Source organism: Diplotaxodon limnothrissa, linkage group LG12 (assembly GCF_057381915.1).
Source record: "Diplotaxodon limnothrissa isolate DT_005_m linkage group LG12, D_limnothrissa_male_GT1.1, whole genome shotgun sequence".
NCBI lineage: Eukaryota > Metazoa > Chordata > Actinopteri > Cichliformes > Cichlidae > Diplotaxodon > Diplotaxodon limnothrissa.
Window position 1 is genome coordinate 23,424,065 of NC_140607.1, and position 59,677 is coordinate 23,483,741.

The following is a 59,677-nucleotide window of genomic DNA, read 5'->3' on the forward strand; positions in this document are numbered from 1 at the left end:
CTTGTGTCTACTCTGAAGCCTAAACCATAAAATAATTACCCTTTTTTAAAAAAAACAAAAAAACAATGGAGTATCAAATAAGTAAATAAACATTAATTGGCATATATGAGTTAAAAAAAAAACCAATAACAACTCATGTATCAAATATGATTCACTTGGCGTTACGTTGTCGATGAAATTCTCAGCAGTCACTAGTGCCTACAATACCCAGAATCCCCTGCTGCTCCAGCAAATCTGGCGTACCGAACGTTAGTTACGCAACGTAGTTTCAAAGGTTGTATACATCTGTCGGGGTTCCCGTCCAGGAAATATGATGTGACTGTAAGTTAAGAAAGTTTTTTGTGCTTTTTGATGACAATGAACCTTCCACAGGTAAGAGTCTGTCTGGCTCTAATAAATAAAATATATAAAAAGTGGGCCTACTTTGTTCATGAAATGAAACACAGCATTGACTGTTAACAGTGCGAGAACACGGCGCGGAAATGCATCGAAAATCATCGCTTCTGGATTTTAAAAAAGAAAACATGACCACAATAGCTAAATGAACGTCTTGAAAACAGTAGTTATCACTCCAAAACATCTGGAAAACAGGATTCAAAGCTTTTTTATGTGAAAAATATCCCACTTGAAAAACTTTCTAAAAGCCAGTTGTTCGCTCTGTTCGGTCTGAACGTTATCAGAGTAGCTTACCTCTCTGAGTGTTTGTGAAATGTCAAAGAATATCTTTGGGCACACTAGAGTTTCAGATTTGTGTATTAATTCAAGGTCCTGCTGGTTTTCGTTCATTTCTTTTCCTCTTATAAATAAATAAAGCTTTCTTTTAATTAATCCATTGCAGTGTGTTATGTTACTGCATTTTAGTCACTTATGTTTCCCCACATCTCAACTGGTCTGTTTCTCTCTGTTATCCAGCAGATAAGAGCTGATATTCTGTCTGCTTTCACCACTCACCTCTTTCTCTTTGTTTCCAGGTCTTTTCAGTCTGCTGTCATGAGCTCTTGATGTCTGTCTTGTTATAAGTCATCATGAGTGGTGCTGCGCTGGCTGTTGTGGTGGTGGTCGTTTTTTTCTTGGCCCTCTACCTCCTCCAGCGTTATGGAGATCTGTGGAAGCAGCAGAGGCTGGTCCTGTTTGGAACGCTGCTGTCCTGGTACCTGTGCTTCCTCATCGTCTTCATCCTACCACTTGATGTCAGCATGGTACTAGACATTAATTTCTTTATTAGTGTAACTTTATTTTTTCAGGGGGTGGGGGTGGGCAAGAGTAAGATTTTTATGTGCTTTTTGAAAAAATTTCTCTAAGTAAGGTTGAGCTGTGTGTTTATTTATACAAATCTCACCTCTGGGGTCTTATATTAACTATGTTCACTGCACTTTTACATGTGTTTGCCTGACTGTGCAAACTCTACTCTTCTGCCAGGCTGTCTACAATCAGTGCAATTCTAACATTGCAAACACCACTACTGCAACTCCAACGAACCCCAGTAGTAGGAGTGAGGCCAACTTGTCTCCTTTTCCATCTATGAGGTAAAGACGTTGTTTTGATTTATCAGAAATAGGGCCATAGTTTTCCAGATTTGCTCCACCGCCATGCAGCATTATACATAACACAGCAGATAATCTGCTGATCTGCACATATCCACTTTGTCCGTGTTTGTTTAGCAAAGGAGCCAGCATTCCACGGGGATCTCATAATCTCATTTGCTCATCTTTCACATGACTTCTCCATGTATTTGATTGCTTTAAGCCCAAGTAAAGCCTTACAACTGAACAGACTTTATTCACTCAGTTCAAGTCACTCTACTGTTTTGTTTGGTATTCTAAAACTGTTAAGAATCAGCGTTTTTTTGCTTATTTGTAATTCCCCTAGATGATATCAGTACTCATCATTTTTATGTGTTACATACACTCACCGGCCACTTTATTAGTTACACCTAGTTAGCAATGGGTTGGACTCCTTTAATTCTTTGGGGCATAGATTCAAGAAGTCGCTCTTATCAATACTGACATGATAGCATCACATAATTCCTGCAGAATTGTCAGCTGCACTTGCATGATTATAATTTCTCCTTCCACCACATTCCAAAGGTGCTCAATGGAATTGAGATCTGGTGACTGTGGAGACCTTTTGAGATACTCCAGTAGGCTCTCTTGTTTAAACAATGCTCAGCTGATATTAAGGGGACGAAAGTCTGCCAAGAAAATATCTTCACAGCATTACACCACAGCCAGCAGCATCCTGAAGTGTTGATACATGTTGGCATAAACATGTAGCTTGCCATCACCAGTGTGTGAATGGGTGGATGACTGGATATGTAAAGCGCTTTGGGGTCCTTAGGGACTAGTAAAGCGCTATATAAATACAGACCATTTACCATTTTACCATTTTATGCCAAATTCACAAATGAGTAGTTATTCAACTTACTATTGCCTTCCTATCAGATATTTCCGTGAACGAGCAAGTGTATCTAACACAGTGGCTGATCGGTGTCATCTCTCAGATTTCACCCTTCACCCTAATACAATGGAGGTGAATTAAATTCCATTCGTGGCTCTCGCAGCTTTGAGAAATACAGTTTTAGAATTCAGGAGTAATACTTCTTTACAAAAATGTTACCGCATTTAGTTCGTACATTGTTTTATTTTATTGGAGCTATTTTTTATTAGAAATCTGTCATGAAATGTGGGGGCACTGAACCTTTTAGGGGCAATGAGTGATTTTGAAATGGCAACAAAATCCATACTGTGTATATTTTATGGATTCAAGGTGTGGTTGTGTTAAAGTTGTGATGATGTATCATGTGGCTTTTGAGCATTTAGAATTTTATACCTGGCTTCCAGTGTGCTTTTTTTCTCTAATTCTTTAATCTTCTGTGTGCGCTTCAGTCCACCAGGCAAGTGTGAGGAGCCTTGGACTTATATTCCAAATGACACCCTCGAAGTGTTTTGGAGAGTTGTATACTGGACGTCTCAGTTTCTTACATGGTAAGATCCTCTTACTCATAAACATACGATAAATAAATCGTCCCATGTTAGGAGTCAGGATGTCTAAGTGTTCCACCAGAGGGCACTCTCTATCCTCCCTGTTGGCAATAGGTGTATCTGATATCTCTGTGTTGGTGTTGGTCCTGGATCATCATAGTTACTGTTGGTCTGGATTCATCATTTCATGTGACCAGTCACATTGTTATGATGCCATAGTTTTGCGATGTGAAAACGGACCTGCCGATGTTCACTCAGGAAAAAAGGGTTATGGGGTCTGATCAGGCTTAGGCAGAGTGCAAATGAGTTGTTGTGACATTAAAACCAGACTGTTTTGAAAAAAGTTATCATATTATCTTAGTAATGAGTCTGACTAACTAACTAAATATTAAAAATGTTAAGGAAATGTGTTTATCTGTAATGCGTCTCCAAAAAATATTAGCTGATATTTTTAATTTTTAAATCAGCAATAATCGGTGAAAAAATTCCTATATCAGTTGGGCTCTAATTCATTCTTCTTCTTTTTTTCTTTTTTTTTACACACTATTCTACCTTAAGTTAAAAAATGTTTTGACTTTCCTTTTCTCTCTGTTTCTTTCTGTCTGTTCTCTGTGTGAGCATGCAGGCTGCTGTTGCCCTTTATGCAGTCTTATGCACGCTCAGGAGCTTTCTCAGTGGTTGGAAAGATCAAAACAGCTTTAATTGAAAATGCACTTTATTATGGCTCATACCTTCTCATCTTCATCGCTCTGCTCATCTATGTGGCTGTTCAGCTAAAGTGGAAACTGACCTTGTAAGTCGAGTTGGAACTGTATGCACTATATTTCAATTTGTGCTTTCTGGTTAGCATAATCAGCATAATCTACTTTCTTTCTTTTAAATCATGTAGGGCGGACCTCCAGACCATAGGGATTACAGCTGCCAACACCTGGGGACTCTTCCTCCTGGTCCTGTTGCTAGGCTATGGCTTGGTGGAAATCCCACGGTCTTATTGGCTGTCATCGTCCCACAATTACGTGCTATCCAAGAGCTACTTCAAGGTAGCAAAGATGGCTACTGAGAAGGCAGAGGCAGATGAGAAACTTGCAGATGTCATGGAGGCAAGGGTTAACCTTGAAACAGAATAAAGAATAAACTGCAGCATATTAATTTTTTTTCTTTACAAAAATAATCTGCTTTTTTTAACAGGAGGTTGCAGGCATCCATGCCTCTGTCAGGCAAAACCACTTTCTAAGGAAGTATGTGGACATAATTTTGACAAAGGTAAGAAATGAAACCAAATTCCACAAAAAATTTTTTCCTCATGCATATATTGTGCATTTTCAGCTTGTACACTGGGCTCATTTGAGTGTCATTTCACTTCAGTGTCCCACAAAGTACCAAGAAGAGATGGGAATAAATGTGGAAATCTCTCGCGTGGACCAGAATGCCCCTCCCACCAAAAGAGTCCTAGTTAAACTTCATGAAAAAGTAATTAATTCTTTTTAAAATTGCACTGTGAATTAAAAAAAAATAAAGCAAAAAAATATGATTACACATTAAAATGCCTGTAAAAAGTGTTTGCCCATCTTTCCTGTATGTTTTGTATTTGCGTGTGTGTTTTCAGGTGGTCAGCGCAGTGCAAAGACACAATCAGACTCAGGTTCAGTGGTCTATCCTGTTAGAGCAGGCCTTTCATCTGGAAGATGTAGCAAAAAGCCGGAACAGCTCGCTCCGACACTTCACCCACAGCTTCCCTTTAGCACACCGTGGCTGGATCCGTAGGTTCATCTACACTCCAACTGTAGGTGAGTTCTCAGATTCCCACATGGAGTATTAAAAGTAAAACTTATTATGGCATTGATGATATATCTAATACAGCCTTAAAAATGTTCTTGAATATCTGCCATAATAGAAAGTTGTGGTTTGTTTTCAGTTAGCAACAAGAATATTTCTCTTTTTTTGAACTGTTTGTCGTCTGGCAAACAACATGCAACTTTTAGGGACACTCGGTCTAATAATAAATTCTTCGCGGCAGTCATGTGCCTTTTTTTTGTATAACATAAATGTGAGTTTGCACTTACACGCATATTTGTTTGTTTTGTGTGTGTGTGTGTGTGTGTGTGTGTGTGTGTGTGTGTGTGTGTGTGTGTGTGTGTGTGTGTGTGTGTGTGTGTTCAGAGTGGTTTTGGGAGTGTGTGCTCAGACAGGGCCTCTGCAGGCTGCTGGCCGTCCTCCTGTGCTTACTCTCCGCTGCAGTAATCTGGTCTGAGTGCACCTTCTTCAGCACACACCCCGTCCTTTCTCTGTTTGCGGTCTTTATTCAGTTGGCTGAAAAATGGTACAACTATCATTGCATTGAGGTGAGTATGTATTAGTGCTGTCAGCGTTAATCCCGTTAGAATGACGTTACTACAAGGAGTGACATAGTATTTTGATTTATTTAAAGTTTTTTTTTCTTTTTGCCAGAAAATTGGTGAAAGAAACAAAAGTTTGCCTTTCAAACACTTGGACTCCCACATTATTATTTTATTTAAAACCAACAGAAATCTGCTGTGAACATAAACATGTTGGTTATTTTGTTCTCTTCAGTTCAAGCCTAACCTTCAAACGTGTTTCCTTTTACTCTCCAACAGATGGTGTGCTTTGTGGGTATCCTGTTCATGTGTGTGTGCGTCTACTCCACAGTTTTCAGGATACGATTTTTCAACTACTATTACCTGGTGCCACATCACCAGACTGATGCTTACAGCCTGCTGTTCAGTGGCATGTATGTGCAGCATATTTACACTATAAGGGATGAAGTGAGTTGAAATGGAAAGTTAGTTAGTCAAACACATCTTTGCATTTTGGTTTCAAATCAATGGAACGATAGGTTACAGGTCAGACTTTCCAAACAGGAAGCACAATTCAGTCTGGTATGCTTAATTTGTGTTGTCCTAATTTTAATATTCTCTCTCTTTTTCCCTGTATGACTCAGGTTATTTTGTCGTCTCACTCCACCTTTATGCCTCAACTTTCTGGGAATGATTCACATGGACTCTGCCATCTCACACAAGAACAGAGTACAGACATCTTACACCTCTGTGGGTTCCACAAATTCACGTATCAACACACACACACAGACATTTGTACCTGTAAATTAAATGTGTGTTTTTCTTTTCTTTATGTTTTTTTTATCAGATTATGGGCTCTATGCAGCTGCTGTCATTTATATCAGATGGGTTCTACATCTATTATCCCATGCTGGTATTGCTGCTGTGCTTTGCTACATATTACAAGTAAACCAGCAATCTCTAACAACTTTTGCACATTCTTGTGTATTTTTCCCACCTAAAAATAGTCCAATGGCTGATTTAAGATGTATAAGTACAGCTATAAATATGAGAAATATGAGAACTTATAATATATTTAAAGAAAGCTATGGAACAAATAACAAGTTTTAATAATATTGTTAGAGTAAGTAACATTGTTACAGTTTATCTCATAATAGAGTAAAAATCTGTCTTGTCTATAATCCTTGAAGCGTTGATGGTTTTGTGACTCATGATGTAAAATATTGTATAAGTATAAAACACTTGTTATTTAAATTATGCTTAAAAATAGCAATTTAATTTTTTGTTGGACTCATTGTTTGAAGTAGAGTTGATAGGACTTTAGCTTTTCTACTGAATTCTGCTTTTGTCCAGAATCTGTAGTGCAAACACATTTCCAAACACATTATCACGCCCTTTATTTGCCAATTTAATCCAGTGTGGTTAAAATCATCCCAGCTATACACTACCCACCTGTTTATCACAAATTGCACGGTAGAGATGTAGTAGTTTTATACTTTTTATTACTCTGATACACTTAAGATGAAGGTTAATTATGAGCAATAAAATGGCCATTTTGCAGAAGGAATCTGCTCTGAAAAACCCATCACGTTTTTGTCTTGAGTACAAGAACTTATGTGTTACAGTATGTATGTCAATCATTTTGTTTTGTAGTCTGGGGTCTCGCTGTTTGAACCGCTTGGGCTTCCATCAGTACATCACTGATGATGATTTGATCTCTGACCTGGTGGATGAAGGCAGGGAACTCATCAAAAGAGGTAATTTGATCACAAGTTCAATTGCTTACTCTTTCTGAAGTTTCTGTGCATCAGAGCAGTTTTGGCAGCTAAACATATCCAGGTTTTTACAGTTAATGTTTTCATGCATTATTATAGTAACCTATGAAAAATGTTTTTTTGTATGTTTGTCATGTTTGCACTGTATGTTTTATAATTTGTTCTTCTGTAGAAAGAAGGAAAAGACAAAGAGCTGAAGATGGAGAGAATCGAAGATGGGTAGATATTTTCTTTCTTTAGTTGCTCAAGACAAGAAGATCTATCCAGCCTATTGGCTTGCCGGTTCTACTGGTTTGTGTGTATAGTGTGCCTACTTTGTTTTGTGCTTCAGGCGTGGAGGGAGCGGTATGGTGTCGATGGGGCCACTGGGCGGAACAGAGCTGGTTACACTGAGTTAAAGGATAACCAGAAGGAGCCTGTAACAAAGATCAAGAAAAGTGGTAGGGCTCTTTCTCATATCACTACATCTATCTAATATTTTCTTCACACTTTTTTTTAAATCGATATTTGTCCACCTAACTTGCTGCTCATACAAGAAACTAAAAATCTATAATTTTAGACCTAGGGCACCTCACCCACATGAGATACATATCCATACAGGCTTTACAGCTTGCCTGGTTGGGTTTCTTTGGAAGAAGCACCACCCCTGTGTTCCCACAGGAAGTTATTCTTAGGTTTCTATGAACATGACACAAGTAAAAATAACTTATCATACAGGAATCTATGCAAAAGACTGAACAAGTATGGCATGTTTGGAAGTGCTGCCACAAGAAGGCCTCTTTTCTCTAAAAAGAACATGGCAGCATGGCTTTGGTTTATATTTTATTATCCAAACACAGCAGGAAAACACCTCATACAAGTTATCAAGCATGGTGTGCAGGTGTAATGATTTGGGCCTCAGGACCTGGGCACCTGTTGACCACAAACTGCTCTGTACAAAAAGTATTCTAGAGTTAAATGTGAGGCCATCTGTCTGACAGCTAAAGCCTTGTTGTAGCTTGGTAATGCAACAAGATAATGATTCTGAGCAGCAGCAACAAGTTGGAATCAAAGTGTTGTAAAATTACAGTCAAATTCAAGATCTCAATCTGATTCAAATTATGTGGCAAGAACCTAATACGCTGCACATGAACAACTGCCTGCTTTACATCTATATATATTTCTACATATATAAATATCTAGCAGATGGTAGATGACGGTCATTTCTTTGCTGCAGATGATTATTACGAAGAACATTTCTAGAGTTTTTAACATGTCACCACCTTTCCCCTTTGTTTTGAATTACACCAAACATGGAGTTTTGATGGATTATCATGATTTATATGGTAAATAAACTGGTTTTTATATCGTGCTTTTCTACTCTACTTAAGCACTCATTATACAACTTGTGTCATTCACCCAGTCATACAGGTACGGTTTTTCTGTGAATGCATACATCGAACTGCTAACCTTCCAATTAGTAGATGACCTCTATCTCTGGAGCTATAGCCACCCCTTGTAGAAGAAGTCAACCTGCTTACTAGTGTTGTGCATCTTTTCTTCTCTGTATTCACAGTTGTCACATTTACCAGAAGAAACGAAAAGGCCGACGAGCAGCAGACGGGCTTACTGCAGGAAGACTCCAGTGATGACGAGTCGCCCAACAGAAGGTATGATGTCATTCAGTACCAAGAATATAGTTGGTTAGTGTTAAAATAAATCTGAATAATATTGTGTTTTAAAAGAATGCTAACAGTGCCTTTCTGTCACACTGTATCACTGTGTTTAATGCTGTAGATCCACAGCAGGAAGTTACCTCACTCTGTCACCTCCAGTGAAGGGCGTGTTTGACGACGTGTGACGCACGAAGGACCTGGAGGGAAATCAAAAAGCTAATATGTGCTGCAAATAGAATAAATGATTCAAATGGTACATTTTCTTCAAAGGGAAGTCTGAATGCAGATAATTCACTCTTAAGAAAAAAAAAAGTAAAGATGTTTAATAGATGTAAAATATAACTTTAATAAAGGGTTTTATATCACAAGCATTTTTGGTGGTATTCATAGCGATTGGTAACTGTAAGAACTTAACACATGTCTGTAAATGCATGCTTGATATTGTTATGTTTTATAATAAAATTGGTGGATAACAGAGCTCATAGTATGTGCATAGATTTTATATTTATTTAATTTGAAATTCAATTTCTGTGCCTAAAGCAAAGTGTCATAGAGAATATATCAAAAACATAAACACGTTTAAAGTTGTGTTTTCAACTGTATCTGCTAAATAGCATCATTTTCATGTGGTGCAGTCTCCAGGCATCTATTTATACAATTTTGAACTGTTCAATTGTTATTGTATAAATAAAACATAATGTTTTTGCTTGTACTTTATCTGCTGTTGGATTTTGAGTGGCCTAAAATATATAAAACAGCATCCCAAGATGTCCTTTATAGCACTTTTTTCAAATGTCACAATGTTTATTTTATTTTATGACCTGAGGGTTGTTGTTTTTTTTTTTCTTTTAAATAGATAATTATTGCAAGACAATTGTTTGCAAATATATGGAGAGGTTTATACTGTAACTCCATGAGTGTACAGAGTTTTAGTTTTGTTTTTTTACATGTATTTTTTGCAGCCCTCTGCATGTCCTAATGACATAATTTGTCCAATATATCCACTATCCCTCTCAAAAAGATTGCCTCTCTAACTTTTTCTCCACACCACTCAACCTGAGCTGTTCCTGAGGATCTTCAGCTCTGCCACGTCCACCTTGGGCCCCTGACTTTTGCTAGTGCAATGCATACCACCACCTCTCCAGGCATTCTTCCACCTGCTCTAACAATAGAGCACAATGTTGTCTGCAAACATAAGTCCTGCTCATCATCATTAAAAACAAGAAAGGGCTCAGAGCTGAATCTGTGAGTCAGGCCCACCCTTAGTTTGAGCCCATCTGTCACTTCTACCACACAACTCGCCACTGTCTCGCTGTCTTCATACATGTCCTCCACCACATTCATATACTTTACCACTCTTGACTTCCTCGTGGAGTACCAAAATTTATCTCTTGAAACCTTATCGTAAGTGCTGAGAGGGTGCAACTTCTTATCACGCTCTCTATACATCTCCATCAACACTCTTAAGGCAAACATAGCACATGAAGCACTCTGGCTTCATGCTATGGCTTTTTACCATTATTCTTCTGTAGTTAATACAGCTCTTCACATTATCCTTGTTCTTGAAGTACTGTGCAGTTCTCCATTCTTCAGGCATCCTCTGAAATTGTATTAAACAATCAAGTTAAAGTCCATTGCCCTCTCTCTCTGACTTCTCCATACCTCCACAGGTATGTCATCTGGACCTTTCCTGTTTCCATTCTCTTGATAGCTCCTCTCACTTCCTCCTTATTATTTCTCTGCACTTCCTGATCCACTAACTTAACTTCATCTGTCCCCCATTTCATTTTTTCTTCATCAGTTTCTCAAAATACTTCTCAACACACCATCTTACATCTCTTGTTGAAATATATGCGTTGACGCCATATTTATGTTATAATTAGCCATAATCATAAAGTTTGTCAACTTGAAAAATCAATTAATGCAATCTAAATAAGACAAATGTTGTTTCATTTTAAAATATTACATGTATCATTAAAAAAAAGATTCAAAAGAAGTCGAAAGACAAATGGGATAAAGAATAATTATTAGTTTGTTTCTTTTTTGTCATGAACATCTTCATTAAGTTTCAAAACCATTAAACCATAAAAAAGAAAGACAATTCACAAGAAAAAACAAAATTATACTAAAATGTAACTCAAAATAGAGAAAGGTTGCAGCACTCTTCCTTGCATGACCAAAAAACAACACCAGTTCTATGAGGTTAGAACGATGCCACCTTAAAATAAAACTGGAAAAAATATTGAAAGTGAAAAATTTTACAGTTTCAATTAATCTTTTATTACTATCGTTTTTTTTCTTCACTTTCAATACAAAATGTTTCAGTACATTTATTTCATTTACAATATTTTTTTTCAGTTTCAATATTTTTTTCTGTTTTATTTTAAGGTGGCATCGTTCTAACCCCATACAATTCCCACTTAAATGATAAAGCTCATACTTCAGATCAGGCCCAAGAAAGAAAGAAAGGCTGGGTAGAGAAATCCCTATTCTGCTTACATTAGTTTATCTATAAATAATATAATATTTTATTGTTTAATTTGTAATTATTTTTTATATGTATTAGTATTTTTAATATACCTACATTTATTATTTAAATTTTATTTAACATGATATGACACGTTAATCTTTCGTTAATCAACCTCTTACCGGTGATGCCTTCCTAGGCACTTCGTAAAACACAAATTCTTAGATCTTAAAGTAGCCTAGACTACCAGTCTGTCAGTATTTATTACTTGACAGCAGTCAAAAGTAATAATTTGTGTGTTTTTAAGTTGATATTAGAAAATACTTAAAAAACTTTAGGGGGATTTGTTGTCTATTAATTTATTTATGTGAAACTAAATATGATTTGTTTTTACAGCAGTCAGGGGAGGTACTTGAACGTTTCAATCCTAGGCAGCAGGCAGAGCACACAGACTGAGCTGTCTGTGTGGCAATGATGGATACAAGCTAATCGTCCAACGTTACAAAACGTCTACAAAAGCTGTTGGAATATATTACGAGGTGTCACTCCATATATCGCCTCACAAATTTGGCTCTGATTTCTGACAGGCAGACATATCCGGTAAGTAGGTTCGGCTGCTAGTTTTAGCTAAGCGACCTAAAAACGGTAACAGCAACTGTGAAGGAGCAGCGCTGCTAACAATGTTAGCGTTAGCTTGCAACGTTGAGTTCCTTCGCTTCTTCTTTTAGCATTGGCCCAAATTTAAAAACAGATAAATGTGGCCATTTCTTTACACGTTTATGTAGCTTTGTCACACATTTAATAAACAATATACATAAAAAAATTCGAAGTTAGTATTCCTGCTTTCTGTTGACCTGAATTTGTCTAATCAATTATACGAAGGACCCCTTTTTCTCGAGTTCCGTATTATCGCAACCGTCACGATACTGGTGGCTATGATTTATACTGCCAAACACAGCACAGGTATACCCTGGCTCCAGACCTGTGCTTTGATTTAGTAGTAGCCGTCAGATTTTTCTAACGTGATGTTAAATTGAAGGTTTGCTGGTCGTTAGTTTTGTTACATGTTAAACAGTTCTTTGCGCCTTTGCAATCCTTGGGTCATTTGTTTGACGAAGGAGAAACACGGAAAGCAGGAATCCGCATATTATTTACGTCGACAGTATGTATTACAAACTAGACAATACGGCACTTCGTCGGTGATGTGTAATGCTGCTCTTTAGTGTGTAGTTGTTGCATTTTAGCTCCCGTTGGTCCTTGGGAATGTCCTTCTAGCTTGTTTTTTTCCCCTCCCAATTAAAAACATTTTAACTGAGTCACCACTTTTGAGGACATCTTTTTGCTGTTTGTGGTGCTGGGTATGTTTCAGTGTGACACCGTACAGGTGTGTAATATTTGTAAACATAACACCAAAGCTGTGCATGTGTTGTTTCCAATAGAATCACTAAACATACTGTTGTCTGTATGTATGTGCAAATAACATTTCCTGTGTAAGCTTTTTGTGTTTTTGCTGACAAAAAAGCTGCAACAAGCGACAGCGAGCTTTTTTTTTTTTTTACATGTCTGCAACCAACTTGCAAAACCACCACCTTTTTGCCAGAAATGCACAGAAAATATGTATTTAAAAGATGCAGTTAGAAAATAAAGTGTGGGGAAGTGTGCTAACCGTGGCTGTGCTTTGTGTGTTTTCAGTTGGTAGACAGCAATGGGTGGGCTGGGGAACGGGCGTCGTGGAGTAAGGTCACCGCCTCTTATGATTGCCGCTCTGATCGCCTGTATCTTGGTTCTGGGCTTTAACTACTGGGTGTCCAGCTCCCGCAACCTGGAGCTTGAGGTGGGTTAAAAAATATTCAAACTCTTCCTCATTTCTTATTTCTTTTGCGTGCTTACATGTTTGTTTGTTTTTACATCTTTCTTTAATAGTCCTTACTTTGATGTTGTGTTGCATGTGTTTTATTTTACCAATATAAATGTGCCAAGAACTGTTCTCGCTTACCGACTTAAAAGAAAATATAAATACTATCATAATTTGGAGGCCTTTGTGACCTTGTAATGATTGCACCAATTATAAATTTATTCTTTTTTTCTTTCACAATCACTATTCACACATAACTTTGAACTTTGAGTGTCTCCTTTCTTGTAAAATGCCTAGAAGTTAGGCAAGGTTTATACTACCTTGCCCTACCTCACCCCAAAAACGACAGATGGGGAAATATTGTTTGCTTGTTTGCGTTTCCACACAATTACCAGGAAGCTATGCAACACATGCAATTTATACAGTATATATACATTTCTTGCTGTATTTCCTTTTCCGTAAAATACCCATAATTTATGCAGTGCTTAAATTTACTTAACCTCCTAAGACCCGAACTCTTCCACAGTATGCATTTCTAATTTCTCTTTGATATTTGAGCATATCTGTCCTAGGAGGTTAAAATGTAATTATTTCGTCTTCCCTGTAAAATACCTGAAGTTAGGCAATACTAATAACTTCACTGCTGCATTACCTAAAATTACTTACAAATTGCTTAAAATTACTTACATAGCCTCCTGACTACCAGCAATGCAAATTTGTCCTCTGTAGAGCACCTTTCTAAACCTGAATATCTCCCATGCACTGCATACTACAGAATTGCCTCCTTTTGGTATCTACAGAGTACATTTAGGGCTTTCCAATGATACCAAATGTGAAGGGGTGGAGCTTTGGGAACTTTAGTTTTTTCATTAAGGAACATGGCAGCCACCGCTGCAAGCACATTTTATGGGAAGAAGAAAAGTAAGTGCATAAAACTTCTTATTGAGCAATTTTTAGCTATAAATGTTGTTAACATATTTTAAATAAGTCTCTTAATAACACATTAAAACATAGTATGCTTAATTCTAACTTCATTTTAGTATAGTATTGAAGTGTTTAAAAAATGTCCTCCATAGTGGACATTTGTAGTCATTTCCTCCATTTTGTTCTGTTTTTTAAATGACCAGAAAAGGAGTCCTTTTTAGAAGCAGAAAGAAATTTATTGCAGTTTGATGAGGGAAACCCAGATCTTGAGTTGTCTGATGAAGAAGATCATAGGGAATAAGCCCTTGAAGAAGAAAGAAGGAGGAGCATCAGGGATGGTACTCAGACCTGAACTTGCTGTCATTAAGTGGTTGGACAGTTGTCATGGCATCCTCTGCCTATGGCAATCAACCTCAGGACAGATGCACAAGATGGTCTAAGAAAAACAAAAGGTTTGTCCATGTGCCAAGTCCACTGCCAATTTCTGAGTACACTACCAATATAGGTGACGTGGACCTTGTTGCCGAATGTTGAGTTTCTACAGGATGGTCTCTCGCACTCAGAAATTGACAGTATGTGCAGTTTTCTACTTTTTGATCTGGCAATCACCAACTCGTGGCTTCAGTATAGCAGTGACTTGCAGTTTTGGGGGAAGAAACCACTACAGTTCCTTGAGTTCAAACTTCTCCTTGGTGAAGAGTTGAAGCAAATGTTTGCCATCAAAGTTCATTTTTACACGTTTGGCCTTCCAATGTCCTCAACAACAACAACAACAATCTTTATTTATAGAGCACATTAAAAGCCAGGGGCATGCCAAAGTGCTTTACATGAAACAATAAAACAATAAAATGATTTACACTAAAACATCAGAATCATATAGGTGTGGGATTATGTTCACAGGTAAAAACCACTAATAGGAACAGTCAATAGCACACAGCTGTAGCAAAGAAGAACTGTACCATCATACACAGTGATAGAGGACATAGGCAACGCAACAATAAAATAATAAAATAATTAAGACTATAACGTCAGAGTCATATAAGTGTGAGATTATGTTCACAGGTAAAAACCACTAATAAGAATAAACTATAGCACACAGCTAAAGCAGAGTAAAGCTGTAAAGCTGAACCATCAAACACAGTGATGGAAAACATTGACAGCACAGGACAACGCAAAACAACCAGACACATTAGAACATTAGAACAACTCACTAGAAGCAAGGCGAGAATTTAACTGGTAGAAAAAGCAAGTTCAAACAGATATGTTTTAAGCCGTGATTTAAAAGATTGAATAGAATCAGACGCCCGGATGCCAATCGGGAGACTGTTCCACAGCTCAGGTGCAGCTAGAGCGAACGCTCGATCACCTCTAGTCTTCAAGCGAGATCTGGGCTGAACCAACAATGACTGTGAGGAAGATCTTAAGGCCCTCGTAGGAAGATATGAATTTCCTCTGCAGTGGACATGTGATATCTAAAAAATGTAAACTTTTTTTTCCCAAAAAATTATTTCAGTCTTCTAATTACCTTACAAACATTGGGGGATTTAAATTTTTTTTTGATTGGACAACATTTTTTTTCCTGGTAGTCAGGAGGATAGTACTTAAATGTAATTAAAGTTTAATTATTTTTGTTTCCTTTGAAAACCTGACTTGTTACTAGAGATGGACCGATCCGATATTACGTATCGGTATCGGTCCGATACTGACCTAAATTACTGGATCGGATATCGGAGAAAAATAAAAAATGTAATCCGATCCATTAAATATCATGAAAGCACCTCACAAAACTTGCAACAAGCTGTAACTCACCCCAGAACGTTAGCACGTCGGAGCAGTATGCATCACGTGATAGAGCGGCTGTGGCATGCGGGACCTGTCGGTGCTCTGGATAGCATTTGGAGCTTCGCTAGCAACCCGGCATTTCATCTCCGACAAAGTTATCCCCGAGAGAAGTAAAGCAAGTGTGTAAGTCCATCTCTGAATGTTTGTAAAGCATTCCTGCGTTAAGCTTAACAAGCGACTGCCTCTCGCTCTCCGGCTGCTACTTCAATCATGAAACTGCTTAATGATCAGCTGATCGGCTTTTCTGTCATGAGTCCGTGTCTCTTGTTTGCTTTTGGCCCACTTTGCACCAGAAAGAGGAAACCAGCGGCTGAACAACAGCAGCACGTTTAAGCTTGATCAGCTGTTGTTAGAATTTATTTAATATTACTTTCTACACCAGGATCCTTTTCTACGCAGCTGACGGCTGTAACTGTGCAGGGGCGGATCTAGCAAAGTTTAGCCAGGGGGGCCGATAGGGCATTAACAGGGAAAAGGGGGCACAAAGACATACTTTTCTTTCTTATTCTCATTTAAAATGTCGAGCTTTTAATTATTTAATATTTATCTGAATCTTACACCCAAAGTTTTAATCTGATGTAAAATGTATAGAAGTCCATTATTGTATATAGTAACTGTTAAGTCTAATATACCCTAGTAAGCTATAGTACTTTTTCCTTTGGGAAGGTACCATCTGTGCAGTCTGCAATTTTGTTGAAGAAAGATGTTGAATCTATTTAATATTTCTTGAAAAAGAATTGATTTCTGTGTATTTTTTTTTTTCACACTGCATCAAATTAAGGTTGATTACGTCGATTAAGCATCATGAGGTGGAGTGTGAGGGGTGGTTCCCTATTTTTTATTTATTTATTTTTGTTGTTGCTGGGAGTTGGAACCCTATTAGTTAGGTTGCTTAATATTTATGCTAAGTACTCTTTAAAATACCAGAATAGGGAGGATGGTGTAGGTTTAAGTTTATTAGATTGATCAGTATTGCTGAACTATGAAATATTTTTTTTTGCATACAGGTATAACAGAATAGCTTTAGTGTAGTTGTTGTTTTAAACTTGAGTATGAACTTATACAAAATGCAGCAAGATATTTAAAAAACAGTTTTGTTGATTAAAAAACACTATATCGGATTCATATCGGTATCGGCAGATATCCAAATTTATGATAAATTTTCTTCAATTGTGGATAATGGCTCTCACCGTGTTTCAATTAGATGTGGCTTTGTAACACTTTTCAGATTGATAGATGTCAGTGACTTTGTATTTCATCCGTTAAGAGTTTTTGAGTTTTCTTTAGATTGCGACATGATGTGTTGCTTCTTGAGATATTTTAGCCTACTTCGCTTTGTCAGATAGGTTCTATTTAACTGATTTCTTAATTCAACAGGTCTGACAGTGAATAGTGAATAGTAACATTGAATCAGTATTCCAAAAAATGTGGTTAATCTCAGTTAATTGATCATTTTAAATCTGCATCTTTATCAAATTTTAATATTTGATGATCTGAAGTATGTAAGGGTGACAAATAATTAGGGTTTTTTTTTTCAGTCCAGTTTTTATTGTTGTTTAATATATTGCATTAAATGGCAAGACATTTCTGTCAAATAAGGTAAGAAAGACTCCTTTTTTTTTAGCTTAATTGACACAGGAAATAAGGTAAAACATGCATGTATAACTATATATATCTATATGCATAGTTAACCCTTAAAGACTCATTCTGAACCAGGACGTTTCTGTCATTTTGTTCTCTTCATATGGATGTTATCATGACCCATGACAAATTCTAAATAAGTGGTCTATATAAAAAGCAGTAACGTGATACTGATCTTGCTGCATGTGACACAGACTAAACTGTATGAGCTGGAGGGCCAGGTGCGACGTGGAGCAGACGAGATGAAGAAGAAGAAGGAGTTCGAACAGGTGATCGAGAAACAAAAGGATCAGATCAGCAACATACAAAGTCTCTATAAGAGCAAGCTGGAGGGAGCTGAGATCTCCTGCAGCCAACACAAGGTGCACACAAACAAAACTGGTGACAATAAAACCTTTATGTGCACAAACGCCACCTCAGAGGCGCTGTCTATCAGCTCTTGTCACAAGGGAATCCTTGGGCCAATGAACACACTTTTCTGATTTACTCACTGTTGCGATTCACACCACATAAACATTTTATCAGGGAAAAATTTCATATGAACAATAAATAAGTGTGATAAGTGAGTATTGACATGCGTTGTGTGTTTGTGTTTAGGCCACACTGCAGCAGAACATTTCCTCCAGTGTAAAAACCATACAGGAACTCAAAGGTAACATAATGTTTAGCTTCTGCCCCTTTATTTGATTAAAGTGTTGCGTTGACTTAACAACCATCACATGGCCGCTACAAAACTGTGAAGTTAATTTCATGTATGTGTATGTGTGTCTTTGTGTGTACTGTAGGTCAGCTGAGTTGGCTGAATGATGCTCTGGGGAAACTTGAGAAAGAGCTGCAGAGTTGCCAAGGCAACATCAACACACTTAATAACAAACTTATGTATGACATGTAAGAAAATGATTCATTATTATTATTATTTTTTTTATTTTTTTTTTAGTACACACTTATATTTGTATGCATCTGTTTGTAAAGAAAGTATGATCACTGCACATGCCAGTATAATATGCTACTGTTTACTGCCTGTGTGTTGTGTATGTAGGACCCAGTGTAACGCCCAGGTGCTGTCCCAGAAAGAGCTGTGCAATGAGAGAGTGGCTGCCGCTAAACTTGAAGCTGAGAAGAAAATGCAGAAGCTCATCCATACACCTGTCTCCTCACAGGTGGGTTTGGCTTTCCTGTTAAGCAGCGAAGCATGTGAAAGGATGCAAAGTCACTAGTCTTTCGACATGATTGAGACTTGGGCAGAGGGGTGGACCTGATTCTTTTCCTTTTTTTTTTTTTTTTTTTTTTTTTTGTCACCAACCCCGTTATGTTAATCAGGACAAGGTAAAATCTTAATGTCTTAAAACACTTTCCTACCATACGTGATTATCGTCACTACTGTTTTTACATTTTACCATTTTACTGTTTTTACATGCAAATGGGGAAATTTGAGTTCCTTTTGCTCGTGTTTGTTTGCGCATCTAGGCAAAAAAATAAAAAACCCTCTAATTCTGCATGGCAAGAGCTATGGAGCTGTGACACAGAATTGTATATTAATTTCTTAGCAGGAAAATGTTGGAGCAGTGGAAATCAACAAGTCAGTCAAGGCCCTGTCTGATGGAATTCCAGCAACTGCTTCAAGCCAAACACCAAGTTTCTCTCAACCCAAAGGCAATAAAGTCCATGAACTACTGACAAATGAAATAATGGTGGATATAAGTAAGACAAAAAACATAAATGGTCTGCTTAACTGAAATATACACTTGTACATATTGTGTGTCTAAGCATAGTTGGTGGACAACCTCACATTGCACTTGCTTTTTGTTATTTTCTTTCTAGTTCCCAGCGCTCCAGTGGAGCAGCCTACATCAAAGGATCTCTCCAAAGCAGGGCCAGAGTCCGTTCCCGCAACTGCTGCATTGAAACAGGAAGACAAACAGCCACAAGAAGGAGCTGACAATGCAGATGAGGTGGAAGGAGAGACTGGTAAACTTTTGGAGAATAATCTGATTGAAGACAAAGAGAATGAGGCGATGGATGCTCATGAAGAAGATCCTCAGACAGAAGGTAAATAATTTGGATAGTCACATAGATTTAATGTATTAGCAGCTGTGTTTTGCTGCCTGGCAATCACACGTCCTGTTGTTTAGTGGAAAGACTTTACCACAGGGCCCAAACCAGTACTAACTGAGCACTTCCTCTTACTGTTTTTAAAATTTGAGAAAACTCTTCAGTTTAGTGAACAGAACCTCTTTGTTATGTAAGAGCGTTTTTATTAGAGGTAATTTTCTTTAAAACTTCTTCCTACTTCTTCCTACAATATTGGTGCTGATCGCTCCACAAAAGCTGCTGTACATGTGCACATGTATGAAAGCAAGTGTTATATTATAGTTTTTCATTTTCTAATTATGGTTTTATTATTTCATTTTGAATTTTAATTTTAGTTAGCATCCAGAGTTGATTTTCTTATTTCAGTTTAGTTTTTAACTGTTTGAAAATGCTTAGTTTCTGTGTTAGCTTTAATATTTTATTTATTAGTCTTTGGAGGGAATATGTTAGAGACAAGATTCAGGAAAATCAGTCCATTTAAATGTTTTTCAAACATGTTTTTTGTTTTTTTGTTATTTGAGTTAACTATAATGTTTTTTCACATCTAGTTTTTGTTTTTAAGATTAGTTTTAGTTAACGATAATAATTTCTTTTGCTAATATATTTATAACTTGGAGTGTGTGTGAGAAAACTCGCCAGCATGTTTTACCAACAACCTCATTGACTGAGTAGCAAGAGATTATCTATCTATAGATTTTAGGCTATTCTTATAGACTTTTCAGCAAAAACAATGCACTTGTTTTATATGGTTATATTTTGACATCTTTTATACCTTTTTTAATGTATTTCATTCTATCTGTGATTTGTTCTTTCAGAAGCAGACCCTGGAATGGAAGGGATGCTGATTGGTCGAGGAAAGGCTGATGAAACTCAAGCTGGTCAGAAACTTCAGGAACCAGAAGAGTACGACGCAGATGAACAAGTCGTGGGTGGAGAAGATTTAGAAAAACCACAGGAGAACAAACAGGATGAAAATATAGGTATGTGTTTTAAATAAGCATTTAGAGAGTGAGCGCATTCTGGTCTCGACAGGCTTTATGTCAGTAGGAAGGATGATTCTGAATGCCAGAGATAACCACTGTCCTTCAATCAAACTTTATCGTATAGCCCTTGGCAGTCCTAGTATAAATTTTTATGCAAAGTAAAATGTCATATGGCAATATAATCACTATAGCTATGTTTATGTTCTCTAGCGAGCACAACAACAGAACAAGCACAGGCAATAGCTGCAGGGTTCGTACGGGTGCTTGAAATCCTTGAAAATGCTTGAATTTTAATGTTGTCTTTTCAAGGTTTGAAAAGTGCTTGAATTTCAGATGTGGTGCTTAAAAGTGCTTGAAAGTGTAGCTGTATTTCATTCACCTCAAACAACTATCTGATTGAATAGTTTTCCTTTCAGATAGAGAAATAAAATGAGTCGCAAAATGTCAAAGCAAAATTTCCCCGCCTGGCTGCCTTGTGTCTGTTTCAACGTGTGACCCCCGCCCCTCCCTCGGCCAGTCGGGGATGAGTGCGCTAACATACCTGTAGGTTGCTGTTGTAATGAGTGTTGTCGGAAAACGACAATGGTGGAGTTTGCGCTCTCCAATTGCATGATAGGTGAGTGCTAGTAAATAATTTTCCAGTACGCTTACGTTACACACGCTATTTTTTTTTAAATTATGATTATTATTTTGCTATCAAACTCGAAATGCACTGAGTGTGATGCAGTATGGCAGCGCTATTATGGAATATGCTGTGAACTTAGCTAACATTACTTAGCAGTGATATGAGTTAATTTACTCAAGTGAAAGGTTTAAACATTAGCCTGATACATAACTAGCCAACTTAGGCTTTCTGATTAACCCTCTGGGGTCGACGGACCCAGAGTCTCCATTTCAACTTGGGTTGAACGTGCGGACTTCAAACTGTATACCAGTTGTTAAATTGTGTTGATAGGCCACGTAAAACCAGTGTTTGTTTTTTTTCTGAATAAAACAGTGGCGTTTACTCCGGGAAGAAACGGTAAAAACTATTTTCTAAGGAGAGCGCTAGCAAACACGCTTTGCCTGTGAATGGAAAAAGAAAAAACACTCCATCCCTATTGGTGGAAAAATGTACCATGTCGACCAATCAAAAAATTATATGGCAACATGTGGCATCTGGTTGTTTGGGAAGAGGGGGAAGTTTTAGGAGTGACCGGTGAGAGAGAGAGAGCGAGTGAGCGAAAGAGAGAGTGAGTTTTGATACGTGAGAGATTTTTGACGTTTGCCGTGTTTGGAGTCTCAAGTTAGTGTGTTGTCTTGTGTAGTTAGCAGTGTTGGTCAAGTTACTTGAAAAAAGTAATCAGTAACTAATTACTGATTACTTCCCCAAAAAAGTAATTCCGTTACTTTACTGATTACTTATTTTCAAAAGTAATTAATTACTTAGTTAGTTACTTTTTAAAAACACGATTTACAACCTGAATAGGTGATAAAGCGATAGATCTTTCAGCCCAATTCTACTTTTTCTACATAATCCATCATACAAAATGTAATCAAATGGAAACGTCTCTTTTTAAAACTTGTTTTATTAGTTTTAATCTTTTAACTTTATGCATCAAGCAAAAATTTTATTATATGCAACATTCTCTGACTGGAAGAAATTTGTTTAATATTTAAACCTATTTTCTGCACATTCCAGCACATAAAATAATTTTTGTGTGTGTTTACACTCAGTCTTTCAAATAGATGCAAGTAAAACACAGCAGAAAATAAATAAAATCAAAGACTAGCGGTCCTTTGGCTCTATTTTCACCTGTAAAGCAGGAGTGGGGCAGGCGGAGGTTTACCCTGGTGCAGGTGTGCCGCAGCGGTCAGTGGAAGAATCCGCGAGTTTCTCTGAGTTTTCCCATTACGTTGCGCACTCGGTGCTTGCTTGGAAGTTTAGGGGGTTTTTTCGCTGTAAAAAGAAGTTTTCTTCCCACGCACAACGGACGCTAATGTTTTTGTCACTTTTTATGGACTCAAACTCAAAGTAAGGTCAGTACTTCCACGCTTTAAACGCTGCATGCTCATACTCTCTCCTGCACTCGATATATGATCCATTGTTGATCTGCACACAGCTGTTGTCACGAACGTCGTGCTCGCTTACGTCACTGTCATGAGACATTCTCGCAAAAAAAAATCACGGTTTTAGTAACGCAGTAACGCACCGTTCCTACGGGAAAGTAACGGTAATCTAATTACCGTTTTTGCGATAGTAATCCCTTACTTTACTCGTTACTTGAAAAAAGTAATCGGATTACAGTAACGCGTTACCAGTAACGCGTTACTGCCCATCTCTGGTAGTTAGTGTGTAGTGTAGTCGTGTTTTGTTTTGTGTGTCAGTTCTACTAGTGAATGTCACAGTTGCTGCAAAAAAGCCACCAAAGGCATATTGCAGTGTAAACGCTGAGTGACACACCTGCTGTCAGACCTGCAGGTTTATCCCTGTGCTGTTCTCATCTGTGTTATAGTGGACACCAACTATTTTTTGGAGTTGCATAAATCATTTTTGTGCCTTCTTATCTGATGCAGAACAGCTGATTCTTCTGTAAAGTAGTTTTAAGTAGTTATATAAAAAAACTGAGCCTTGGCTGCATTTTTAGGTAAATAGTACCATATAACTTTGTTGTTTGCAAAACTGACAATTTATTTAAAAATGTACAATTTCTATTTGCATTTGAATTTCTGAAAATGATTCGTTAAATATGCTTGTGGTTTTTACAGTCAAAAATATCACTTTCTACTCGTATTTTAAATTTTGTCTGAATTTAGATAAATTGTTGTATGTTGAAATGAGAAAATAACAGATTAAAAACTCTTTATCTTGCCAAAGGTGAAATATAGTCAAAAACGGCCAATTATTCCCTGGACCCCAGAGGGTTAAAGGCTAAAAGCAAAGTTGTCACCAAGTACTGTTTATATTTGTGTGTATTGCTGCAGCTTTTTTGAGTATTAACTTGGTGCCTTTGGGTGAAATAATGGTAATATGAGGGACTGATCCATATGGTCACAAAGACTAGCCACTTGTTTCTGTGCTACCAAAGTTCCCCGGCTTTCATTCAAAATGTGTTTCTGGTCAGCACCTGCACATTAAACTACTTAAACATTATGAATGGCTTCAAGCTCACACTGAGGCCTGTGGGGCACAATCAGCCACTGAGACAGTACACACCCATTGAATGTGTATTTGTATATGAATATTTCATACTTTAAGGCTGCCTGTTTATTTAAGGGAGATGAACAAAATACATTGGAATTGTACGTGATAATATGACGGATGATAAATTCAATAGATTTTAAGTAGATACTTGTAAATTTTCTTATAGTCTTATATGTTGAATTGAACTATGTGATCTATTCAAAGCCTCCCAGTGAGTGCTGTTCTCCATGCCTGTCTGACTGTACATGATGGTATTAGCACAAACACTTTAAAGGTGATCATTTAGGACTTCAGCAATAATACAGACAGCAATGTAGTTAGCAATAAAACAGTTTCATTGGGAATTAACTTAAAAAACAAACAACAAACAAACATCTCCTATTTCTTGTCACACAGGAAAGAAGCATCAATCCATCCATCCATGAGCGCTTTTTTTCTCCAGGGGTATTTTTTTTTTTTTTTTTAACTGTTTTCAAACTTAACTTAAAATTTCAGTGTTTCCTAGTTGTGGACTATTGGTTAGTCCAGCCGATTAAGAAATTAATTGTCACAAACATCCCTAATATTATATAACAGACAACAGAAAACAAGACAGTTTTTTTTCTACGCAATAGAGCTATAATAAGTTTTTTTTTAAATTATCCTACTTTTTATAAAAGAGAACATTTATTAAAGAATATGTATTTAATTAAAAAACTCTGTTCATCTAAAGCAGGGGTCAGCAACCTTTAAGACCCAAAGAGCCGAAGATCCATAATTGGCCTATCTGGGCTTGAAAGTCTCGATAAATGCACGGCGTTTCGCCGGGTACACTGGCTTCCGCGAGTGTGATGCTTATTTTGAGCAATGAAAAAATAACAAAATATAATTTTATTTGTATATTGCAAAATCACAATAATCTTCTAATTTAGAACTACAAGTTAAAAAAAAAATTAACATAAATAAAATACACTTGAGCTAAATACTAATTTATTTTCCCAAACCGCGCGGAGCCGCACTATAAGGACTAAAGAACCGCATGCGGCTCCGGAGCCGCAGGTTGCCGACCCCTGATCTAAAGGGTATAACAAAAAGGGGGAGCTTCCTGCTCGAAAATGAAATGTCCCCATGTCCCCACTGGGCGATCGTGGCTCAAGAGTTGGGAGTTCGCCTTGTAACCGGAAGGTTGCCGATTCGAGCCCCGGTTGGACAGTCTCAGTCGTTGTGTCCTTGGGCAAGACACTTCACCCGTTGCCTACTGGTGGTGGTCAGAGGGCCCGGTGGCGCCAGTATCCGGCAGCCTCGCCTCTGTCAGTGTGCCCCAGGGTGGCTGTAGCTACAATGTAGCTTGCCATCACCAGTGTGTGAATGTGTGCATGAATGGGTGGATGACTGAACGTGTAAAGCGCTTTGGGGTTCTTAGGGACTAGTAAAGCGCTATACAAATACAGGCCATTTACCATTTTTCTGGGCGTGGGTGCTTAACTAGTTAAAAAGAACAAAAAAAACCAAACAAACATCTGTCTCCTATTTTTTTTTATGTCACACAGGAAAGAAGCTTCAGTATCTGATGAGACGACATTAATTTGTTGGTGTTTGTGGTGTTTTGTGCAGTTTTCTGGTTTTTCTGGGTTGTTGTTTATTTACAGTGGAGATGAATATCTCTAACAAGTTGATTTGTTCACATTTGCACATCTTAATTTTTAAGAGGAATGTGTTTTTTGAGTTTGTACACTATATGCATGTAAGGCAACAGTTTCCTTTTTCACTATTTTTGTGTGCTGCATTTTCCTCTTTTAACAAAAGGGGAACAAAAGACATTTAAGTCGAGACCTAAGAGGATTTGTTAAAATTTTTACAAGGTCTTACTGAGGTGATGCAAAGTGAAACATGCTTTCTTCTTTTTTGGTAATGTGCTGGAAAAGCTTGAAAATTGACCTTGAATGTGCTTAAAAAGTGCTTGAATTTGACCCTGAAAAATGTGTATGAACCCTGTAGCTGATTGTCAGCCTTCCCTGGTGATTTAGTAACTAATAAGGAAGCTACTTCAGCAACTAAAGCACACTACGTTGCCAAATATGTAAAAAAACAAAACAAAACAAAAAAAAAACCCCAAAAAACTGGAAACACTACACACTGTTTCTTCATTTGAGGCAAAATGCACTTTTGAGTACTACCAAGAAGGAGAAGTAGCAGCTGGTCATGTGGAAGAGCAAAGACTGGATGTGCTCATACACGGGGAAAGAAGGCCTGTAAGCAACTTGCTAAAAAAGCCTGAGTAAAGATACAACATTCCAGTTAGAAAATATTTTCCTTTTTTATACAATACTGCGCTGCTACTGAAGAGTTAAAACGCTTTAGTTATTCTCAGACAGAAGTATTATGCAGTTATTTTTTACTTTATATTTCTGGAGAAAATACGACTTCTGAAGTGTCACTGGATATAACACTCCATGCCAAGCTGCAGGCATCAAAGCGTTGTTCAGTATTTTTATTTTATTCGTGTATTTATTTTGTCATTAGACATTTTTTTTTCAATATCATGATCTAACTTTGAGGCCATATTGGCCGGTAATAGTGATCATTACAAAAATAAATGTACGTTGTCATTTTAGAAAGTTCTTGTTTCTTTTTAATAACCATGTTGTACTTGTTGGTAGACAAGGTCATGGAGGATGAACTGGCTGACTACAATGGAGATGATGAGAATGAAGGGGAGCCTGAAGCAGACAAACAAGCTGAGCTAGCTCAAATCTAAGGTATACACTCAGACTCACACACTGTTGTCTTGCTCCGTGGCATTCACATACTCTATTCTTCAGGTCGTGATGAAAAAAACACTGACTCAACATGATATGCAGTGTAATTGCTGAAATAATGTCGTATCAAGCACACGTTTTTGTTCAGAGAGCAATCTGAATTTGATTTTCTTCATGCTTACTTAATTTTATGAGTTTAACGACTATTTAGCATCCACCCATTCTGCATTACTCCACTGCAAATTACAAAGATGAGCCATCTGGAGTTATTGATCTGGCCTTCCTTAAGGGTTTTAACCTAATGATGGACTCCTTCACTTGCTTCAGCATCTGTATGAATCTCATATTTAGAGTTAAAGTTGAACAGTTACCATATCCAAGTTCAACACTTAGAATAAACTCATATTTGCTTAATTATTTGTGGAATAACAAGGAAACTGGCGTCACCAGGCCCTGAAGCTGTTGATCAGCCAATCATCCAGTTGCTTTTCAGCCTTTAAAAATGGGAGATGATGTATAAAAATGACTATGTTCTGAACAGTTCACAGTACTTTTGTTAAACTCCTTGAATTAAAGCTAAAGGTCTGCATATTAACTTCTTGGCAAAACTGTACATGTCAAAAAGTTCAGCAAGTGAGAGACTAATAATTATTTTGAAAGACAACCCCCTGCATCCCGACTGAGCTCAGCAGAATCAGGAAAGCAGCCAGCAACAAAGAAGAGAAAATATGATACAGTTCTATGTAAATATCCTGTGGTGATGAGTGTGGGAGATGGCCAGGCTGGAGCCAGGCCCAGTCATTTTACTGCAGAAACAAAACCATGAATAAACATAAAAAGGAAAAGCTACACTTGGGAACTAAAGTCTGATACAGCAGCATGTAGTAATAAATCAGTAAATAAGTACCAAGATGAAAATGAAAAGCTCAGTACATCATGCATACTGAAGTACAGACAGTTAAGGAAACAGTTGGCACATTCGTTCACTGATGCATCTTTTTCTGAATGTATTTTTGTTGCAGGGCACAGCTTGAGAAGGATGCCGGATATCAGATTGGGGAAACAGGATCTGCTTTACATCCACAATGCTGTAAAGGTTCAAGCAGCTCGGGGGAAAATAAACATCAAATAGAATTCACTGTATGAAAAACTGGTTAAAAGTAGCTTCCTGGATGACTTTCTTTAATCTTTTAATTTGATATTTTCTTATCATCTACTATTTAACTCATGTCTCAAGACTGTCGACTTGGAAAAACTGAATACCTGGAATTCAAGCATTGTAATGACGTGTTGACTTTCACTGTTTGTCTAGTTTTCAGTGGTTTTAAGGTTTGAAAAGCTGCAACAAGTTTAAAGATCTGAGTAATTTCTGTCACAGAATTGCTCCATCTGGCCGCCGCTCTACAAGATTCAACAGCACGTTGAACAAAGCCTTAACTCACTCATAGAAATGATTTTGACTTTCGGGTCAGAGGTCAAGATATGCTAATAATTATGTTAGTTCTAAAGCGCCATTATCAAACTGTTCAGAGCTGCATTTTCAATCACAGCGTGTCAAACGTGTGAGTTTTAAATTATAATGAAATGGAATTGCTGGAAAATGCTGACACGTAGTACGTTCTTTACCTGATCATAGGTTAACATTTTGACTGTCTTTGGTCTGCGGGGCTAAATGGACTGTGCATTATGTCTATAAGTGGAAGGGGGGGGTCTGACAATTGCTGTTACATTATGAAGGGCATTTCCATGGAGCGGGGATGGCACCTCAAGCTTTATTTCTCCTGCACTAATTTGGAAGCAGTTAGGCAAATGTCAAGTAATATTAGCTAGATGTCAGGTGTAATTATATCCAGATTATTTTCTGCCTTTTGTTGTATGCAGGTTTGTCTGCGCTCTGCTCTCTATAGAAAAATTGACTAAAGAGCTGCAATTATAGACAGTGTTAGAAGTGTAATCACTGTAATTTTCATAACACCGTGGTTATCATTGCAAGTATCCTGACGCGTGCAGTGCAAATTTCTCTTCCTAGGCTACTTTTCATTTGCCAATTTGAATTTTTTTCTTTCTTTGGGTGGTTAAAGTACAATAGGTTTCTAACGCAGTGACATTCATCTGCCTGGTGTGACGATGGGTTTGACTGCTGGTGTTATTCAGCCCACAGAAACTTCTATTTTCAGTTCAAGCACCTAAAATATCCTGTACCATTGTTTTGTTCTGTTGATTTTAAAGCACACGATCTGCCTTTTGGTAGAAAGTGTGCAGCCGCCAAATTAATGTGGTCTTCACGTTACACGTAAATGCATTAGCTTCAGTGCAGAAGCACAGACAGACTATATGTGGAGGAATGTATGAGCTGTAGTTGTTTCTCAAGCTCTGAAGCACACACAGGTAAACTAAAAGCTTCTCGGATACAACATTGTTTAGGTATCATAGATGGAGTTTGTCTACTGTATAATTTTCCGTCTAAAATCAGTTACATCATTTCTTGAAATGACTGAAATATTTAAAAAAAAAAGTGTCATTATGAAATTCTTGACCTAATCAGAGGTTGCAGAGCTTGGGAAGCAACTGTTCATTTCAAATTCTAGATCAAATAGCTTTGATCCTTTTAGCAACACGGACTAAGAGATGATAGTCGATAGGCAGCAGCACTATCTCATGCTTGAACATAAGTCAACATCACTCCTGCAGCAGCACTCCTCAAAACTAATCAATGCAATTTTGCTGCCTTGTTGTCTCCCTTTTGGCCCATCTGCAGGGAACTTGCGTTACAGATTTTTATTTTTATTTTTTTGATTGTGTTATTTTATTTATGTTTTTTATTGTTTGTTTCAGCGTCTAACTTTGCAATCCTTGATAACTACTGCATTGTTTTCAGGAAGTTTTGTTTACTGAACTCAAAAGTATGTGTAGCCTGAGAGAATGTTTTATGATTTTTATTAATTAGATTAACTTTTATTAAAATTTGATTTGTTGGAATTTGCATTTTATTTTATTCTGCTGAACAAATTTGTGAAAGATTTTTTAAAAAATCATTGCCTTTATTGACAATAAAAATGTTTTTATTTCCTCTATCGATACATTTTCATGAGGGAGTAATATGTCACAAAGCTCAAATCATATGAAAGTTTACAGGTGTAAATCCTTCAGTAAAAATGATCAGCTCTTTACAGGCTTCCATTTTCCCTGTTTCATTCAAAAGTGCTCTAATCACACCACTGCTCAACAAAAAAGAACTAATTATAAACCTATTTCTAATCTTTCTTTCCTCAGCAAAATATTTGAAAAAATGTTCATAAAAAATTGAATGAATATCTTTAGATAAGTACCAGTCAGGTTTCAGAACTAATCACAGCTCTTATTTAAAGCTTGAAGATCGAGAATGACTCACTTTTAGTTATTTAGTTGTAACTCTTCTCAGCTTCACTGCTGCCTTTAACACTGCTCATCAAAATATTTTAAGTCAAAGGCATCATGATTGAGTTTAACAAGCCAGGTTCTCAAATTGTAAGACTGACGTTTATGTGCTTCAATTAGTAGTTTTAGACTTGCAGAAATAAAACTTTAGGCAGGGGTACCTCAAGCTGCTGTCCTTGGTCCACTGCTCTTTAGCCTTTACATAACATTTACAAAGGTTGGTTTATACATTTAGAGAAACAGCTTGCGGCACAAAAGACTAATTTGAATGCAACAAACAACCTAGCTGGAGTTGACCTCATCTTGCAGTGTGGCAAACTTGAAGAATGTGTCCCAGCTTGTGTCTCCATCAGGGTGTCTGCAAATCTGGGTGAAGCTGCAGAAGGGCTTTGGAAAAAAACTTCACTGTAAACATGCATACACATTTAGTTACAGGTTTAAGCTAGTGGAAAAAAAGACATGCAATAAGCTTATTTAAGATGAAAGTGCACACAATCAGCTACTGATTAGAAAAGTATTGATTTTGGTGCTGGTTTAGCTCAGTCGAATGAGCAGGTGACCATATGCCACATGGCTGAAAGCAGCCACAGTCTTTTTTTCTTTTCTTTTTAGGTGCCAGTCTGTCATTGGTGGGTCGGATGCTGGTAAATTTGCTGGAGTGTCCAGTCCTGGGAAGATTATAGTGAAGGCTCTAGACCAGCAAACTCCCAACACATTTCAGTAGCAACAGATGGCTGATACGTTCCCTCTTAACTCATTCACTGCCATTGACGTCTATAGCCGTCAATGGCAGTGAATGAGTCAATGGGTTTAACTCATTCACTGCCAATGGCTGGCAGTGAATGAGTTAATTCCTGTGGAAGCATTAAATATATTCCTCATAGAATTTTTTCATTAAAATCCAGTGTAAACTTTGCTTCATCTTGGAGCATGTTTAAACATGTCTTCCATCAATCACCTTCTTATAATTGAGAATGAGCTTCATTTTGAATAGTTTTAAGACTATGTTACTGTTACTGATTCAGAAAGTAAAGTAAGGTCAGGAAATGTGTCAGCATACAGTGGGGCAAAAAAGTATTTAGTCAGCCACCGATTGCGCAAGTTCCCCCACTTAAAATGATGACAGAGGTCAGTAATTTGCACCAGAGGTACACTTCAACTGTGAGAGACAGAATGTGAAAAAAAAAAAATCCATGAATCCACATGGTAGGATTTGTAAAGAATTTATTCGTAAATCAGGGTGGAAAATAAGTATTTGGTCACCTCAAACAAGGAAAATCTCTGGCTCTCACAGACCTGTAACGTCTTCTGTAAGAAGCTTTTCTGTCCCCCACTCGTTACCTGTATGAATGGCACCTGTTTGAACTCATCATCTGTATAAAAGACACCTGTCCACAGCCTCAAACAGTCAGACTCCAAACGCCGCCATGGCCAAGACCAAAGAGCTTTCGAAGGACACCAGGAAAAGTATTGTAGACCTGCACCAGACTGGGAAGAGTGAATCTACAATAGGCAAGCAGCTTGGTGTGAAAAAATCAACTGTGGGAGCAATCATCAGAAAATGGAAGACATACAAGACCACTGATAATCTCCCTCGATCTGGGGCTCCACGCAAGATCTCATCCCGTGGGGTCAAAATGATCATGAGAACGGTGAGCAAAGATCCCAGAACCACACGGGGGGACCTGGTGAATGACCTGCAGAGAGCTGGGACCAAAGTAACAAAGGTCACCATCAGTAACACACTACAACGGCAGGGAATCAAATCCCGCAGTGCCAGACGTGTTCCGCTGCTGAAGCCAGTGCATGTCCAGGCCCGTCTGAAGTTTGCCAGAGAGCACATGGATGATACAGCAGAGGATTGGGAGAATGTCATGTGGTCAGATGAAACCAAAGTAGAACTTTTTGGTATAAACTCAACTGGTCGTGTTTGGAGGAAGAAGAATACTGAGTTGCATCCCAAGAACACCATACCTACTGTGAAGCATGGGGGTGGAAACATCATGCTATGGGGCTGTTTTTCTGCCAAGGGGACAGGACGACTGATCCGTGTTAAGGACAGAATGAATGGGGCCATGTATCGTGAGATTTTGAGCCAAAACCTCCTTCCATCAGTGAGAACTTTGAAGATGAAACGAGGCTGGGTCTTCCAACATGACAATGATCCAAAACACACCGCCCGGGCAACAAAGGAGTGGCTCCGTAAGAAGCATTTGAAAGTCCTGGAGTGGCCTAGCCAGTCTCCAGACCTCAACCCCATAGAAAATCTGTGGCGGGAGTTGAAAGTCCGTGTTGCTCGGCGACAGCCCCAAAACATCACTGCTCTCGAGAAGATCTGCATGGAGGAATGGGCCAAAATACCAGCTACTGTGTGTGCAAACCTGGTAAAGACCTATAGTAAACGTTTGACCTCTGTTATTGCCAACAAAGGTTATGTTACAAAGTATTGAGTTGTATTTTTGTTATTGACCAAATACTTATTTTCCACCCTGATTTACGAATAAATTCTTTACAAATCCTACCATGTGGATTCATGGATTTTTTTTTTTTTCTCACATTCTGTCTCTCACAGTTGAAGTGTACCTCTGGTGCAAATTACTGACCTCTGTCATCATTTTAAGTGGGGGAACTTGCACAATCGGTAGCTGACTAAATACTTTTTTGCCCCACTGTACCATGAAGGTTGGTGGAGTGACCACATCCCAAACAATCTTGCACTCGCTCAATAAACCTAAAAATGTATTGATTTCTTCTTCTATTGATATTGATTTCGTAACCCCTGCCCCCACCTGTGCATGGGGACAGTACGCTGTACTGTAAAAGTGTAAGTTGAGGATAACTGGATGACTGGCGCTTTGAATTTGTATGGCGTATCCACAAATTTAATTATTATGCATATACTGTAATATGGTATATTTTCATTCTTGGTGGTTGGACTTTTTTTTTTTTTTTTTTTTAACTTTGTAAACTTTTGCTGTACCTGTAGCTGAGGGCATGTACGGTTACATGAAACCCAACTGTGGGTGTGTTACGCCCTCTAGTGGTGTAATTGTGCATTGGAATGCCGTGCTGAATGCTTATAATAATAATAATAATAATAATAATAATGGATTGGATTTATATAGCGCTTTTCAAGGCACCCAAAGCGCTTTATAACAGGTCAGCTCTCTGACCCACGAGGTTGTGTTCTGTTAACATTTAAAGAAAGCACTCACTAAAGTCTTTTCCCATTTACTATAAACAAACAAACCAAAAAGAATTCTCAACGTCTCACAGAATTTCAACTCCTATCTTTTTCAGCTTATCTCTTTAGAGATCACCACAAGGGAATTATCTGCCTCCAGCTTATCCTATCCATAACATCTTCTTCCTTTGCACCAATCTTCTGCATGTCCTTCTTGACTACATCCATGAATTTCCTCTGTGGTCTTCTGTTTTTCCAAGTGCCTAGCAGCTCCATCATTAACATGATTCATCCACTATCCCTCCTCCACACATGTCCAAACCTTGCCTCTCTAACTTTGTCTCTAAAACGTTTGACCCGAGCTGTTCCTCTGATGTACTTAATTAACAGAACAACATGTTAGTAATTAGGGTTGATAAACTATTATTAGCCTAAATAAATTACAGAAATAAATAATCTGATACTTTTGTCTTTGTACGTGTGACAGAGTAGGCTGTATGAGCAGACCAGTTGAGCAGTAGTAGAGTAAATGAAATATAGGAGTTTCAGCTGGAGCCTCATAGAAGGTCCCTACAAGAGACAGCTGAGGTGAGCTGAGCACACCTGCAGCCAACACAAGGTGCACACAAACACAGTGAGTGAGAAAAAACAGGTGAACTAAAACTGTGTCAGCTGCAGCCACAAGGACGATTGGGCACAGGACATGTCTGACTTCCTCGCTCTATTGGTTCACATTAAACAACCACATGATCAGATCAAATTTCAACATAAAGTGTAAAGTAGGTGTGAATCTTGATATCGGGTGTGTCTCTGTATCTTGGGCAGCACTGCAGCACAACGCTTTCTGTAGTTCAAACATTACACAGAGCTCAACAGAAACTGTTAATGTTTAACCTCTTCATTTGTTTGAAATATTGCAGTAGTTTAACAGCTATCAGAGCTGTGTGTGTGTGTTCAAGTGACTCTTTCAGTCATTGATCAATGGTCTTTGATCAGTGGTTATTGATAAATGGCCATGACAATTTGCATGTCAATGATCAAGAAACTGACCTCACAGCCCATTGTTTGTCAGTGGTGCTAATTTCAGTCATTATGCAAATGTACTCTAAACCTGCAACCCTGAATAAAACAATTATATCAAAATATATGGGATGTATGGATGTTTTTAACTGTGAAGCATTAAAGTTATTCCGGTGGTCTTAAATTAAAAAGATGAAATTTGATGTGATAGCAGGTGCCCTTTAAGAAGTTTTCCAAAATTATAACTCTCCAAAATGGTCACAGGTCCAGCTGGTATGCAAAACCCCGCTACCCTGTATTTTAGTACACTCCTTCCCATTTCTCCTATCTTCTTAACTCCCACCTAACAGTACATGTAACTGCCATGTTAGGCATCTCACACCACTTGGCTCATGCTATAAAAAAGACGCAGGATCAGACCTGAAGTGACCCACATCCAGAGGGACCAGGATGATGCTTTCCTTTGTCTTTGTTTTTGCGCTGGTGAGTTGTTTTCCTTCATATTCTTGTCTACGTTCACGCTTTTGTTGAGTCACTTCACCAATGAGAGGGAATGGTGTTTAAAGCTAGTGTGTCATCAGGAGCACGAAGTGAAGGTGAAGTGAAAATCAAAGATAAAACAGAGTTACTAAATTTTTAAGCTGCTCAGTAATATTGTTGTTATTATATTATGTGCTCAAATAAGCTTATCTCTCCTTTTTCTATTCTTTTCTTTTTTTTTTGCAGGATGGTCAAAGTGAAGATTGGCTTAAATAACCAAGTACCATTTTTGAAACAAGTTAAAGTTTTTTTAAAACAATTTTTTAGGATCCCCCCAAAATCTTGAACGGGATATTGATCCTAAACAACAGTTTACCTTCAAAGAAGGTGATCAACCCCATGATATTATGCTGATAAAACTGAATAGGGTTTGTGAGCACAACTCCAGATTTTAGTATGCTCTAGAATAGCCCCAACATACCAGATGATTGAGACTATGCTGTAGAATTTGGGTTTAACTGTCATTTCTTTCTGTTTTCCATAAAAAAAAGTTTCACATTTCAGCCACACTCCCACTTCATAGAGCACATAGTGTGATATCAAGCTGACCCATTGTTAAATGAGCACTGACAAATCTGTAGAACAAGGCACCTTCATTTATGTGAACTAAGTAAAACTCAAGATCATAGTATGTGCTAGAATTCTGTTTTGTCGGATCACGTTCAGTTTTGATGATACACTTGCAGAGACATTGTTTCAGCAACCTTAGTGTGTAGGGTCTTGACATTTATTTCCATCCAGATTTACACTGATTTTTCTCCCAGTTGTGTATCTCGATAGTGAGTCTGTGTGTTTTCACACAAAGCACATCCCAAGATTCTCAGTGAGGTTAACGCCTGGGTCATGTGCTCCCTTAACTGCTCATTTACAATTCAGTTAAGGGCAGTCAAACACTTCACTGTCCAGTCTTAAATAATTTTTACTATGAGCCTAAACAAAAGTGGTAAATAATCCAATACTTATGTCTTTGTACATGTCACAGAGTAGGCTGTATGAGCCGACCAGCTGCAGAGTAAAAGAGATAAAATAGTTTCAGCTGCAGCCACAAGGAAGATTGGGGGCACAGGATGTGTCTGACTTCCTCGCTCTAGTGTCTTACATCATACAACCACATTATCAGGTCAAAATTTAATATAACTGTGAGGGTTAATATTGGCTGTGTTTTTTGTATCTGCAGAAAACTGACTAGATTGCTGTTAACAATGTAACACTGTCAAAAGTGTTCATTAAAAACTGTTTACTACATACTCAAGTAAAGTACAGATACCTGAATGGTCTACTTAAGTACTGTAACAAAATATTTTTACTTCATTACTTCCCACCTTTCGCTGTAAAGCAAGCAAATCTGGTGATGATTTGTTGGCTAAAACACTTCAGCCATTCTAAATCTTTCTGAAAGTGACGAGGGCACAGGTGACGTGAGAGGAGGTGGAGAAGGAAAGTTAATGCTGCCACCTCTGACACACTGAGCCACAGATTCACACACTTCTCACACTCAGTCACACATCCATTAATTTTCTCATGTAGGCTGAAACAACAAACAAATTCATCACTCATAACAAAGTTATTGAGAACACCAGGGGGGCAGAGAGAAATAATTACAGCTCTGCGATGGTGTAAACATAAAATCACACAGCTGCTCAGAGCCGACCTCATGATGCCCAGTAAAAGATCTGAGGTTATTATGTCCGTGCGATATCAAACTGTAATCTAGTAAAAGAAATACACTGTATATGTATGCAGTGCATATTACTGTTGTAACATTAACAATAGGTGAATTCATCATTCCATACACAATAATGTGAGGACTGTGCCGCTAATGTTATTTCATAAATATGAACCCATCTCTTGAGTGCATTTTCTGTAATTTCTCTGGTTACAATTTGTTGCTCTTGTGCCACAATAAGAGGAAAATGATAGAGGTTCATGTATTATGTTGTGTTTCATGTTCAATGAAATCCAGTTTACATTTGAAAACGCTACACAGAATAGTTTGTAGGAAAGAGTAAGTCAGTGTCGATGAATACAGTGAAATCCCAAAAATGGTGTAAAAGAAAAGTAATTATTAAAATACTCAAAAAACAAAGTACTGCAAAAATGAAAACAGAAATTAAAAAAATAATAAATAACTTATTTTTATAAAAAGGTGCTTTTAACACTTTAAATCCAAAAAAATTCAGACATCCAAGCAACGTCCCTGATATATGGTATGTACATTTATATATGAATTCCTCACTTGCCCTTTTGGTGGTCTTTATCCTTCAAGCTCGGGTCCTCAACCAGAGGCCTGGGAGTTAAAAGATCCTACACAGTATTTCAGCTGTTCCTAGGCCTGCTATTACCAGTTTTCTTTTACCTTGAATAGTGGTTCTGATGCTCACAGTCCTCAGCCTCCTTCCTTCTGCTTAGCTTACAGTCTCAGGATGCTGGATTTGGGGTGAAACCCTCCATGCAAAGTAAGGAGCTTTCTTGTCTTGATGTCAGCGGGTTCTGTCTGCTCCCAGATATTTGACAATCTTCACATCATAGGTGTTAATCAACTTAATCAACCTGTTCGTCCCTTTCAGCTGACTCCTCTGGACTTGCCTTACTCTCACCTGGAGGCGCACCTGCAGGTAGTTGACAAGGAGCAGAGGACTGTAGTTGCGATAGATATGGCGCTTCCAGTAGGCAGCTGGAAGATGTGGTCCCAGTGGTAATGGGAGCATTAGGAGCGGTAACCAAATTGGAAGAGTGGCTCCAGCAGATTCCAGTTTGAACATCAGGTCCCTGTCCAGAAGAATGCAATCCTAGGAACAGCCAAGATACTGACAGGACCCTCAGGCTCTGTTAGAGCTCTAGTATCACACACATACTACTCCCCACTGGGTGAAAATAAGATATATATAAATATAATAATAAAATAATTTTGTTTATCAAATGACCATAGATAAACAGAAAGTACATAACAGAGTCAGGATCTTAACAGTGGCACTGGGATGTAGGGATTTCCCAGTATTGTAAACCTTTATATGTTGTGTTGCACATCTATTCCTGGGTTTAAGGTTTATGCTTATATCACATTAAGGTTTTTAATGAAGGCGAAATCATCAGTTGTTTCACGGTGTGGTGGCATGCAGAGAGGATAGGTTGACACCTTATCTTCCCCTTCTGTTTGTGTGTGCATGTTAAATGCTTTGCTTCGTGCTCGGGTTGTTTAAACTGATTACTGAACTATGCAATTAAATTAAATGAAATTTTCGCTCTTCATGTGCAATGACTAAAGCACCGAGTGGAGGGACTATTTGACCTGTCCACTGGGGGCGCTGTCTGCCCTTGTAATATCTATGTTGTCTGAGCAATGACGTATGATTTCTAGTGTTAACGATGGATTCCGAAATAACTGATTGGTGGAGAAATGCATACTGACTGTTTTTTGGCTGTGTCTGCTGCAAACGCTGCTACTGAACTGCCTAATTTCCACAAAGGAAGTTTGAATGAAATAAATGTGACAACAGAAACTAAGAATGATGAAGCTGCGATTGCAACATGAGGCTTTAGAAAAAGAAAGTGGAAGGTTGTAAAAGGAGCTTAAAATGCAAATGAATGCAATCAAATATCTGATACCTGCAATGCTTATGCAACAAAGTGAAAAAAGTCAGTAGTTGAAAACTGTCATCCAGCTGTCTGATACTGCCTTAATGATTTTGCTGTGCAGATTCAGTCTCTGCTTTAGCGGCTCTGGAGTGTATTGTTTACATATTCACCCAGCAAGTGAAAGATCCCCCGACACACTTTTAAATGGAAAGCTTAAATGAAAATTAATTTGATAAAAGTCAACTAACAGAATAAGTAATAATATTATGGTGAATGATGAAACGTTTCTCCATCCAGATGAACAGAATCAACATTTTGGGAATATTATGAATCGTATGTGGCCTTTTGTTTTGTGCAGATGTTCTGCTCTGTGTAGAAACTTACTATATAGCTATATTAGCTCGTGATGTTAGATGTGTTATCACTGTAATTTTCATAATGCTACAGTCACCATTCCAAGTATTCCTGAAACACCATGGCCTTCAGCTTCTGTGCTCCTGGCTGGTTCAAAGGTTCAGGAGTGGATTAAAGAACTGAAACATAAAACCTGGAAACTGTCATTTATTATATATATAATAATTCCCCACTCGCCCCTGTGGGCGGTCTATCCTTCAAGCTCGGGTCCTCGGGACCTGTTCAGTATCTTAGCTGTATACTGTATATTCAAAAGGCTACTGAGTAGTCTTCACTTTATCATCAAACATTAAGTTCACAAGTTTTCTCGTTACAACAATTACTGTTTTTGAATAGACTGGGTTTTAAAAACATGTTTTACACATTTTAACTATAACTTTTGCACGTAGTTCAACAGAAAGTTCAATAAGAAGCAATACACAATAACGGAAAACAGTATCAGCTTGATCGCATTTGGTTACAAAGGATTTGGTTAAGCATATGTATAAGTATCTCTTCATGATTTTGAATATACAAAATACTATGGATATGTTGATATGGGTTCCAAAGCAACTAAAGGAATATTGTATATACATTCTCATACATTGGGCTATTAAGCTGTTTAAGCAGCTCCATTTAACTTTGACCTAAAATACAATATAAAACTATAGCAGGCAACTCCAATATAAAATAAAAGGTAAGCCTATAATTTGGGCTTACCTCTACTAAAGTAATTGTACATGTGGAGGATACTATGACACATATAGTAAAATAATTGAACTAACACTAATAGAAATGAATAAATAAACAGCTAAAAGAAATACATACATGAGCAAAAGCAGTCTATAGAACATTTATAGAGCTCATGTTGGAAAACCCGAGTGTGTTTGGCTCAACACTATTCAGATCAGAATTTTGACTGTAAAAGCTGCCAGACAGTACAGCATTAAAAAATTAATTAACAAATAATTACATTTGGAGGATGACTTCAGTAGCATGTTGTCATATATACCATAATTCTAAGTGTTTTATTTTTATATAAGTGGATAGTGTTTAATTGACCCAGATCTCTAGCAGGATTTTCCAGGGAGACAGTGGGAAACTAAGTTTCTCCACCCAATGTGATATAAAGAACTAACTTTTAATTTAAGCCCAAATCAAATCATCATTCATCATATATTGCAATAAATATACTCTAAGTTACATGGAAAAAGCACAAGGCTGCTAAACTATTTTATTTTGAAGTGCAGAGTTTAAGGTGATATAAATTTAAAAAGGCCTGTCTTAAAAGTTTGAAAAATTCTTTAAAAAATGAAACGAATCCCACAAGTTTAGTTTGAGGTAAAAAGGGGCTCCAAACTGGTTCTTCTAGTTCAGGATGTCAGAGGTGCAGCTGGTATGCAAAAACCTGTTCAGTATTTTAAATACACTCCTTCCCATTTCTCCAATCCTCTGCATGTCCCACCCTAACGGTACATTTGACTGCCATATTAGGCATCTCACACCACTTGGTTCATGCTATAAAAAAGACACAGGATCAGACTTTTGGTCACCTGAAGTGATCCACATCCAGAGGGACCAGGATGATGCTTTCCTTTGTCTTTGTTTTTGTGCTCGCTGGTGAGTTGTTTTCCTTCATATTCTTGTCTACGTTCACGTTTTTAAAAGGAAGAAATTATTTAGCACGAGTGCACTTTTCACCCTTCTCTCCCTCCTCGTGTCAGGTTGTGCATCAGGAGACATTGAGAAGAGGATTGTTGGGGGAGTATCCTGTAATGAGGACAGGCAGTATCATGTCCAGATAGACTCTGTTCAGGGGGGCATGACCTGCGGAGGCGCTCTGATTAACACCCGCTGGGTCATCACGGCTTCTCATTGTGCCGAACGGTAAGAAACTGCAGCTTTTGTTGAGTCACTTCACCAATGAGAGGGAATGGTGTTTAAAGCTAGTGTGTCATCAGGAGCACGAAGTGAAGGTGAAGTGAAAATCAAAGATAAAACAGAGTGACTAAATTTTTAAGCTGTTCAGTAATATTGTTGTTATTATATTATGTACTGAAATAAACAAAGCAATTTCTTTTTTTTTGCAGGTTGGTCAAAGTGAAGATTGGCTTAAACAACCAAGTACCATTATTGAAAAAAATTACAGGTTTTTTTAAGAAGCTTTTTAAAGGATCCCCCAAAAATCTTGAGCAGAACATTGATCCTAAACAACAGTTTACCTTCAAAGACGGTGATCAACCCCATGATATTATGCTGATAAAACTGAATGAGGATGTGAATCCTAAACTTCCCACTATCAGGCTTCCTCCTGCTGAAGGGTGTCAAAAACCAAATATGAATGATCCTGTTCAGATTGGAGGATGGGGTTTCAAGACAGCTGATGTGAAAAGTAAGGAAACCCTCAGACACTAGATCCAGTTTTTGGAAATAGAAATAAGTTTAATAATGCTTTATCTTATTTCCTCAGAGACCAGCAACCCCAAGAATTTAAAGTGCGCTATGACTGAGATAGTTCAGTGTGGAGAGAATGATAAACCTGATAGTAAATACTTTAGTGATGAGTCTACCACCATGTGTGCTCATAAACCTGGCGTGGAGTCCTGTTTTGTAAGCAAACTGTTTGATATATTAACCCCGAGTTGGTTTTAATATTAAACTTTAAACACTGACATTTAAAACGATCTAACCTCTGAACTCTGTCTGAATGTCTTCCAGGGTGATGCTGGTACAGCTGTGGAGTACAACAGCATTTTACATGGAATAATTGTCAGTAACCCTGTTGATAAGTGTGCAAATCCTATTGTAATGCTGAATATTTGTCGCTACAGACAGTGGATTGCTGACACCATGCTGAACAATCCATGAGTAAACCACAGAGGAAATACGTTTCCCTTAAAAATGTCATTTCTCATTTTTCCTAATTTATTCTGAGAGTTTAAAATAAACTGGAAAAGATCAGAGACCTGAGAAGCTGAAGCCAAGTATGGTTGCAATATAAACAGCTTGGCACTGTTTTCATCTATGAATAAAAATGATGTGGTTACCTGAAGTTCATGTCTTATCTGATGTCTGTTTGAGGCATTTGAATATCAGATGTTTGTTTTCCATAAAAATGTGATCACTTTCAAATTTCATGCACCCTTTTACTTCATATGAGACGTTCTGTAATGTCAGGCTGACCCACGGTTGATTGAGTGCCGGCAGAATAAATCATCTCCTTCATTTATGTTAAATGAGCACAACTCCAGATTATAGTATGTGCCAGAATACCCCCAACATACAAGATGATTGAGACTATGCTGTAGAATTTGGGTTTAACTGTAGTTTCTATTAAAAATACACTTTCTCATTTTAGAATATAAAGTACCTGAAGTGTAACACAATAAAAATATTTCTGCACAAAACCGAACATTACAATAAAGCCTGATTCTCCGTTTGAATAAGATTTATCAATTTAAATTCAATCAATTTATTTATAAGCACATTTAAAAACACAGGTTGACCAAAGTGCTGTACACAGTAAAAAACGTAAAAAGTAGAACAAACACAGACAGAGAATAAAACACGAACTCAGTCGCAATTAAAAGCTAAAAAGTAAAAATGTGTTTTCAGATGTGTTTTAAAAATGTCGAGTGTCGGAGAGATCCTAATATGAAGGGGCAGACTGTTCCAAAGTTTGGCCCAACAATCACAAAGGCCCGGTCTCCTCTGTTTTTTAGCCTAGAAGCAACATCAGCTGACCTGAGGGTTTTATTTGGAGTATTTTTAGTTAAAAGGTCAGAGAGGTATGACGGAGCTAATCCATTCAGAGACTTAAACACAAGCAATAACATCTTAAAATCAATTCTACAACGTTCTGGAAGCCAGTGCCACTTAGTGGCCATCTGTCTTTGAGACATGTTTTATTTTTTCAAGGACTGGATATGCAGTCAGCTCACCCTGGATACTGATTACAAAGCTTGAGAGGAAATCATCTGTCAACAAGCTTCCTCAATTTACTGAGACGGTACAATGATCATTTTTTATTTATTTTCCAAAAAATAATTAAATTACAGACAGACTGAAAGTCCATGCTGCTTAAAAATTTACAGTTCAAGGTGAACCCCACAAAGGTTCGTCTCACATCTGCTAAAAAAACATCACGATGATCCCTGAGACTTTTGGGAAACTATTCTGCGGACTGACGAAGAAAGCTGAACTTTTTGGAAGGTTTGAGCCCTGTTAGTTAGTGTAAAACTGGCACTGCATAAAACTGAGATCATATTAACAGTCAAACGCGGTGGTGGTAGTGTGATAGTCTGGGTCTGCTTTGCTGCTTCAGGATGACCTGCTGTGATTGATGGCACCATGAATGTTGATCTCTACTAGAAAATCCTGAAGGAGAATGTCCGGCCATCAGTTTGTCACTTGAAGCTCAAGCACTCTTAGGTTACGCAGCAAGTCCACCTCTGAATGGCTTAAAAAATAAATAAAAGGAAGGTTTCAGAGTGGCCTAATCAAAGTCCGGAGTTAAATCAGATTTAGATGTTTTGGCATGATTTTAAAAGGGCCGCTCATGGTTGAAAACCCTCCAGTGTGGCTGAGGCAATTTTCCAAAGAAGAGCGGGCCACAATTCCTCCCTCTCCCCCAGAGACGAGAAAGACTCATAGTCAGTTAAACCAAATGCTTGATTGCTTTACTCAGGCAATCTTTGTCTTGTCCTGAAATTTCTTTGATGATCTAAAACATATGAGTATGACAAATGTGCAAAAAAATAAAAATAAAAATAAAAATCAATCAATCGTGAAGCAGGTAAATACTTTGTTGCAGCACTGTATTAATATATTTTTGTCTTCTTGTGATGTGTGATGATGGCTGTGGTGTTCTCGTGTTAAATAAAAGGGGTAGGCCTTGATGGTTCCTGGCCTGTAAAATAGGAGTACCATTACTTTTCAAACAGAGGGATAGATCTTCAAAATATTTAAGCTTGAGAAAATTAAATTTTCTCAATTGTAAGAAATATATGTTTAAAATGACGGAAAGCTCTGGTATCTCATTGCCCAGATTGTTCTGAAAATAGAAAAATGAAAAAAAAATTAACTGACAGAATGTCTTTTGTTTTCTGTGAAAACACTGTAAAGCAAATTTAAAGGGGAGATTTAGTGGAATGTTCATCGCAGGGTGTTTAGCCAATGTAAAAATGTAGTTTGATCTCTTGGTTTGTGAGTCTTTTCCACAGCATGTCTTCTATCCTGTCTTCCTTCTCTCACCCCAACCGGTTGCAGCAGATGGCCCCGCCTCTCCCTGAGCCTGGTTCTGCTGGAGGTTTCTTCCTGTTAAAAGGGAGTTTTTCCTTCCCACTGTTGCCAAAGTGGTTGCTCATAGGGAGTCATATGATTGTTGGGTTTTTTCTCTGTATATATTATTGTAGGGTCTACCTTACAATATAGAGCGCCTTGAGGCGACTGTTGTTGTGATTTGGCGCTGGATAAATAAAATTGAACTGAATTGAGCTTCAGTTGTTTTGTGTGTATATTGTATGAGTGTAGACATGTTCATAGATAAACATTCATATTTTGGGATTATATGTTGAACTCTGAACACTGATTTACAAGTTATGGAATCTGAAATAAGGGAGTAGGAACAAGTCAGTGTAAACTTCATCCTACTCCTTTTCGAGCATAAACATTGTGTAGAGATACTGTGACAACTTGATGTCTATACTTTTGTCTGTTCTTTTTTCTCTTATTTTAGTTATCTTGACATCCTCAAAATAAAACTATTCTATTCGAAAAAAAACCCAAAACATAAATTAAATAGTAGAGAGTAAAAAACCCAGCAACTTTCTGTCATTAAATTGTTTATTAAATTGTTATTTACGTTGGTGCAGTATGCATGGCTGTGGGGAGGATCCTTCCCAAAACTGCAAAACCTATGAAAATACAGCTAAAACACCCCAATTATTTTTTTCTTCCAGATTGTCAGATCTTGGGCCTTATGCTTCACACCTGTTTTACAGAGACTGCACATTGTATTGTCAAGTTTTCGATCTGACTTAGTCCAGTAATCACATAAAGTCAGGGACAATAAGCTCTAACAAGACATCATTTATAGATTCAACGCTGTTCCTCAGATAAACATGCAGACACATACAAAAAAGTTTCATATGATTTAATGATATGAACCTATTATCATTACAGCACTCTTTATAAGCATTTGCAAGACTTGTTCTTCAGGCAGCATCCATCTGCCAGGTCTTTGCACAAAAGCACATCGGCTCTTCTGTAACACACACACAGAAATACAAATGTGCATACTGTCACTCATTGAGGTCCAGTGGTGAGTTCTCTGGTTTCATCTCTCAGAAAGGTGAGAAAAGAGTCAAGTGCAGACACTCCTGTGCATGGCGTTACAGTTAAATGTGTCACACAAACTGTTGGACGAGGTCTGGGTTAGGGCCGCTGCACACCCGTTCAGGTGAGGAACGCTGTCACCCTGTGGCTCGGGGCGGGATCAAATAATCTTCACTATGGGGAAGTACTTATGAGCTGAGAAGTCAAACTCTGGGAGCACCTGAGGATAAAGAAATGTATAGCTGCATTAAGAGAAGCACAATGCAACCAATATGTACACAGTTAGTACTTTTTAAAAAATCAACTACTCCTATTTAAATTATCAAATGCATTTGTTTGATTCTTTTGGTTTGTAGCTTAAAAGATCTACGTTGTATTAACTGTAAATGCAGACACAAACACAAACAATAATACAAGTAATGTGAGTAATGTGTTACCTTGGTTTCCTTCTTATGACCTCCAGCCAGTAGTTTCATAACTACAATATTAGGTTTGGCCACCTTCAGTATACGGTTCACCTGTTATCAAAGAGTAATGAGTGGTTATAGAACAAGACAAGAAAAAGTGCAGATAAGATATCATTGTATAAAATTGAAAACCACCCCAAGATAATTACATACACCATTGCTTTTATGCATCGCAGCCACATTATAGAGCAGTGTGTTCAATCCAAGGGACAGTCACTGGAGCTAATGATGCTAACGTGTCGATGTTCGGACACAGGCAGCTGGAGCAGATCAGTATCTTTAAGGCCTCACCGTCACTACTTTGAATCTATAAACTGGCCTTCTGCACTGTGTGTGTGCTGCTGGTGCCTTTTGGAGCATCTGTGATGAATTATGTGACTAAAATTATGGCTTACTGGGTGATAAAATCCATCTAGGAAGCTTGTGTTTCAGTTTTGTTGATTGACAGAGCAGTATTTTATCAATTTACTCATTTGTTCATATGGGCATCTATCTAGCTAGTAATAGCTAAACGTAGGGCTTCATGCATGCATCCAAATAAGGTTTGGCTCGAATGCAAGATTAGTGCTACACATCTGGGCTCAGCACTCTCTTGTAAAAGAGAGTCTTAATCTCAAGAGTTTTACTTCCTAACTAAACAAATGCTAATGAACATAAACCGCTGTATTTATTTCACAGTATTTTGACTTTCTGACCTCCGGATCGGGACTGGGCACATTTTCAAGGATGAGCTTCGCCTGCTGAAAGTGTTTGCTAGCTGCCAGATAGAGGTCTGCAGAGCCTGGTGGAGGATTGTATTTCTTCAGATCAGACATCTCCTGAAATAGGCAAGAAGAGGAGAAACATTTTAAAAAGAAAGTGGAATATTTTAAAAAAGAAAAGATGAATTAGGCCCATGAAAAGACACAGTACCTTGAACTGGATGTAGTGCACAGGTGGAGGGGTGACCACACTGTTGAAGGGGGCGAAGCGATGCTCATAGCGAACCTGCTCGCTGTCCAGTTCAAACTGAGGCTTACGCACCTTCCCATCCATATCCAGAGCTACCATCGTCTGAAGAGAAAGGCCGGGAAGGGGCATGTTACACTTTGTTGTGCCAAAAGTGGCCTAATAAAGGCCATTATTTTTATGCCTACCTTGTACATGCCAGCACACATGTTCTGGTATGCTTGACTCATGGTAATCTCCTTGCTGAGAGGGCGAACTGAAGAAAATCAGAAACAATAACTTCAGTGCTCTTTGAAGAAATATCGACAGGATGATGCCACTTCTACAATGAAGTGGTCATTTCTGATCAGACTTCAGTTTGTATGTTGTGGTTATCCGCTTCACATAAAAGCAACACAACAAAATGTACCTTTCTTCTTCTTCTTGGTCTTTTTGCTGCTGCGCCCTTTCAGCTGCTCCTCTAGAATCCGCTCTTCTGCCATCTGAGAGGAGTCAGCTCTGCTTAGAGTGGACATCAGCCATGCATAAAGGAACTCTGACAGGTACCTACAACCAAAACAAACACATGCTCATTTACAGCAAACCTGCACCCAGGTTATGTGGGAGAGAGAGTTCAGCTTCTACCAGTAATTCACAGAGGCATGCAATCTTACCAGTAAATGTAATAGTATTCATGCATGCTGTAAAGCTCCAGCTCAAAGCCACTCAGCAGGTACTGAATCATGATCCTCAGGTTATGATAGAGGATCCAGGTCCCAAGACAGGCTAGATGCTGTCGTTGAGGCTCCAGTTTCATCAGTAAGCTATGCAGAGCTGCATCCACCTTCTCAGCCTGTACAGCACAAAGAAAGAGTTCTGAGGTTGCTTGATGAATTTAGAGAAACTGCCTGTAGCACGAACTGCAAAGACAGCTAATTTGGATGAACGTAGCTGCAGCTCACTTCATCTTGCAGTGTGGCAAACTCTTCAAGAATGTGTCCCAGCTTGTCTCTCTGTCGAGCACGGTTGTGTCCGTGGATCTGGATGAGGCTGCAGAAAGGCTATGGGGAAAACACTCAGTTCAGTTCATATTACGCCAGTTCAGTCAAAAACAGTCAGCTCAAAGCCCTTCATATTGTAAAGACTCGATAATATTAGAAAGAAACCCTAACAATCAGACGACTCGTTATGAGCAACCACTTGGCAACAGTGGGAAGGAAAAACTCCCTTTTAACAGGAAGAAACCTCCAGCAGAACCATGCTCAGGGAGAGGGCAGCTATCTCCTGCAGCAGGTTGGGGGTGAGTGGCAAGAGAAAATGAATACATGCAACAGTCATAAACATAATCCATTATAGGGATGAACGTTTGTGATGTTTATATTTTATTACACATAAGTCTATGTCTACTTTCATACGATTTACCTCTAAGTCAGCTACTGGGAGTCAAATATAATAAACGATGACTTAGATATAGAGACTTTGAGCCACAGCAATAACATACCCTGGAGCAGTGTGTAACAAAAGAGTCAATGTAGTCCTTCGCTTGGTGATTGTTGAAGAGACAACACCTGGACAGACAGAGGCACATCAACACATGTGACAAGGTCAATCTGAGCCAAACAAAGGGACATTTGTTCTGTAGCTTAGCTTCTGAATTGTCTATTTGAGGTTTACAACCAGAACTCACACACTGCAGTGCGTTCAGAGTAAGTGTATCCAGTAGCTTAACTGCAGGCCAAGGGGTTTTAAAATGATCACTGTTGATATCTAATCACTTGTTATCATTTATTATACAATATCAGTGTGTTCAATGTTTCCACTGATGATCAGATGTTAAATACGTGGTTACGATATTTGACTAGTTTATAAAGGATATTGTTATTAAGTGTTTTAAATCCGATCATATCTCATTTCTCACTGTGTTTCATTTCAGCCTACAGTAATATCATTATTGTGTCATATATATCCTGATATTTTTCTGTTGCACCAACTATCCTCTGACAGTAGAAAGGTTAAAGTAATCAATACAGGTAAAAGCATATTGTAAACCTCAAATCACAGCTAAGCTAGTGACAAAACAACAGACCGACTAATCTCATTTAGTATTTAAAATAAACACAACTTACTTGTATGAGAGGACTGGTGGGCTGACAAAGTACCTCAGAGCATCTTTAATCATGTCTTGCATCAGGTGGGTGCCAAACACTTTTTTATTATCTATCAGGAATGTAGTCTGGATTGATGGGAAAAAAAATGAAATGTAGTTTCATTTTACTTTTTTATTAAATACTCCATAGTATCTATGGAGTATTTATATCTATCCAAGTATTTTTCATATTTGCATAGGTCGTATCTACACGGATCACCAAAATAAAACCACAGGTACATTTGAAAGATTTAGGAAAGCAAGTACTCATCTACCTGAAGAAGAGATCTGGAGAGCACACAGGGAGACTGCTCACTGAATTCACAGAAGAAGTCCTGGTAAAAACATCAGCAACAACAAAACACAATCCTTAAGTTATCATAGGAGAAACTTTATAATTAGAGCCCGAGCACGAAACGTGCGAAGGCTGTTTGTTATTATTATTTTGTCCAATGAATTGCCTTTTTGAAAGTCTTAACATAGTCATAAATTCATGAAATTTGGCAAACGGTGAAAAATAAGATATTTTATTGGTTTGGAACAGCTGTAGACATGAAACTTGGTACACACGTGTAACATACAAAGACGGACAAAAATGTCCAGGGGCCCATCACCCCAAACCCAACAGGAAGGGGTGATGTCGTGGCGACATGCCACATTTTGATCATTCGCCACGAAACTGCTGTAACTCAAAAACGGATTGAACAAACTCTACCAGACTTGACAGGCATGATGATAGTTTGGCTCTGAACAGATTGATATACCATTTGTCAGCGATAGTTTGAGCGCTGCCTAGTTGGAACAGGAAATGCGCAGTAGCTTATAATCATTATCAAATCTAGATTAAATTTTAATAGGTGGTTCCAGTGTGACATACTGTTAACTAGGATACTTCGTCGCCACCTAGTGGGCACAGGAGGTGTTGGGCATGGCTCGATGGTGCCAGAGTGCGCGGGCTCTCTCAGTGCTGCTTGCAGCTTTAATTTCAATTCATATTTCCAACTGGACACACAAATCCCCTTTGGGGTTGTCTCAGGGAGGGCATCTGGTGCATAACTGAAACAGCCTAGTTTTTTAGAAGAAACTTTCTAATGTCCTGAAAAGCTTGTTTATAATAAAACTTAATAAAAAACGAATGCATCAAGACAAACCTCAGGAAATGTATTTACCAGTATGCCATGTAGGTTGGTAGTGTTGATCACGTCACAAACAGTCTTAATGCGCTCTATAAGCTTGCTGAAATACGCCACCATGTCCTCCCTCTTAATGATTTTGGCGTAGCGAGGAAAGGTGGGTGGCAGCAATCTCTGGTTGACTAAAGGCTCAAATCCCATCATGATGGGGTGGTCTGCAGCAATCACAGGGAACAAAACTAATCACAACATAAATTAGAGACATGAACACAGGTCACATATGAAAAAAAAATGTAACTGAATCATCTTTAAGGACTTGCCAAACCAAAGTAAATGAAAAGAAGTTGATTTTTTCAGTTCTGTGTGAGGAAAACTGTTAGTGTAGACAAGTTACATCCAGTGTGGACTTTAGGTTGCCATTACGATGACTTAACTGGACAACTGGAGCCTCAGAATGATTATTTTATGCTCAAATTCTTTAATTACCCATTTTTGAACATATCTTTTGCAGCTGTAGCTGAGCTGTTGGCTTGCAAATTGCAAAAAAAGGCTTAACTTGTACTCCTCCACTTAACAGATTAAACGTGAATGTGCGTGCTACCTCCTTTAGTGGTGTCATTTTGTGACTGGATGCCATGCTGAATGCTGGAATGAATGGGGGATAACAGGTCAGCTGCCTGTGCCACGAGCTTCTGGGCCTCGCTCACTGAGCTGGTCTGATAAAGACACAAAACAAAACACTTACTAACAAGCCCCCTTATCAACAAAAGTATATATAGTTTGTAAATATCACAGTTATATATCTAAACATCAGGGTTTTTCTAACACATCAAAATTTCATCCTCAGAAGAAAATCATCAGGATTGTTAAAAAACAAACTTCCTCCATTAGTCTTTGTTTTGTTTTTAAGATATTTTGCTTCATCTACTCATATTTTTGTTCAGAAATAAAGGAAAAATGTTAGATAAGGTAACTCATTACCTCAGCTACATGTGTAGTCACAAGAAAAACTCTGTTTATATGTAATGCATACAGTAAACAGAATCAGTCTCTATCTGCTGCTGGGCTTTTGTCGATATGTGCATTACCTCTTTCTTGGTAAAAGCGATCAGTGCAGTCAGTAGAAGGCGTGTGAACTTTATTCTATTGAATAGTGCCAGACACTGTTGATGCTGAAAAAAACAAAGCATGGGAGAACATTGCAGAGCTATTAATACACCTGTTTTTTTTTTTAAAGACTGCTCAGAAAAGTCCATTTTTGGGTCTCCTTGTTTTTTCCCTTCCTTTCTTTATATAACTATATAACTGAAAGAGCTGGAAATTCCAGAGCTGAGTCTTTAAAAGGTCATGTGAGTCCCACACTCTTTATTGACAGAGAGATATAGCCGGTAGTGAGATATGACTCAAAAGGTATAAATTACAAAGAAACAGCTAAACAGAGATAATTTGTTCCTGGAGTTAAAGAAAATGCCTCTAGAAAAAAAACTGTTGCAAAAACTCAACAAAAATGCGTGAATGATTTCACTTACCTCCCGCTCAACCTCCGGGTTTCGCTGCTCACCTTGTCGACTGCGCGTACTCTGACGGAGCACAAAATAACCCAGAAACATCGCATGTCAGAAAAGCTTTTGCATTATCAGTGCTTCATTGAAATGGCAATGGCCTTTACTTAAAGCAACAAGAATAATTACCTTAACTTTCCTCTGTAATTCATCTTCTACATCTTTCAGCATACCTGAAGGGATTAATACGTCATGAGAGATGAATGATTACAGTGTCTGCCTGTAATTGCTTTAGCTGTCTACACTGTAGTTGGTGCTGCAGACTAAAGCCCAAACCCAATGTGTACACACTGCTTCATAAACTTGGATGTGTGTTTATGCTAAAACCACGAGGGCCTACTGTCAAAGTATCAAGTGTTCTTTGGCAGAGATTTTTAAACCTTGTTGCACGTCTACATTTCTGCAGATGCTGCCTGAGGGCATTACCCACAAAAAGTCCCAAACACACAATCCTAGGCCTCAAACTGACTTACTCAACGTGTGATCCTGTGCACTCGAATGGTATCATTTAGGTTGTTAAGAGTTTCATTTTTATGCTTTAGGTTGGAGTTTGATATTGAGCCTTACTCAGTTATGACTGGAAGTCTTCATACCTGTCACCCGCAGATCTGTGACATTATTAGCCATCTTAAAGCCATAGGTCATGGCCTGGAAATCCTCCTGCATAAAGAAATATAAGATAAAAATCACCATTCAGACATATGACAGTTTTATAAATGGGCTACTACGAGAACAACTTTTCAAACAAATAGATTTAAACAACACACATTTGCAATCAAACTAAAGCTCTTTGGGTCCTGAAATGCTACACTGAGCTCCATCTTTCAGATATCTCAATTTTTACACACAACTTACTCACAGCTTTTTCTTTCCCACCTGGGTTTTTTTGTGTTGGTCCATGATTTTAACCTGCTATCTGTTCTGACTTTATGTCCACATTGAAACGTGCAGTACCACAGTAACCAAACATTTACTGACTGACAGCAGAAAACTGCTCACCTCTTCAAACACAGCAGCCTTGTTGACCTTTTCCCGGGAAATGTCACACACCTTCAGCAAGCCCAGGGCAAAAGCTTTGAGGGCTGGCTCCTCAATCAGGTCAGGGTTGTGAACATAGAGGCAGGTAAACACAGTCTGAGCCAGTGAGTGGCCCTCCAACCATGTTATCTATATATACACACATATTAGAAAACACAAACATGCATACATAAATATGTCTTGATCAGTGAGTCCGCAGTTTGAGTCATCGCTGGCTCGACCTGTATCAGTAATCTCGCCAAAGCTTATTGTGTTTCTCAAATTTTACAATCTACTAAAGACAAAAATGGCATAAAAACATTAAAACAGCTACAAATACAGAATATAGATTAAGCTTTTCCAATCCAGTCACATTTCAGAAAATCTGCAGTACAAAGGAATTACAGGGAGCAGCACATTACTTGAACATAACTTTCAAAATTTTGCCTTATAATAAGCAAAAGCTAATTCACCAAACAGCAGAAACAGGTGTCGATGATCCCGATGAGTTCAGGAAGACTGAGGTCTTTGACCTTGATGGCACCCTCCTGGAACAAAGAAAGAGCAAAATAAGGTGGTTAAATGTGTTTTATATACACAAACAAATGAAACTAAGCTCTGAAAAATTACATCTAGGATTACATTACATCTCTGTCTGTATACTGTTTTCATTCCATGAAAAAGAGATCAGTACCTTAATAGCTTGCTCAAAGTTGAGCACTTTCCTGTTGACCTGGTTTCCGATCATTCCCGCATCCATCTTAGGATCCATCATCTCTATAGCTGACATGGCTTCAAACAAGCCAAACCTGCAGCAGAAGTAAAACATTTTTGACCTCTGTAACATTTTTCTGTGTTCACTACATAAAAACATAAAAGCACTGACAATATTTATGGACCGATCCAAAAATGAATGCAAATATCAACCCAATTAAATTCAAAGTCACTTGTGGCAAAAACATTAGAAGCTTTCATTATAATTACTCCGCGCAGTCAATGTTTTGAACTATGACTTTGGGACATGAAAACTATTTTAATTGAGGATCTGTGCAGCAGTAAGATGAAAAGGTCGTTTCTAATTTGAGGGACTCAAAAAAGCACTTTGGTGTACTCACAGCTTGTCATGAAGCAACTCTCCAAGGTTCAAATCTGCATGAATAAAGGATGACAACAAGGAAGGAGGAACACGTCAGTCCCTTTTTTTTAACTGCACACACACACACACACACACACACACACACACACACACACACACACACACACACACACACACACACACACACACACACACACACACACACAGTCCTTACCTTTGCAGGCGCTTTTGAATTCATGTGTAATATCAACCCAGTTGGCGTTGTTCTTCATCTTTTCTGGGATACCCAGCCCCCAGCCAGTGTCATCATCATCAACTGCTGATTTCATCACCATGGTGACAGCTTAAGGCACATAGATAAACATTACATTAAATTAACCATTACATGCCAATGTAAAGCATTTTGCTAAGTCATCCATCCAACTGCCTAGCCAACTTAAAAGTTCAGGGAGGCAGTGAGGGGGCCAGCAGCCTCTGTGTTTCTGTGTCTCTGTGTTGGCATCACAGCGCTAACACAGAGATGCAAACAACCATGAACTCTACTTGCACAACTACACTTAATGCCAATTTAGAATCAGCAATTAACATACGGTTTGTGGGAGGACACCAGAGCACCCACAGGAACCCCACAAAGACACATGGAGGATATGAAAAAACAAACAAACACACACACATAAAGCTCCAAATCTGCAATGTCTCCACACTTTCCTTTACTGAAAAGAAAGATTTATTTTCCTATATAAAAACATTTTTTCTCATTTTTGTATTTATTTATTATTTTAATAAGAGATATAGCCATGCTTGTACCTGATGAATTCTAGCTAAAAGTTAGTACTAGGTCCTTGTTATAATTAGCTCAGCTAATGGCATAAGAGTTACACTTGATTAAGAGGTTTCTTATCTTATTAGGTTTTCCTTGCTGAAGTGAAATCATATTTTCCTCAGGTCATAGGCTAACAAAATTCTAATTCTTGAGACAATGTAACTTCAATATCCCTAGGATTAGTGGGGTTAGGTTAGCTGGTGTTTGGTGTTTAGTGTGATTGTGAGTGTGAATGGCTGTCCATCTCTCTGTGACAACCCTGCAACAGACTGGTGAGCTGTCCAGGGTGTACTCTGCCTCTTACCCTATGGTAGCTGGGATGGGTTCCAGCCCCCCACAACCATGATAAGGAGGGGAAGCAAACGGATGGATGGATCGTCAGGACGTATTTCCACTAACTACATGAGCAAAATCATCCACGTAAAGGATTCAGGTTCATGAGACACAGCCTAGGGCATGTCATTAATATAGATGGAAAAAAGTAATGAACCTAAAATAGATCGTGTTATACCATAAATAACATTTCCAAGGGGTGACCTTTAAGAATCATTATTTAATTCTACATAATATTTTCTTTCCAATAAAAGTCTTGAACCACCTCAGATATTTACATAGATTTCCTGTGTGGATTAGAGAAAATCCGAAGTAAATTAAAAATTGTTTTAAAGTCATTAAATATGTACACTGTACAATCATTCCACAGTGGAAAAAGAAGAGTTCAAAGAAGTCATCAAAAGCCCAAAATTACCATGACATTCATGCCCATAACGAATGTATGTAAACTTCTGACCAAAACTATATTGGCTCTATATTGCTTGTAGAGTAGAATAATCTACAGTTTCAAAAGACTTCTGAAGATAGTGTATATTATACTGTATATTAAATATAATTTTATTACTGAGCTATGAAAGGTTAGTATGAGTAAAGTACCTTGGCCTAATAATAAAAAACATAAACATTTAAAACGTCATCATGCAGTGTAACAGTTGTAACACAGCTCAAAGTTAACGTACAGTAAGAAAGTGAATGTGATCCAACGTAATAATATAATTCATTGATCAGTCATAAAGCTTGTTTTTTGCTTCTCAGCATTAAAACCGCAATGCATTATTATTTTTCAACTGGAAATGTGTCAATTTATGTATGTTCTTAAAAGCTTTCACGCATTTTTGTTTACATTAGATCTTGACTCACTGAAGTTTGACGAGGCTGATCTAAGCTAACAACAGAAGATTAACATGTGAGCTGACTTGAGAAGCTTGTTATGGCCTAAAATGGTGTAAACTGCACTCCAGAGTGCCCTGGAAAGTTTCAGCCGTCAACACTAATGAACTGATGTGGGTCAGGGAGAGTTGAAACCATTTTTAAATGATTGGTTCATTCACCTGTAACATATATAACGTTTAGAGGACATATAAGAGGCAACACTGGTAATCACTTGTATAGATGCCTGAATAAAAAGCCTATCAGAAATCGATATTACCCGATTAAATGATCAATGAGATAAGTAGTAGTAACTGTTTGTCTCCTAACATATACCTTTTTGAAACTAATAACATGGATGTCAAAAGGTCACCTAAGTTTACACAGTCCTCAAAAGCGTACTAAAACTCTTAGGCAAGATACATAATTTTAAAAGACACGAGATGGTGTGAGGTAGCTATCACCAATCGTCACATTAGCTAGCTTTACCGTGTGCAAACAAGCTAATGTTGCCGACACTGGGTGTTCTCTGTGAACAAAAGCTGCTTATGGATGTTTTAACAGGTTAATCCATTCCACTCAGGCATATAAAACACGAAGACTGTTACTTAGAAATTATACTTTCGCTGTAAATCAGCACGTACCTTACTATATTGTATTAACCATGTAGCTAATCAAAGATCCCACCGAAGACTGTAAAAATTGGCGCACATGAATGACGTCATCAGCAGCAGCGATTGGAAATGTAGTCCTGTGAACGCCAAGCCTAACGGAACGCTTATGGCTTAAAACCAGACCAGTGATGATATAAAACGATTTTTGAGTTTTAAGGATTCAGTGAGCTAATTTACGATGTTCATATCGTAGCATTAAATGCCGCTTACACCACGCGCAAAGACGTAACCACTCTCGCGGTGCTCACTAACTGCCCCCTCTAGTTGTGTCTGTTCTCATCTCATCATCATCAGGGCGTTTCAACGCTCAGGAGCACAGTAGCTGTCGCCTCTTATCTCGCAACTACTCCTCCACCCTAAACGGGACAGCTCCTTTTTCATACAGGTTTGTACAGCTTCTCTTTTGTGTTGCTATTCTAAAGAACCACTGCTTCAGCTAACATCTACTGTGTGCTGTTTTTGTTAGCATATTCTTCAGTTAGCTAGCCTGCTGGCGCAGACAGCCAGTCTTAATGAGTGACTAGCCCAGCAGGTGCAGCTGCCACCAGCTTCAGCTAGGTTGTCTGACTTAGCATCTTGTAAACATGTACCGTACAGAGGCTTGCCTAGCTGTTTGCCTTTTCACCAATAACCCGCTAACATGACAACCCCCATGAGCTGGTGCAATGAGAGCAATGACCCTGGTTTCTTAAAGGATTTTGGATCGGGGATTGTGAAGTAGCTCTATAGGGTTATTTCGACTTGTTTACAGCAGTCTTGTGTAAGCTGACCTCTATAACATGTCAGGTTTCATAACTGCTTGAGCAAATTTTAAACGTGTACATGGTCTGACCTCCAGTTTCATCTTTGCTCTTCTTTAGCCCGTTTGTAACAAAGGCGTGACCATAGATTGTGCTGTCACTCTTAGATAAGGCTCTATCCTTTTGGTAAAACGGGTGATGGGCATGTAAGCTTTGCAAAAGTCTCGTTAAGGAGTAAAGGTGTTTTTTACTTATTTACCTTAAATTCTAAAGTAATGAAGTGTTTTAGTGTGGACATTTCTAGCACATTATAACGTTATTACAAAACTCCCTTGTGTTTAAAAACAATGGAGTAAATGGCATTAGGCACCAGTGATGACCACGCTCTAACACATGTTTGTGACCCATCTTATCTCAGCCCATAAATGCTTCTGTTTTGAAAGTGCAGCACAATAACTCGTCCAGTCTTCTTGGATTCACCTGCTCATCCGTTTCGGTTAATGATACCGCACTAAGTTGACTTGTTTAACGTGCTTTCAAACCTTGTGCTCACATTACCTTGACTGCGACTGTTTTGTGTGGATATCTGAGATGAGTTGAACAGCTCCTTTTGTTTTGTGTGAAATCAGTTGAGAGGTAATGTGTCCCCCAGGTGGTCCCAGCATGCACTGCGGGGCAGATACACAGAGGACAGGTTTTTAGTCTGCTGCAGAGCAGCTACATATTTGCAGACTAATGGCTTCTCTGCTCAGTGTGTCCCCTAAGTTGACAGCTTCTTGTCTGTGGGGTGACTTCACGAGGCATGCGTACACTGTAGCCAGGGACACTTAACTTTTCTGTGAAATGGTTTGGCATAGTAGCAAGCCTGGCTGCAACAGAGGGAGTCCAGTGGGGTAAAGGTTGACATGCTTGTTTCTAAAATGGTGTTGAAAACCTCTTCCTCTTCATATCTAATCTACATGTTCTTTCACTTGCAGATGACTTGAAATGTTGATGTAGTAAAAATGAACAAGCCCAAAATGGCCACAGAGAAGGGGTGAGTTGATTTGCATTCAGAAAGCAAATAAAAATGTCATTACAGATGTGAACAAAAACAGGCATGGGGTTTGTGATGTTTGTGCATGTGTTTCTGATTGAAAGCTGCTCTGTCACTGCCATCTGTTCACACTCACACTCTCGTGCCCTCTCTCTCTGTCTCAGTGAGCCTTTAGTGTTATGATGCACTTCCACTTTTGTTCTGTTTTACCTTGTTAAGACTGTTCGCAGAAGGGTTTGACCCTGCTTTTCTTCTTGTGCAACAGAGCCGAGACTGGTAGATAATTAGCGGACCTTGCTTGAAACAGCCATTTGATATGTCAAGACTGAAAATAACAGCTGTCCTTAATGCTGAGGCAATATACTTTGAAAAACCTTCGGTGTATTTTGGCTTTCCAAAGTCTTTTTTTGTGTGTGTGTCTGTGTTCGTTATAGTGATTAATGTAGTATGTTAATTTAGGCTTTCTATTTTTTGTTCTGTGTTTTCCTTTTTCTGTTTATACTCTATTCTTCTCTCACTCCTGACATTTTTTGCTATTCTGTATTTAGCATACACTTTCTCTGTCTCTCTCCTTTCTTGTCTCTCTGTCTTTATAAGGACATATAAGACATTTTTGCTCCCCTGGGTAGAATCAGGGTCTTGATTCTCTGTCCAGTATTTGCCGTTGCTGTACCAACAACGGACCTCTAACCTCGAGTTTCCAGCTGAGTGCTACTGCGCTAAGATTATAAGAGGAGGACGGATCAGTGCTCCAGAAATGAAGTGAAACACAAAGAGACAGCTTTGTTGAAAAGCTTTAATAAATGAATTTTAGAGTCATATAGTCATAGACTGCCAGTTTGTAATCACCGGCACTGCTAAAAGTAACATGGAAAAGGCTGTTTTTATTGGATGCTTTCTAAAAGTGGGCAAAGACACACTTGACTCAGTGTGAGTATATGAGGTCACTGCACATATTAGATCATGCTTTACATTTGTTTTCCGGTGCCAACTGCACATTGTGATTAATAACATTAGCCTTTTCCCATAATTGAGTTGATCATCCTGTGTGTGTGTTTTTTGTTGTTTTGTTGTTGTTGTTGTTTGTTGATTTTTTTTTTAAACATACGACTGAATTATCCTGTTGGATGCATTGTTCTAAAAGTAAAAACAGATTTTATTTGTTACAAGGGTTCCCAGTAACTCCAGGATAGTGATGCTCCTGGGCCAACTGGAAAGGATGAATGGTGAGGCCATGGTCAGGGATGTTGAAACAGCAAGACAGGTCACTACAAAGATCCTTCATCTCATACAGACACAGGGTAAGAATGTGTGTAAACATGCACAGTGATACATGTAATCTCCTGAACTCCGGTATAGTTTTGTTATCTTGAGCCAAGTGCGATCTCAGTGAGCAGTCCTGGCCTTGAATTGCATTGCTGGCAGTGGAAACAGCTGCAAAATATTCAGGCACTGTAACAAGTTATAAAACAGCATTTCCTTGCAATTTGCAAAGTGATTCGTTTGGATTGTGTAAGCAAGTATTCGACGTTATTGATCAGAGGTTTTTGATCACCTCCATATTTTTGCTACAAATGTTCCCTTGGACTCGCGATAAGATGCTTAGAATTAGGAGGTCAAAGGTTCCTGTGGAATCACTTTTTTTAAAACTCCCAGTAATTATCTGGAAGATCCTCAGTATATCTGTTGGACATGTATGAACGTGTACAGACAAGTACATGTCTGTAAACTGCATCTTTAGTTGTTGGAATAGTGACGCAACCACAAAGTAGTATATTTAGTTCCAGGATGCAAGTCTTGCTAATGGGCAGTTGTTTGTGCAACTGTTTTAAAGCTCGTGTTTAAAATGAATGAGGATACAACCCTAACCTTTATTTTAATGGTCATGTATGTATAGACGCACCAGTCATAACTGATACAATCATTTCTTTCAATT

At 38.2% G+C, this 59,677-nt stretch overlaps 5 protein-coding genes across 10 annotated transcripts in view; 4 read left to right on the top strand and 1 right to left on the bottom strand.

Moving 5' to 3' along the window:
* Positions 1-276: 276 nt before the first annotated feature.
* LOC146621355 (G protein-coupled receptor-associated protein LMBRD2B-like) lies at positions 277-8,984 on the top strand. Its single transcript, XM_085368354.1, has 18 exons — positions 277-321; positions 972-1,199; positions 1,420-1,526; positions 2,886-2,984; positions 3,607-3,774; positions 3,871-4,081; positions 4,170-4,244; positions 4,347-4,451; positions 4,588-4,768; positions 5,142-5,323; positions 5,597-5,730; positions 5,941-6,046; positions 6,144-6,241; positions 6,950-7,053; positions 7,244-7,290; positions 7,403-7,511; positions 8,627-8,720; positions 8,848-8,984. Exons 2-18 carry the CDS (start codon positions 1,026-1,028, stop codon positions 8,909-8,911), a joined length of 2,058 nt encoding a protein of 685 aa, XP_085224480.1. The 5' UTR covers positions 277-321; positions 972-1,025; the 3' UTR covers positions 8,912-8,984.
* A 2,661-nt stretch (positions 8,985-11,645) lies between these two features.
* golm1 (golgi membrane protein 1) lies at positions 11,646-29,365 on the top strand. 4 transcript variants are annotated; one of them, XM_085368355.1, is made up of 11 exons: positions 11,646-11,793; positions 12,886-13,027; positions 17,650-17,817; positions 18,053-18,107; positions 18,241-18,343; positions 18,495-18,615; positions 19,003-19,156; positions 19,277-19,504; positions 20,362-20,526; positions 26,353-26,451; positions 27,474-29,365. In XM_085368355.1, exons 2-10 carry the CDS (start codon positions 12,899-12,901, stop codon positions 26,448-26,450), a joined length of 1,221 nt encoding a protein of 406 aa, XP_085224481.1. In that variant the 5' UTR covers positions 11,646-11,793; positions 12,886-12,898; the 3' UTR covers position 26,451; positions 27,474-29,365. The 4 variants fall into 4 exon arrangements, with proteins under 4 accessions (XP_085224481.1, XP_085224482.1, XP_085224483.1 ...); XM_085368356.1 differs by having other exon boundaries at positions 19,006-19,156; XM_085368357.1 differs by having other exon boundaries at positions 17,650-17,724.
* Positions 29,366-40,164: 10,799 nt separating this feature from the next.
* LOC146621357 (kallikrein-2-like) lies at positions 40,165-41,449 on the top strand. The gene is made up of 5 exons (XM_085368435.1): positions 40,165-40,201; positions 40,306-40,468; positions 40,672-40,973; positions 41,052-41,191; positions 41,300-41,449. The coding sequence occupies exons 1-5, from the start codon at positions 40,165-40,167 to the stop codon at positions 41,447-41,449; spliced, it is 792 nt and encodes a 263-aa protein (XP_085224561.1).
* Positions 41,450-44,767: 3,318 nt separating this feature from the next.
* Positions 44,768-55,997, bottom strand: naa35 (N-alpha-acetyltransferase 35, NatC auxiliary subunit). Its single transcript, XM_085368359.1, has 23 exons — positions 55,936-55,997; positions 53,480-53,608; positions 53,285-53,318; positions 52,864-52,978; positions 52,643-52,717; positions 52,152-52,319; positions 51,746-51,812; positions 51,282-51,325; positions 51,120-51,170; positions 50,679-50,762; positions 50,192-50,306; positions 49,627-49,805; positions 48,733-48,792; positions 48,438-48,544; positions 47,813-47,879; positions 47,274-47,372; positions 46,986-47,164; positions 46,742-46,878; positions 46,521-46,588; positions 46,297-46,437; positions 46,080-46,202; positions 45,355-45,435; positions 44,768-45,137 (listed from the first exon to the last, which is right to left on the bottom strand). The coding sequence occupies exons 2-23, from the start codon at positions 53,598-53,600 to the stop codon at positions 45,078-45,080; spliced, it is 2,175 nt and encodes a 724-aa protein (XP_085224485.1). The 5' UTR covers positions 53,601-53,608; positions 55,936-55,997; the 3' UTR covers positions 44,768-45,077.
* A 234-nt stretch (positions 55,998-56,231) lies between these two features.
* The window catches only part of agtpbp1 (ATP/GTP binding carboxypeptidase 1), a 28,424-nt gene continuing 24,978 nt past the window's right edge, over positions 56,232-59,677 (top strand). For all 3 annotated transcript variants that reach the window (XM_085367357.1, XM_085367354.1, XM_085367355.1), the window contains exons 1-3: positions 56,232-56,350; positions 57,683-57,741; positions 58,912-59,042. In XM_085367357.1, coding sequence (XP_085223483.1) covers positions 57,710-57,741; positions 58,912-59,042 — 163 coding nt within the window. In that variant the 5' untranslated portion in view covers positions 56,232-56,350; positions 57,683-57,709. The remainder of the gene's footprint in view (positions 56,351-57,682; positions 57,742-58,911; positions 59,043-59,677) is intronic.

Coding starts and splice junctions, on each gene's coding strand:
- LOC146621355 (XM_085368354.1), top strand. CDS start 1,026: ATGAGTGGTGCTGCGCTGGCTGTTGTGGTGGTGGTCGTTTTTTTCTTG. Junction 7,291..7,402: donor ATGGAGAGAATCGAAGATGG/GTAGATATTTTC, acceptor TTTGTGCTTCAG/GCGTGGAGGGAGCGGTATGG. Junction 8,721..8,847: donor GACGAGTCGCCCAACAGAAG/GTATGATGTCAT, acceptor TTAATGCTGTAG/ATCCACAGCAGGAAGTTACC.
- golm1 (XM_085368355.1), top strand. CDS start 12,899: ATGGGTGGGCTGGGGAACGGGCGTCGTGGAGTAAGGTCACCGCCTCTT. Junction 13,028..17,649: donor CCCGCAACCTGGAGCTTGAG/GTGGGTTAAAAA, acceptor CATGTGACACAG/ACTAAACTGTATGAGCTGGA. Junction 19,157..19,276: donor TGAAATAATGGTGGATATAA/GTAAGACAAAAA, acceptor TTTTCTTTCTAG/TTCCCAGCGCTCCAGTGGAG.
- LOC146621357 (XM_085368435.1), top strand. CDS start 40,165: ATGATGCTTTCCTTTGTCTTTGTTTTTGTGCTCGCTG. Junction 40,202..40,305: donor CTTTGTTTTTGTGCTCGCTG/GTGAGTTGTTTT, acceptor TCCTCGTGTCAG/GTTGTGCATCAGGAGACATT. Junction 40,469..40,671: donor GCTTCTCATTGTGCCGAACG/GTAAGAAACTGC, acceptor TTTTTTTTGCAG/GTTGGTCAAAGTGAAGATTG.
- naa35 (XM_085368359.1), bottom strand. CDS start 53,600: ATGGTGATGAAATCAGCAGTTGATGATGATGACACTGGCTGGGGGCTG. Junction 52,320..52,642: donor ACACCTGTTTCTGCTGTTTG/GTGAATTAGCTT, acceptor GTGTATATATAG/ATAACATGGTTGGAGGGCCA. Junction 47,373..47,812: donor TTGTTACACACTGCTCCAGG/GTATGTTATTGC, acceptor TTTTCCCCATAG/CCTTTCTGCAGCCTCATCCA.